The sequence below is a fragment of the Symphalangus syndactylus genome, chromosome 22 (genome assembly GCF_028878055.3).
Source record: "Symphalangus syndactylus isolate Jambi chromosome 22, NHGRI_mSymSyn1-v2.1_pri, whole genome shotgun sequence".
NCBI classification, from domain to species: Eukaryota; Metazoa; Chordata; class Mammalia; order Primates; family Hylobatidae; genus Symphalangus; species Symphalangus syndactylus.
This window is the reverse complement of record NC_072444.2, coordinates 6,796,324-6,868,412: the sequence shown is the minus strand read 5'-3', so window position 1 is coordinate 6,868,412 and position 72,089 is coordinate 6,796,324.

Below are 72,089 nucleotides of genomic sequence, written 5' to 3'. Positions count from 1 at the left end.
CTTTCTGATCTGAGCATTCAGCTAACAGAGTTAAACCATACTTTTGATTGAGCAGTTTTGAAACACTCTGTCTGTAGAAAATGCAACTGGACATTCGTAGCGCTAAGTGGGTAATAGTGGAAAAAAGAATATGTTCAAATATAAACTACACAGAAGCATTGTATGAAACTTCTTTCTGTTCTGTGCATTCAACTAACAGAGTTGAACCTTACTTTGGATTGAGCCTTTCTGAAACACTCTTTCTGTAGAAACTGCAATTGGACATTGTGAGCGCTAAGAGGCCTATATTGGGAAAAATAATATCTTCAAATAAAAACTACACAGAAGTATTGTGTGAAACTTATTTCTGATATGTTCATTAAGCTAACAGAGTTAAACCATACTTTTGATTGCGCAGTTCTGTACACTCTTTCTGTAGAAAATGCAAGTGGACATTCGGAGCGCTAAGAGGGTAATAGTGGAAAAAGGAATATATTCAAATATAAACTACACAGTAGCATTCTGTGAAAATTCTTTCTGTTCTGTGCATTCAACTAACAGAGTTGAACCTTACTTTTGATTGAGCCGTTCTGAAACACTCTTTCTGTAGAAACTGCGATAGGACATGCTAAGCGCTAAGAGGCCTACCTTGGGAAAAAGAATATCTTCAAATAAAAACTACACAGATGCATTCTGTGAATCTTATTTCTGATCTGTAAATTCAGTTAACAGAGATAAAACATATTTTTGATTGAGCAGTTTAGAAACACTCTTTGTGTAGAAAATGCAAGTGGAGATTCGGAGCGCTAAGATGGTAATAGTGGAAAAAGGAATGTCTTCAAATATAAACTACACAGAATCATTCGGTGAAACTTCTTTCTGATCTGTGCATTCAGCAAACAGATTTAAACCATACTTTTGATTGAGGAGATCTGAACACTCTTTCTGTAGAAAAGGCAACTGGATATTTGGAGCGCTAAGAGCGTAGTAGTGGAAAAAAGAATATGTTCAAATATAAACTACACAGAAGCATTGTATGAAACTTCTTTCTGTTCTGTGCATTCAACTAACAGAGTTGAACCTTACTTTTGATTGAGCCGTTCTGAAACACTCTTTCTGTAGAAACTGCAATTGGACATTCTGAGCGCTAAGAGGCCTATATTGGGAAAAAGAATGTCTACAAATAAAAACTACACAGAAGAAATGTGTGAAACTTCTTTCTGTTCTGTTTGTTCAACTAAAGAGTTGAACCTTAGTTTTGATTGAGCCATTCTGAAACACTCTTTCTGTAGAAAATGCAAGTGGAGATTCGGAGCGCTAAGAGGGTAATAGTGGAAAAAGGAATATATTCAAATATAAACTACACAGTAGCATTCTGTGAAAATTCTTTCTGTTCTGTGCATTCAACTAACAGAGTTGAACCTTACTTTTGATTGAGCCGTTCTGAAACACTCTTTCTGTAGAAACTGCAATTGGACATGCTAAGCGCTAAGAGGCCTACATTGGGAAAAAGAATATCTTCAAATAAAAACTACACAGATGCATTCTGTGAAACTTATTTCTGATCTGTAAATTCAGTTAACAGAGATAAAACATATTTTTGATTGAGCAGTTATGAAACACTCTTTTTGTAGAAAATGCAAGTGGAGATTCGGAGCGCTAAGAGGGTAATAGTGGAAAAAGGAATGTCTTCAAATATAAACTACACAGAATCATTCGGTGAAACTTCTTTCTGATCTGTGCATTCAGCTAACAGAGTTAAACCATACTTTTGATTGAGCAGATCTGAACACTCTTTCTGTAGAAAATGCAACTGGACATTTGGAGCGCTAAGAGCGTAGTAGTGGAAAAAGGAATATATTCAAATATAAACTATACAGAAGCATTCTGTTAAACTTCTTTCTGATCTGAGCATTCAGCTAACAGAGTTAAACCATACTTTTGATTGAGCAGTTTTGAAACACTCTGTCTGTAGAAAATGCAACTGGACATTCGTAGCGCTAAGTGATTAATAGTGGAAAAAAGAATATGTTCAAATATAAACTACACAGAAGCATTGTATGAAACTTCTTTCTGTTCTGTGCATTCAACTAACAGAGTCGAACCTTACTTTTGATTGAGCCGTTCTGAAACACTCTTTCTGTAGAAACTGCAATTGGACATTCTGAGCACTAAGAGGCCTATATTGGGAAAAAGTATGTCTACAAATAAAAACTACACAGAAGAATTGTGTGAAACTTCTTTCTGTTCTGTTTGTTCAACTAAAAGAGCTGAACATTAGTTTTGATTGAGCCGTTCTGAAACACTCTTTCTGTAGAAAATGCAAGTGTAGATTCGGAGCGCTAAGATGGTAATAGTGGAAAAAGGAATGTCTCCAAATATAAACTACACAGAATCATTCTGTGAAACTTCTTTCTGATCTGTGCATTCAGCTAACAGAGTTAAACCACACTTTTGATTGAGCAGATCTGAACACTCTTTCTGTAGAAAATGCAACTGGACATTTGGAGCGCTAAGAGAGTAGTAGTGGAAAAAGGAATATATTCAAATATAAACTACACAGAAGCATTCTGTGAAACTTCTTTCTGATCTGAGCATTCACCTAACAGAGTTAAACCATACTTTTGATTGAGCAGTTTTGAAACACTCTGTCTGTAGAAAATGCAACTGGACATTCGTAGCGCTAAGTGGGTAATAGTGGAAAAAAGAATATGTTCAAATATAAACTACACAGAAGCATTGTATGAAACTGCTTTCTGTTCTGTGCATTCAACTAACAGAGTTGAACCTTACATTTGATTGAGCCTTTCTGAAACACTCATTCTGTAGAAACTGCAATTGGACATTCTGAGAGCTAAGAGGCCTATATTGGGAAAAATAATATCTTCAAATAAAAACTACACAGAAGCATTGTGTGAAACTTATTTCTGATATGTTCATTAAGCTAACGGAGTTAAACCATACTTTTGATTGCGCAGTTCTGAACACTCTTTCTGTAGAAAATGCAAGTGGACATTCGGAGCGCTAAGAGGGTAATAGTGGAAAAAGGAATATATTCAAATATAAACTACACAGTAGCATTTTGTGAAAATTCTTTCTGTTCTGTGCATTCAACTAACAGAGTTGAACCTTACTTTTGATTGAGCCGTTCTGAAACACTCTTTCTGTAGAAACTGCAATTGGACATGCTAAGCGCTAAGAGGCCTACATTGGGAAAAGGAATATCTTCAAATAAAAACTACACAGATGCATTCTGTGAAACTTATTTCTGATCTGTAAATTCAGTTAACAGAGATAAAACATATTTTTGATTGAGCAGTTATGAAACACTCTTTTTGTAGAAAATGCAAGTGGGGATTCGGAGCGCTAAGAGGGTAATAGTGGAAAAAGGAATGTCTTCAAATATAAACTACACAGAATCATTCGGTGAAACTTCTTTCTGATCTGTGCATTCAGCTAACAGAGTTAAACCATACTTTTGATTGAGCAGATCTGAACACTCTTTCTGTAGAAAATGCAACTGGACATTTTGAGCGCTAAGAGCGTAGTAGTGGAAAAAGTAATGTATTCAAATATAAACTACACAGAAGCATTCTGTGAAACTTCTTTCTGATCTGAGCATTCAGCTAACAGAGTTAAACCATACTTTTGATTGAGCAGTTTTGAAACACTCTGTCTGTAGAAAATGCAACTGGACATTTGTAGCGCTAAGTGGGTAATAGTGGAAAAAAGAATATGTTCAAATATAAACTACACAGAAGCATTGTATGAAACTTCTTTCTGTTCTGTGCATTCAACTAACAGAGTTGAACCTTACATTTGATTGAGCCGTTCTGAAACACTCTTTCTGTAGAAACTGCAATTGGACATTCTGAGCGCTAAGAGGCCTATATTGGGAAAAAGAATGTCTACAAATAAAAACTACAGAGAAGAATTGTGTGAAACTTCTTTCTGTTCTGTTTGTTCAACTAAAAGAGCTGAACCTTAGTTTTGATTGAGCCGTTCTGAAACACTCTTTCTGTAGAAAATGCAAGTGGAGATTCGGAGCGCTAAGAGGGTAATAGTGGAAAAAGGAATGTCTCCAAATATAAACTACACAGAATCATTCTGTGAAACTTCTTTCTGATCTGTGCATTCACCTAACAGAGTTAAACCACACTTTTGATTGAGCAGATCTGAACACTCTTTCTGTAGAAAATGCAACTGGACATTTGGAGCGCTAAGGGAGTAGTAGTGGAAAAAGGAATATATTCAAATATAAACTACACAGAAGCATTCTGTGAAACTTCTTTCTGATCTGAGCATTCACCTAACCGAGTTAAACCATACTTTTGATTGAGCAGTTTTGAAACACTCTGTCTGTAGAAAATGCAACTGGACATTCGTAGCGCTAAGTGGGTAATAGTGGAAAAAAGAATATGTTCAAATATAAACTACACAGAAGCATTGTATGAAACTGCTTTCTGTTCTGTGCATTCAACTAACAGAGTTGAACCTTACTTTTGATTGAGCCTTTCTGAAACACTCTTTCTGTAGAAACTGCAATTGGACATTCTGAGAGCTAAGAGGCATATATTGGGAAAAATAATATCTTCAAATAAAAACTACACAGAAGCATTGTGTGAAACTTATTTCTGATATGTTCATTAAGCTAACAGAGTTAAACCATACTTTTGATTGCGCAGTTCTGAACACTCTTTCTGTAGAAAATGCAAGTGGACGTTCGGAGCGCTAAGAGGGTAATAGTGGAAAAAGGAATATATTCAAATATAAACTACACAGTAGCATTCTGTGAAAATTCTTTCTGTTCTGTGCATTCAACTAACAGAGTTGAACCTTACTTTTGATTGAGCCGTTCTGAAACACTCTTTCTGTAGAAACTGCAATTGGACATGCTAAGCGCTTAGAGGCCTACATTGGGAAAAATAATATCTTCAAATAAAAACTACACAGATGCATTCTGTGAAACTTATTTCTGATCTGTAAATTCAGTTAACAGAGATAAAACATATTTTTGATTGAGCAGTTATGAAACACTCTTTTTGTAGAAAATGCAAGTGGAGATTCGGAGCGCTAAGAGGGTAATAGTGGAAAAAGGAATGTCTTCAAATATAAACTACACAGAATCATTCGGTGAAACTTCTTTCTGATCTGTGCATTCAGCTAACAGAGTTAAACCATACTTTTGATTAAGCAGATCTGAACACTCTTTCTGTAGAAAATGCAACTGGACATTTGAAGCGCTAAGAGCGTAGTAGTGGAAAAAGGAATATATTCAAATATAAACTACACAGAAGCATTCTGTGAAACTTCTTTCTGATCTGAGCATTCAGCTAACAGAGTTAAACCATACTTTTGATTGAGCAGTTTTGAAACACTCTGTCTGTAGAAAATGCAACTGGACATTCGTAGCGCTAAGTGGTTAATAGTGGAAAAAAGAATATGTTCAAATATAAACTCCACAGAAGCATTGTATGAAACTTCTTTCTGTTCTGTGCATTCAACTAACAGAGTTGAACCTTACTTTTGATTGAGCCGTTCTGAAACACTCTTTCTGTAGAAACTGCAATTGGACATTCTGAGCGCTAAGAGGCCTCTATTGGGAAAAATAATATCTTCAAATAAAAACTACACAGAAGCATTGTGTGAAACTTATTTCTGATGTGTTCATTAAGCTAACAGAGTTAAACCATACTTTTGATTGTGCAGTTCTGAACACTCTTTCTGTAGAAAATGCAAGTGGACATTCGGAGCGCTAAGACGTTAATAGTGGAAAAAGGAATATATTCAAATATAAACTACACAGTAGCATTCTGTGAAAATTCTTTCTGTTCTGTGCATTCAACTAACAGAGTTGAACCTTACTTTTGATTGAGCCGTTCTGAAACACTCTTTCTGTAGAAACTGCAATTGGACATGCTAAGCGCTAAGAGGCCTACATTGGGAAAAGGAATATCTTCAAATAAAAACTACACAGATGCATTCTGTGAAACTTATTTCTGATCTGTAAATTCAGTTAACAGAGATAAAACATATTTTTGATTGAGCAGTTATGAAAAACTCTTTTTGTAGAAAATGCAAGTGGAGATTCGGAGCGCTAAGAGGGTAATAGTGGAAAAAGGAATGTCTTCAAATATAAACTACACAGAATCATTCGGTGAAACTTCTCTCTGATCTGTGCATTCAGCTAACAGAGTTAAACCATACTTTTGATTGAGCAGTTTTGAAACACTCTGTCTGTAGAAAATGCAACTGGACATTCGTAGCGCTAAGTGGGTAATAGTGAAAAAAAAAATATGTTCAAATATAAACTACACAGAAGCATTGTATGAAACTTCTTTCTGTTCTGTGCATTCAACTAACAGAGTTGAACCTTACTTTTGATTGAGCCGTTCTGAAACACTCTTTCTGTAGAAACTGCAATTGGACATTCTGAGCGCTAAGAGGCCTATATTGGGAAAAAGAATGTCTACAAATAAAATCTACACAGAAGAATTGTGTGAAACTTCTTTCTGTTCTGTTTATTCAACTAAAAGAGCTGAACCTTAGTTTTGATTGAGCCGTTCTGAAACACTCTTTCTGTAGAAAATGCAAGTGGAGATTCGGAGCGCTAAGAGGGTAATAGTGGAAAAAGGAATGTCTCCAAATAGAAACTACACAGAATCATTCTGTGAAACTTGTTTCTGATCTGTGCATTCAGCTAACAGAGTTAAACCACACTTTTGATTGAGCAGATCTGAACACTCTTTCTGTAGAAAATGCAACTGGACATTTGGAGCGCTAAGAGAGTAGTAGTGGAAAAAGGAATATATTCAAATATAAACTACACAGAAGCATTCTGTGAAACTTCTTTCTGATCTGAGCATTCACCTAACAGAGTTAAACCGTACTTTTGATTGAGCAGTTTTGAAACACTCTGTCTGTAGAAAATGCAACTGGACATTCGTAGCGCTAAGTGGGTAATAGTGGAAAAAAGAATATGTTCAAATATAAACTACACAGAAGCATTGTATGAAACTGCTTTCTGTTCTGTGCATTCAACTAACAGAGTTGAACCTTACTTTTGATTGAGCCTTTCTGAAACACTCATTCTGTAGAAACTGCAATTGGACATTCTGAGAGCTAAGAGGCCTATATTGGGAAAAATAATATCTTCAAATAAAAACTACACAGAAGCATTGTGTGAAACTTATTTCTGATATGTTCATTAAGCTAACAGAGTTAAACCATACTTTTGATTGCGCAGTTCTGAACACTCTTTCTGTAGAGAATGCAAGTGGACATTCGGAGCGCTAAGAGGGTAATAGTGGAAAAAGGAATATATTCAAATATAAACTACACAGTAGCATTTTGTGAAAATTCTTTCTGTTCTGTGCATTCAACTAACAGAGTTGAACCTTACTTTTGATTGAGCCGTTCTGAAACACTCTTTCTGTAGAAACTGCAATTGGACATGCTAAGCGCTAAGAGGCCTACATTGGGAAAAGGAATATCTTCAAATAAAAACTACACAGATGCATTCTGTGAAACTTATTTCTGATCTGTAAATTCAGTTAACAGAGATAAAACATATTTTTGATTGAGCAGTTATGAAACACTCTTTTTGTAGAAAATGCAAGTGGGGATTCGGAGCGCTAAGAGGGTAATAGTGGAAAAAGGAATGTCTTCAAATATAAACTACACAGAATCATTCGGTGAAACTTCTTTCTGATCTGTGCATTCAGCTAACAGAGTTAAACCATACTTTTGATTGAGCAGATCTGAACACTCTTTCTGTAGAAAATGCAACTGGACATTTTGAGTGCTAAGAGCGTAGTAGTGGAAAAAGTAATATATTCAAATATAAACTACACAGAAGCATTCTGTGAAACTTCTTTCTGATCTGAGCATTCAGCTAACAGAGTTAAACCATACTTTTGATTGAGCAGTTTTGAAACACTCTGTCTGTAGAAAATGCAACTGGACATTCGTAGCGCTAAGTGGGTAATAGTGGAAAAAAGAATATGTTCAAATATAAACTACACAGAAGCATTGTATGAAACTTCTTTCTGTTCTGTGCATTCAACTAACAGAGTTGAACCTTACATTTGATTGAGCCGTTCTGAAACACTCTTTCTGTAGAAACTGCAATTGGACATTCTGAGCGCTAAGAGGCCTATATTGGGAAAAAGAATGTCTACAAATAAAAACTACAGAGAAGAATTGTGTGAAACTTCTTTCTGTTCTGTTTGTTCAACTAAAAGAGCTGAACCTTAGTTTTGATTGAGCCGTTCTGAAACACTCTTTCTGTAGAAAATGCAAGTGGAGATTCGGAGCGCTAAGAGGGTAATAGTGGAAAAAGGAATGTCTCCAAATATAAACTACACAGAATCATTCTGTGAAACTTCTTTCTGATCTGTGCATTCACCTAACAGAGTTAAACCACACTTTTGATTGAGCAGATCTGAACACTCTTTCTGTAGAAAATGCAACTGGACATTTGGAGCGCTAAGGGAGTAGTAGTGGAAAAAGGAATATATTCAAATATAAACTACACAGAAGCATTCTGTGAAACTTCTTTCTGATCTGAGCATTCACCTAACAGAGTTAAACCATACTTTTGATTGAGCAGTTTTGAAACACTCTGTCTGTAGAAAATGCAACTGGACATTCGTAGCGCTAAGTGGGTAATAGTGGAAAAAAGAATATGTTCAAATATAAACTACACAGAAGCATTGTATGAAACTGCTTTCTGTTCTGTGCATTCAACTAACAGAGTTGAACCTTACTTTTGATTGAGCCTTTCTGAAACACTCTTTCTGTAGAAACTGCAATTGGACATTCTGAGAGCTAAGAGGCATATATTGGGAAAAATAATATCTTCAAATAAAAACTACACAGAAGCATTGTGTGAAACTTATTTCTGATATGTTCATTAAGCTAACAGAGTTAAACCATACTTTTGATTGCGCAGTTCTGAACACTCTTTCTGTAGAAAATGCAAGTGGACGTTCGGAGCGCTAAGAGGGTAATAGTGGAAAAAGGAATATATTCAAATATAAACTACACAGTAGCATTCTGTGAAAATTCTTTCTGTTCTGTGCATTCAACTAACAGAGTTGAACCTTACTTTTGATTGAGCCGTTCTGAAACACTCTTTCTGTAGAAACTGCAATTGGACATGCTAAGCGCTAAGAGGCCTACATTGGGAAAAAGAATATCTTCAAATAAAAACTACACAGATGCATTCTGTGAAACTTATTTCTGATCTGTAAATTCAGTTAACAGAGATAAAACATATTTTTGATTGAGCAGTTATGAAACACTCTTTTTGTAGAAAATGCAAGTGGAGATTCGGAGCGCTAAGTGGGTAATAGTGGAAAAAGGAATGTCTTCAAATATAAACTACACAGAATCATTCGGTGAAACTTCTTTCTGATCTGTGCATTCAGCTAACAGAGTTAAACCATACTTTTGATTGAGCAGATCTGAACACTCTTTCTGTAGAAAATGCAACTGGACATTTGAAGCGCTAAGAGCGTAGTAGTGGAAAAAGGAATATATTCAAATATAAACTACACAGAAGCATTCTGTGAAACTTCTTTCTGATCTGAGCATTCAGCTAACAGAGTTAAACCATACTTTTGATTGAGCAGTTTTGAAACACTCTGTCTGTAGAAAATGCAACTTGACATTCGTAGCGCTAAGTGGGTAATAGTGGAAAAAAGAATATGTTCAAATATAAACTACACAGAAGCATTGTATGAAACTTCTTTCTGTTCTGTGCATTCAACTAACAGAGTTGAACCTTACTTTTGATTGAGCCGTTCTGAAACACTCTTTCTGTAGAAACTGCAATTGGACATTCTGAGCGCTAAGAGGCCTCTATTGGGAAAAATAATATCTTCAAATAAAAACTACACAGAAGCATTGTGTGAAACTTATTTCTGATATGTTCATTAAGCTAACAGAGTTAAACCATACTTTTGATTGTGCAGTTCTGAACACTCTTTCTGTAGAAAATGCAAGTGGACATTCGGAGCGCTAAGACGTTAATAGTGGAAAAAGGAATATATTCAAATATAAACTACACAGTAGCATTCTGTGAAAATTCTTTCTGTTCTGTGCATTCAACTAACAGAGTTGAACCTTACTTTTGATTGAGCCGTTCTGAAACACTCTTTCTGTAGAAACTGCAATTGGACATGCTAAGCGCTAAGAGGCCTACATTGGGAAAAGGAATATCTTCAAATAAAAACTACACAGATGCATTCTGTGAAACTTATTTCTGATCTGTAAATTCAGTTAACAGAGATAAAACATATTTTTGATTGAGCAGTTATGAAACACTCTTTTTGTAGAAAATGCAAGTGGAGATTCGGAGCGCTAAGAGGGTAATAGTGGAAAAAGGAATGTCTTCAAATATAAACTACACAGAATCATTCGGTGAAACTTCTCTCTGATCTGTGCATTCAGCTAACAGAGTTAAACCATACTTTTGATTGAGCAGATCTGAACACTCTTTCTGTAGAAAATGCAACTGGACATTTGGAGCGCTAAGAGAGTAGTAGTGGAAAAATGAATATATCCAAATATAAACTACACAGAAGCATTCTCTGAAACTTCTTTCTGATCTGAGCATTCAGCTAACAGAGTTAAACCATACTTTTGATTGAGCAGTTTTGAAACACTCTGTCTGTAGAAAATGCAACTGGACATTCGTAGCGCTAAGTGGGTAATAGTGAAAAAAAGAATATGTTCAAATATAAACTACACAGAAGCATTGTATGAAACTTCTTTCTGTTCTGTGCATTCAACTAACAGAGTTGAACCTTACTTTTGATTGAGCCTTTCTGAAACACTCTTTCTGTAGAAACTGCAATTGGACATTCTGAGAGCTAAGAGGCCTATATTGGGAAAAATAATATCTTCAAATAAAAACTACACAGAAGCATTGTGTGAAACTTATTTCTGATATGTTCATTAAGCTAACAGAGGTAAACCATACTTTTGATTGCGCAGTTCTGAACACTCTTTCTGTAGAAAATTCAAGTGGACATTCGGAGCGCTAAGAGGGTAATAGTGGAAAAAGGAATATATTCAAATATAAACTACACAGTAGCATTCTGTGAAAATCCTTTCTGTTCTGTGCATTCAACTAACAGAGTTGAACCTTACTTTTGATTGAGCCGTTCTGAAACACTCTTTCTGTAGAAACTGCAATTGGACATTCTGAGCGCTAAGAGGCCTATATTGGGAAAAAGAATGTCTACAAATAAAAACTACACAGAAGAAATGTGTGAAACTTCTTTCTGTTCTGTTTGTTCAACTAAAGAGTTGAACCTTAGTTTTGATTGAGCCATTCTGAAACACTCTTTCTGTAGAAAATGCAAGTGGAGATTCGGAGCGCTAAGAGGGTAATAGTGGAAAAAGGAATATATTCAAATATAAACTACACAGTAGCATTCTGTGAAAATTCTTTCTGTTCTGTGCATTCAACTAACAGAGTTGAACCTTCCTTTGATTGAGCCGTTCTGAAACACTCTTTCTGTAGAAACTGCAATTGGACATGCTAAGCGCTAAGAGGCCTACATTGGGAAAAAGAATATCTTCAAATAAAAACTACACAGATGCATTCTGTGAAACTTATTTCTGATCTGTAAATTCAGTTAACAGAGATAAAACATATTTTTGATTGAGCAGTTATGAAACACTCTTTTTGTAGAAAATCCAAGTGGAGATTCGGAGCGCTAAGAGGGTAATAGTGGAAAAAGGAATGTCTTCAAATATAAACTACACAGAATCATTCGGTGAAACTTCTTTCTGATCTGTGCATTCAGCTAACAGAGTTAAACCATACTTTTGATTGAGCAGATCTGAACACTCTTTCTGTAGAAAATGCAACTGGACATTTGGAGCGCTAAGAGCGTAGTAGTGGAAAAAGGAATATATTCAAATATAAACTATACAGAAGCATTCTGTGAAACTTCTTTCTGATCTGAGCATTCAGCTAACAGAGTTAAACCATACTTTTGATTGAGCAGTTTTGAAACACTCTGTCTGTAGAAAATGCAACTGGACATTCGTAGCGCTAAGTGATTAATAGTGGAAAAAAGAATATGTTCAAATATAAACTACACAGAAGCATTGTATGAAACTTCTTTCTGTTCTGTGCATTCAACTAACAGAGTTGAACCTTACTTTTGATTGAGCCGTTCTGAAACACTCTTTCTGTAGAAACTGCAATTGGACATTCTGAGCACTAAGAGGCCTATATTGGGAAAAAGTATGTCTACAAATAAAAACTACACAGAAGAATTGTGTGAAACTTCTTTCTGTTCTGTTTGTTCAACTAAAAGAGCTGAACATTAGTTTTGATTGAGCCGTTCTGAAACACTCTTTCTTTAGAAAATGCAAGTGTAGATTCGGAGCGCTAAGATGGTAATAGTGGAAAAAGGAATGTCTCCAAATATAAACTACACAGAATCATTCTGTGAAACTTCTTTCTGATCTGTGCATTCAGCTAACAGAGTTAAACCACACTTTTGATTGAGCAGATCTGAACACTCTTTCTGTAGAAAATGCAACTGGACATTTGGAGCGCTAAGAGAGTAGTAGTGGAAAAAGGAATATATTCAAATATAAACTACACAGAAGCATTCTGTGAAACTTCTTTCTGATCTGAGCATTCACCTAACAGAGTTAAACCATACTTTTGATTGAGCAGTTTTGAAACACTCTGTCTGTAGAAAATGCAACTGGACATTCGTAGCGCTAAGTGGGTAATAGTGGAAAAAAGAATATGTTCAAATATAAACTACACAGAAGCATTGTATGAAACTGCTTTCTGTTCTGTGCATTCAACTAACAGAGTTGAACCTTACTTTTGATTGAGCCTTTCTGAAACACTCATTCTGTAGAAACTGCAATTGGACATTCTGAGAGCTAAGAGGCCTATATTGGGAAAAATAATATCTTCAAATAAAAACTACACAGAAGCATTGTGTGAAACTTATTTCTGATATGTTCATTAAGCTAACAGAGTTAAACCATACTTTTGATTGCGCAGTTCTGAACACTCTTTCTGTAGAAAATGCAAGTGGACATTCGGAGCGCTAAGAGGGTAATAGTGGAAAAAGGAATATATTCAAATATAAACTACACAGTAGCATTTTGTGAAAATTCTTTCTGTTCTGTGCATTCAACTAACAGAGTTGAACCTTACTTTTCATTGAGCCGTTCTGAAACACTCTTTCTGTAGAAACTGCAATTGGACATGCTAAGCGCTAAGAGGCCTACATTGGGAAAAGGAATATCTTCAAATAAAAACTACACAGATGCATTCTGTGAAACTTATTTCTGATCTGTAAATTCAGTTAACAGAGATAAAACATATTTTTGATTGAGCAGTTATGAAACACTCTTTTTGTAGAAAATGCAAGTGGGGATTCGGAGCGCTAAGAGGGTAATAGTGGAAAAAGGAATGTCTTCAAATATAAACTACACAGAATCATTCGGTGAAACTTCTTTCTGATCTGTGCATTCAGCTAACAGAGTTAAACCATACTTTTGATTGAGCAGATCTGAACACTCTTTCTGTAGAAAATGCAACTGGACATTTTGAGCGCTAAGAGCGTAGTAGTGGAAAAAGTAATATATTCAAATATAAACTACACAGAAGCATTCTGTGAAACTTCTTTCTGATCTGAGCATTCAGCTAACAGAGTTAAACCATACTTTTGATTGAGCAGTTTTGAAACACTCTGTCTGTAGAAAATGCAACTGGACATTCGTAGCGCTAAGTGGGTAATAGTGGAAAAAGAATATGTTCAAATATAAACTACACAGAAGCATTGTATGAAACTTCTTTCTGTTCTGTGCATTCAACTAACAGAGTTGAACCTTACTTTTGATTGAGCCGTTCTGAAACACTCTTTCTGTAGAAACTGCAATTGGACATTCTGAGCGCTAAGAGGCCTATATTGGGAAAAAGAATGTCTACAAATAAAAACTACAGAGAAGAATTGTGTGAAACTTCTTTCTGTTCTGTTTGTTCAACTAAAAGAGCTGAACCTTAGTTTTGATTGAGCCGTTCTGAAACACTCTTTCTGTAGAAAATGCAAGTGGAGATTCGGAGCGCTAAGAGGGTAATAGTGGAAAAAGGAATGTCTCCAAATATAAACTACACAGAATCATTCTGTGAAACTTCTTTCTGATCTGTGCATTCACCTAACAGAGTTAAACCACACTTTTGATTGAGCAGATCTGAACACTCTTTCTGTAGAAAATGCAACTGGACATTTGGAGCGCTAAGGGAGTAGTAGTGGAAAAAGGAATATATTCAAATATAAACTACACAGAAGCATTCTGTGAAACTTCTTTCTGATCTGAGCATTCACCTAACAGAGTTAAACCATACTTTTGATTGAGCAGTTTTGAAACACTCTGTCTGTAGAAAATGCAACTGGACATTCGTAGCGCTAAGTGGGTAATAGTGGAAAAAAGAATATGTTCAAATATAAACTACACAGAAGCATTGTATGAAACTGCTTTCTGTTCTGTGCATTCAACTAACAGAGTTGAACCTTACTTTTGATTGAGCCTTTCTGAAACACTCTTTCTGTAGAAACTGCAATTGGACATTCTGAGAGCTAAGAGGCATATATTGGGAAAAATAATATCTTCAAATAAAAACTACACAGAAGCATTGTGTGAAACTTATTTCTGATATGTTCATTAAGCTAACAGAGTTAAACCATACTTTTGATTGCGCAGTTCTGAACACTCTTTCTGTAGAAAATGCAAGTGGACGTTCGGAGCGCTAAGAGGGTAATAGTGGAAAAAGGAATATATTCAAATATAAACTACACAGTAGCATTCTGTGAAAATTCTTTCTGTTCTGTGCATTCAACTAACAGAGTTGAACCTTACTTTTGATTGAGCCGTTCTGAAACACTCTTTCTGTAGAAACTGCAATTGGACATGCTAAGCGCTAAGAGGCCTACATTGGGAAAAAGAATATCTTCAAATAAAAACTACACAGATGCATTCTGTGAAACTTATTTCTGATCTGTAAATTCAGGTAACAGAGATAAAACATATTTTTGATTGAGCAGTTATGAAACACTCTTTTTGTAGAAAATGCAAGTGGAGATTCGGAGCGCTAAGAGGGTAATAGTGGAAAAAGGAATGTCTTCAAATATAAACTACACAGAATCATTCGGTGAAACTTCTTTCTGATCTGTGCATTCAGCTAACAGAGTTAAACCATACTTTTGATTGAGCAGATCTGAACACTCTTTCTGTAGAAAATGCAACTGGACACTTGAAGCGCTAAGAGAGTAGTAGTGGAAAAAGGAATATATTCAAATATAAACTACACAGAAGCATTCTGTGAAACTTCTTTCTGATCTGAGCATTCAGCTAACAGAGTTAAACCATACATTTGATTGAGCAGTTTTGAAACACTCTGTCTGTAGAAAATGCAACTTGACATTCGTAGCGCTAAGTGGGTAATAGTGGAAAAAAGAATATGTTCAAATATAAACTACACAGAAGCATTGTATGAAACTTCTTTCTGTTCTGTGCATTCAACTAACAGAGTTGAACCTTACTTTTGATTGAGCCGTTCTGAAACACTCTTTCTGTAGAAACTGCAATTGGACATTCTGAGCGCTAAGAGGCCTCTATTGGGAAAAATAATATCTTCAAATAAAAACTACACAGAAGCATTGTGTGAAACTTATTTCTGATATGTTCATTAAGCTAACAGAGTTAAACCATACTTTTGATTGTGCAGTTCTGAACACTCTTTCTGTAGAAAATGCAAGTGGACATTCGGAGCGCTAAGACGTTAATAGTGGAAAAAGGAATATATTCAAATATAAACTACACAGTAGCATTCTGTGAAAATTCTTTCTGTTCTGTGCATTCAACTAACAGAGTTGAACCTTACTTTTGATTGAGCCGTTCTGAAACACTCTTTCTGTAGAAACTGCAATTGGACATGCTAAGCGCTAAGAGGCCTACATTGGGAAAAGGAATATCTTCAAATAAAAACTACACAGATGCATTCTGTGAAACTTATTTCTGATCTGTAAATTCAGTTAACAGAGATAAAACATATTTTTGATTGAGCAGTTATGAAACACTCTTTTTGTAGAAAATGCAAGTGGAGATTCGGAGCGCTAAGAGGGTAATAGTGGAAAAAGGAATGTCTTCAAATATAAACTACACAGAATCATTCGGTGAAACTTCTCTCTGATCTGTGCATTCAGCTAACAGAGTTAAACCATACTTTTGATTGAGCAGATCTGAACACTCTTTCTGTAGAAAATGCAACTGGACATTTGGAGCGCTAAGAGAGTAGTAGTGGAAAAATGAATATATCCAAATATAAACTACACAGAAGCATTCTCTGAAACTTCTTTCTGATCTGAGCATTCAGCTAACAGAGTTAAACCATACTTTTGATTGAGCAGTTTTGAAACACTCTGTCTGTAGAAAATGCAACTGGACATTCGTAGCGCTAAGTGGGTAATAGTGAAAAAAAGAATATGTTCAAATATAAACTACACAGAAGCATTGTATGAAACTTCTTTCTGTTCTGTGCATTCAACTAACAGAGTTGAACCTTACTTTTGATTGAGCCGTTCTGAAACACTCTTTCTGTAGAAACTGCAATTGGACATTCTGAGCGCTAAGAGGCCTATATTGGGAAAAAGAATGTCTACAAATAAAATCTACACAGAAGAATTGTGTGAAACTTCTTTCTGTTCTGTTTGTTCAACTAAAAGAGCTGAACCTTAGTTTTGATTGAGCCGTTCTGAAACACTCTTTCTGTAGAAAATGCAAGTGGAGATTCGGAGCGCTAAGAGGGTAATAGTGGAAAAAGGAATGTCTCCAAATATAAACTACACAGAATCATTCTGTGAAACTTGTTTCTGATCTGTGCATTCAGCTAACAGAGTTAAACCACACTTTTGATTGAGCAGATCTGAACACTCTTTCTGTAGAAAATGCAACTGGACATTTGGAGCGCTAAGAGAGTAGTAGTGGAAAAAGGAATATATTCAAATATAAACTACACAGAAGCATTCTGTGAAACTTCTTTCTCATCTGAGCATTCCGCTAACAGAGTTAAACCATACTTTTGATTGAGCAGTTTTGAAACACTCTGTCTGTAGAAAATGCAACTGGACATTCGTAGCGCTAAGTGGGTAATAGTGGAAAAAAGAATATGTTCAAATATAAACTACACAGAAGCATAGTATGAAACTTCTTTCTGTTCTGTGCATTCAACTAACAGAGTTGAACCTTACTTTTGATTGAGCCTTTCTGAAACACTCTTTCTGTAGAAACTGCAATTGGACATTCTGAGAGCTAAGAGGCCTATATTGGGAAAAATAATATCTTCAAATAAAAACTACACAGAAGCATTGTGTGAAACTTATTTCTGATATGTTCATTAAGCTAACAGAGGTAAACCATACTTTTGATTGCGCAGTTCTGAACACTCTTTCTGTAGAAAATGCAAGTGGACATTCGGAGCGCTAAGAGGGTAATAGTGGAAAAAGGAATATATTCAAATATAAACTACAAAGTAGCATTCTGTGAAAATCCTTTCTGTTCTGTGCATTCAACTAACAGAGTTGAACCTTACTTTTGATTGAGCCGTTCTGAAACACTCTTTCTGTAGAAACTGCAATTGGACATGGTAAGCGCTAAGAGGCCTACATTGGGAAAAAGAATATCTTCAAATAAAATCTACACAGATGCATTCTGTGAAACTTATTTCTGATCTGTAAATTCAGTTAAGAGAGATAAAACATATTTTTGATTGAGCAGTTATGAAACACTCTTTTTGTAGAAAATGCAAGTGGAGATTCGGAGCGCTAAGAGGGTAATAGTGGAAAAAGGAATGTCTTCAAATATAAAGTACACAGAATCATTCGGTGAAACTTCTTTCTGATCTGTGCATTCAGCAAACAGAGTTAAACCATACTTTTGATTGAGCAGATCTGAACACTCTTTCTGTAGAAAATGTAACTGGACATTTGGAGCGCTAAGAGCGTAGTAGTGGAAAAAGGAATATATTCAAATATAAACTACACAGAAGCATTCTGTGAAACTTCTTTCTGATCTGAGCATTCAGCTAACAGAGTTAAACCATACTTTTGATTGAGCAGTTTTGAAACACTCTGTCTGTGGAAAATGCAACTGGACATTCGTAGCGCTAAGTGGGTAATAGTGGAAAAAAGAATATGTTCAAATATAAACTACACAGAAGCATTGTATGAAACTTCTTTCTGTTCTGTGCATTCAACTAACAGAGTTGAACCTTACTTTTGATTGAGCCTTTCTGAAACACTCTTTCTGTAGAAACTGCAATTCGTCATTCTGAGCGCTAAGAGGCCTCTATTGGGAAAAATAATATCTTCAAATAAAAACTACACAGAAGCATTGTGTGAAACTTATTTCTGATATGTTCATTAATCTAACAGAGTTAAACCATACTTTTGATTGCGCAGTTCTGAACACTCTTTCTGTAGAAAATGCAAGTGGACATTCGGAGCGCTAAGAGGGTAATAGTGGAAAAAGGAATATATTCAAATATAAACTACACAGTAGCATTCTGTGAAAATTCTTTCTGTTCTGTGCATTCAACTAACAGAGTTGAACCTTACTTTTGATTGAGCCGTTCTGAAACACTCTTTCTGTAGAAACTGCGATTGGACATGCTAAGCGCTAAGAGGCCTACATTGGGAAAAAGAATATCTTCAAATAAAAACTACACAGAGGCATTCTGTGAAACTTATTTCTGATCTGTAAATTCAGTTAACAGAGATAAAACATATTTTTGATTGAGCAGTTATGAAACACTCTTTTTATAGAAAATGCAAGTGGAGATTCGGAGCGCTAAGAGGGTAATAGTGGAAAAAGGAATGTCTTCAAATATAAACTACAGAGAATCATTCGGTGAAACTTCTTTCTGATCTGTGCATTCAGCTAACAGAGTTAAACCATACTTTTGATTGAGCAGATCTGAACACTCTTTCTGTAGAAAATGTAACTGGACATTTGGAGCGCTAAGAGCGTAGTAGTGGAAAAAGGAATATATTCAAATATAAACTACACAGAAGCATTCTGTGAAACTTCTTTCTGATCTGAGCATTCAGCTAACAGAGTTAAACCATACTTTTGATTGAGCAGTTTTGAAACACTCTGTCTGTAGAAAATGCAACTGGACATTCGTAGCGCTAAGTGGGTAATAGTGGAAAAAAGAATATGTTCAAATATAAACTACACAGAAGCATTGTATGAAACTTCTTTCTGTTCTGTGCATTCAACTAACAGAGTTGAACCTTACTTTTGATTGAGCCGTTCTGAAACACTCTTTCTGTAGAAACTGCAATTGGACATTCTGAGCGCTAAGAGGCCTATATTGGGAAAAAGAATGTCTACAAATAAAAACTACACAGAAGAATTGTGTGAAACTTCTTTCTGTTCTGTTTGTTCAACTAAAACAGTTGAACCTTAGTTTTGATTGAGCCGTTCTGAAACACTCTTTCTGTAGAAAATGCAAGTGGAGATTCGGAGCGCTGAGAGGGTAATAGTGGAAAATGGAATGTCTCCAAATATAAACTACACAGAATCATTCTGTGAAACTTCTTTCTGATCTGTGCATTCAGCTAACAGAGTTAAACCATACTTTTGATTGAGCAGATCTGAACACTATTTCTGTAGAAAATGCAACTGGACATTTGGAGCGCTAAGAGAGTAGTAGTGGAAAAAGGAATATATTCAAATATAAACTACACAGAAGCATTCTGTGAAACTTCTTTCTGATCTGAGCATTCAGCTAACAGAGTTAAACCATACTTTTGATTGAGCAGTTTTGAAACACTCTGTCTGTAGAAAATGCAACTGGACATTCGTAGCGCTAAGTGGGTAATAGTGGAAAAAAGAATATGTTCAAATATAAACTACACAGAAGCATTGTATGAAACTTCTTTCTGTTCTGTGCATTCAACTAACAGAGTTGAACCTTACTTTTGATTGAGCCTTTCTGAAACACTCTTTCTGTAGAAACTGCAATTGGACATTCTGAATGCTAAGAGGCCTCTATTGGGAAAAATAATATCTTAAAATAAAAACTACACAGAAGCATTGTGTGAAACTTATTTCTGATATGTTCATTAATCTAACAGAATTAAACCATAGTTTTGATTGCGCAGTTCTGAACACTCTTTCTGTAGAAAATGCAAGTGGACATTCGGAGCGCTAACAGGGTAATAGTGGAAAAAGGAATATATTCAAATGTAAACTACACAGTAGCATTCTGTGAAAATTCTTTCTGTTCTGTGCATTCAACTAACAGAGTTGAACCTTACTTTTGATTGAGCCGTTCTGAAACACTCTTTCTGTAGAAACTGCGATTGGACATGCTAAGCGCTAAGAGGCCTACATTGGGAAAAAGAATATCTTCAAATAAAAACTACACAGATGCATTCTGTGAAACTTATTTCTGATCTGTAAATTCAGTTAACAGAGATAAAACATATTTTTGATTGAGCAGTTATGAAACACTCTTTTTGTAGAAAATGCAAGTGGAGATTCGGAGCGCTAAGAAGGTAATAGTGGAAAAAGGAATGTCTTCAAATATAAACTACAGAGAATCATTCGGTGAAACTTCTTTCTGATCTGTGCATTCAGCTAACAGAGTTAAACCATACTTTTGATTGAGCAGATCTGAACACTCTTTCTGTAGAAAATGTAACTGGACATTTGGAGCGCTAAGAGCGTAGTAGTGTAAAAAGGAATATATTCAAATATAAACTACACAGAAGCATTCTGTGAAACTTCTTTCTGATCTGAGCATTCAGCTAACAGAGTTAAACCATACTTTTGATTGAGCAGTTTTGAAACACTCTGTCTGTAGAAAATGCAACTGGACATTCGTAGCGCTAAGTGGGTAATAGTGGAAAAAAGAATATGTTCAAATATAAACTACACAGAAGCATTGTATGAAACTTCTTTCTGTTCTGTGCATTCAACTAACAGAGTTGAACCTTACTTTTGATTGAGCCTTTCTGAAACACTCTTTCTGTAGAAACTGCAATTGGACATTCTGAGCGCTAAGAGGCCTCTATTGGGAAAAATAATATCTTCAAATAAAAACTACACAGAAGCATTGTGTGAAACTTATTTCTGATATGTTCATTAATCTAACAGAGTTAAACCATACTTTTGATTGCGCAGTTCTGAACACTCTTTCTGTAGAAAATGCAAGTGGACATTCGGAGCGCTAAGAGGGTAATAGTGGAAAAAGGAATGTCTCCAAATATAAACTACACAGAATCATTCTGTGAAACGTCTTTCTGATCTGTGCATTCAGCTAACAGAGTTAAATCATACTTTTGATTGAGCAGATCTGAATACTCTTTCTGTAGAAAATGCAACTGGACATTTGGAGCGCTTAGAGAGTAGTAGTGGAAAAAGGAATATATTCAAATATAAACTACACAGAAGCATTCTGTGAAACTTCTTTCTGATCTGAGCATTCAGCTAACAGATTTAAACCATACTTTTGATTGAGCAGTTTTGAAACACTCTGTCTTAAGAAAATGCAACTGGACATTCGTAGCGCTAAGTGGGTAATAGTGGAAAAAAGAATATGTTCAAATATAAACTACACAGAAGCATTGTATGAAACTTCTTTCCGTTCTGTGCATTCAACTAACAGAGTTGAAACTTACTTTTGATTGAGCCTTTCTGAAACACTCTTTCTGTAGAAACTGCAATTGGACATTCTGAGAGCTAAGAGGCATATAGTGGGAAAAATAATATCTTCAAATAAAAACTACACAGAAGCATTGTGTGAAACTTATTTCTGATATGTTCATTAAGCTAACAGAGTTAAACCATACTTTTGATTGCGCAGTTCTGAACACTCTTTCTGTAGAAAATGCAAGTGGACATTCGGAGCGCTAAGAGGGTAATATTGGAAAAAGGAATATATTCAAATATAAACTACACAGTAGCATTCTGTGAAAATACTTTCTGTTCTGTGCATTCAACTAACAGAGTTGAACCTTGCTTTTGATTGAGCCGTTCTGAAACACTCTTTCTGTAGAAACTGCAATTGGACATGCTAAGCGCTAAGAGGCCTACATTGGGAAAAAGAATATCTTCAAATAAAAACTACACAGATGCATTCTGTGAAACTTATTTCTGATCTGTAAATTCAGTTAACAGAGATAAAACATATTTTTGATTGAGCAGTTATGAAACACTCTTTTTGTAGAAAATGCAAGTGGAGATTCGGAGCGCTAAGAGGGTAATAGTGGAAAAAGGAATGTCTTCAAATATAAACTACACAGAATCATTCGGTGAAACTTCTTTCTGATCTGTGCATTCAGCTAACAGAGTTAAATCATACTTTTGATTGAGCAGATCTGAACACTCTTTCTGTAGAAAATGCAACTGGACATTTGGAGCGCTAAGAGCGTAGTAGTGGAAAAAGGAATATATTCAAATATAAACTACACAGAAGCATTCTGTGAAACTTCTTTCTGATCTGAGCATTCAGCTAACAGAGTTAAACCATACTTTTGATTGAGCAGTTTTGAAACACTCTGTCTGTAGAAAATGCAACTGGACATTCGTAGCGCTAAGTGGGTAATAGTGGAAAAAAGAATATGTTCAAATATAAACTACACAGAAGCATTGTATGAAACTTCTTTCTGTTCTGTGCATTCAACTAACAGAGTTGAACCTTACTTTTGATTGAGCCTTTCTGAAACACTCTTTCTGTAGAAACTGCAATTGGACATTCTGAATGCTAAGAGGCCTCTATTGGGAAAAATAATATCTTCAAATAAAAACTACACAGAAGCATTGTGTGAAACTTATTTCTGATATGTTCATTAATCTAACAGAGTTAAACCATACTTTTGATTGCGCAGTTCTGAACACTCTTTCTGTAGAAAATGCAAGTGGACATTCGGAGCGCTAAGAGGGTAATAGTGGAAAAAGAAATGTCTCCAAATATAAACTACACAGAATCATTCTGTGAAACGTCTTTCTGATCTGTGCATTCAGCTAACAGAGTTAAATCATACATTTGATTGAGCAGATCTGAATACTCTTTCTGTAGAAAATGCAACTGGACATTTGGAGCGCTTAGAGAGTAGTAGTGGAAAAAGGAATATATTCAAATATAAACTACACAGAAGCATTCTGTGAAACTTCTTTCTGATCTGAGCATTCAGCTAACAGAGTTAAACCATACTTTTGATTGAGCAGTTTTGAAACACTCTGTCTTTAGAAAATGCAACTGGACATTCGTAGCGCTAAGTGGGTAATAGTGGAAAAAAGAATATGTTCAAATATAAACTACACAGAAGCATTGTATGAAACTTCTTTCCGTTCTGTGCATTCAACTAACAGAGTTGAACCTTACTTTTGATTGAGCCTTTCTGAAACACTCTTTCTGTAGAAACTGCAATTGGACATTCTGAGAGCTAAGAGGCATATAGTGGGAAAAATAATATCTTCAAATAAAAACTACACAGAAGCATTGTGTGAAACTTATTTCTGATATGTTCATTAAGCTAACAGAGTTAAACCATACTTTTGATTGCGCAGTTCTGAACACTCTTTCTGTAGAAAATGCAAGTGGACATTCGGAGCGCTAAGAGGGTAATATTGGAAAAAGGAATATATTCAAATATAAACTACACAGTAGCATTCTGTGAAAATTCTTTCTGTTCTGTGCATTCAACTAACAGAGTTGAACCTTACTTTTGATTGAGCCGTTCTGAAACACTCTTTCTGTAGAAACTGCAATTGGACATGCTAAGCGCTAAGAGGCCTACATTGGGAAAAAGAATATCTTCAAATAAAAACTACACAGATGCATTCTGTGAAACTTATTTCTGATCTGTAAATTCAGTTAACAGAGATAAAACATATTTTTGATTGAGCAGTTATGAAACACTCTTTTTGTAGAAAATGCAAGTGGAGATTCGGAGCGCTAAGAGGGTAATAGTGGAAAAAGGAATGTCTTCAAATATAAACTACACAAAATCATTCGGTGAAACTTCTTTCTGATCTGTGCATTCAGCTAACAGAGTTAAATCATACTTTTGATTGAGCAGATCTGAACACTCTTTCTGTAGAAAATGCAAATGGACATTTGGAGCGCTAAGAGCGTAGTAGTGGAAAAAGGAATATATTCAAATATAAACTACACAGAAGCATTCTGTGAAACTTCTTTCTGATCTGAGCATTCAGCTAACAGAGTTAAACCATACTTTTGATTGAGCAGTTTTGAAACACTCTGTCTGTAGAAAATGCAACTGGACATTCGTAGCGCTAAGTGGGTAATAGTGGAAAAAAGAATATGTTCAAATATAAACTACACAGAAGCATTGTATGAAACTTCTATCTGTTCTGTGCATTCAACTAACAGAGTTGAACCTTACTTTTGATTGAGCCTTTCTGAAACACTCTTTCTGTAGAAACTGCAATTGGACATTCTGAGCGCTAAGAGGCCTCTATTGGGAAAAATAATATCTTCAAATAAAAACTACACAGAAGCATTGTGTGAAACTTATTTCTGATATGTTCATTAAGCTAACAGAGTTAAACCATACTTTTGATTGCGCAGTTCTGAACACTCTTTCTGTAGAAAATGCAAGTGGACATTCGGAGCGCTAAGAGGGTAATAGTGGAAAAAGGAATATATTCAAATATAAACTACAAAGTAGCATTCTGTGAAAATTCTTTAAGTTCTGTGCATTCAACTAACAGAGTTGAACCTTACTTTTGATTGAGCCGTTCTGAAACACTCTTTCTGTAGAAACTGCAATTCTACATGCTAAGCGCTAAGAGGCCTACATTGGGAAAAAGAATATCTTCAAATAAAAACTACACAGATGCATTCTGTGAAAATTATTTCTGATCTGTGAATTTAGTTAACAGAGATAAAACGTATTTTTGATTGAGCAGTTATGAAACACTCTTTTTGTAGAAAATGCAAGTGGAGATTCGGAGCGCTAAGAGGGTAATAGTGGAAAAAGGAATGTCTTCAAATATAAACTACACAGAAACATTCGGTGAAACTTCTTTCTGATCTGTGCATTCAGCTAACAGAGTTAAACCATACTTTTGATTGAGCAGATCTGAACACTCTTTCTGTAGAAAATGCAACTGGACATTTGGAGCGCTAAGAGCGTAGTAGTGGAAAAAGGAATATATTCAAATATAAACTACACAGAAGCATTCTGTGAAACTTCTTTCTGATCTGAGCATTCAGATAACAGAGTTAAACCATACTTTTGATTGAGCAGTTTTGAAACACTCTGTCTGTAGAAAATGCAACTGGACATTCGTAGCGCTAAGAGGGTAATAGTGGAAAAAAGAATATGTTCAAATATAAACTACACAGAAGCATTGTATGAAACTTCTTTCTGTTCTGTGCATTCAACTAACAGAGTTGAACCTTACTTTTGATTGAGCCGTTCTGAAACACTCTTTCTGTAGAAACTGCAATTGGACATTCTGAGCGCTAAGAGGCCTATATTGGGAAAAAGAATGTCTACAAATAAAAACTACACAGAAGAATTGTGTGAAACTTCTTTCTGTTCTGTTTGTTCAACTAAAAGAGTTGAACCTTAGTTTTGATTGAGCCGCTCTGAAACACTCTTTCTGTAGAAAATGCAAGTGGAGATTCGGAGCGCTAAGAGGGTAATAGTGGAAAAAGGAATGTCTCCAAATATAAACTACACAGAATCATTCTGTGAAACTTCTTTCTGATCTGTGCATTCAGCTAACAGTTAAACCATACTTTTGATTGAGCAGATCTGAACACTCTTTCTGTAGAAAATGCAACTGGACATTTGGAGCGCTAAGAGAGTAGTAGTGGAAAAAGGAATATATTCAAATATAAACTACACAGAAGCATTCTGTGAAACTTGTTTCTGATCTGAGCATTCAGCTAACAGAGTTAAACGATACTTTTGATTGAGCCGTTTTGAAACACTCTGTCTGTAGAAAATGCAACTGGACATTCGTAGCGCTAAGTGGGTAATAGTGGAAAAAAGAATATGTTCAGATATAAACTACACAGAAGCATTGTATGAAACTTCTTTCTGTTCTGTGCATTCAACTAACAGAGTTGAACCTTACTTTTGATTGAGCCTTTCTGAAACACTCTTTCTGTAGAAACTGCAATTGGACATTCTGAGCGCTAAGAGGCCTATATTGGGAAAAATAATATCTTCAAATAAAAACTACACAGAAGAATTGTGTGAAACTTATTTCTGATATGTTCATTAAGCTAAGAGAGTTAAACCATACTTTTGATTGCGTAGTTCTGAACACTCTTTCTGTAGAAAATGCAAGTGGACATTCGGAGCGCTAAGAGGGTAATAGTGGAAAAAGGAATATATTCAAATATAAACTACACAGTAGCATTCTGTGAAAATACTTTCTGTTCTGTGCATTCAACTAACAGAGTTGAACCTTACTTTTGATTGAGCCGTTCTGAAACACTCTTTCTGTAGAAACTGCAATTGGATATGCTAAGCGCTAAGAGGCCTACATTGGGAAAAAGAATATCTTCAAATAAAAACTACACAGATGCATTCTGTGAAACTTATTTCTGATCTGTAAATTCAGTTAACAGAGATAAAACATATTTTTGATTGAGCAGTTATGAAACACTCTTTTTGTAGAAAATGCAAGTGGAGATTCGGAGCGCTGAGAGGGTAATAGTGGAAAAAGGAATGTTTTCAAATATAAACTACACAGAATCATTCGGTGAAACTTCTTTCTGATCTGTGCATTCAGCTAACAGAGTTAAACCATACTTTTGATTGAGCAGATCTGAACACTCTTTCTGTAGAAAATTCAACTGGACATTTGGAGCGCTAAGAGCGTAGTAGTGGAAAAAGGAATATATTCAAATATAAACTACACAGAAGCATTCTGTGAAACTTCTTTCTGATCTGAGCATTCAGCTAACAGAGTTAAACCATACTTTGGATTGAGCAGTTTTGAAACACTGTCTGTAGAAAATGCAACTGGACATTCGTAGCGCTAAGTGGGTAATAGTGGAAAAAAGAATATGTTCAAATATAAACTACACAGAAGCATTGTATGAAACTTCTTTCTGTTCTGTGCATTCAACTAACAGAGTTGAACCTTACTTTTGATTGAGCCGTTCTGAAACACTCTTTCTGTAGAAACTGCAATTGGACATTCTGAGCGCTAAGAGGCCTATATTGGGAAAAAGAATGTCTACAAATAAAAACTACACAGAAGAATTGTGTGAAACCTCTTTCTGTTCTGTTTGTTCAACTAAAAGAGTTGAACCTTAGTTTTGATTGAGCCGTTCTGAAACACTCTTTCTGTAGAAAATTCAAGTGGAGATTCGGAGCGCTAAGAGGGTAATAGTGGAAAAAGGAATGTCTCCAAATATAAACTACACAGGATCATTCTGTGAAACTTCTTTCTGATCTGTGCATTCAGCTAACAGAGTTAAACCATACTTTTGATTGAGCAGATCTGAACACTCTTTCTGTAGAAAATGCAACTGGACATTTGGAGCGCTAAGAGAGTAGTAGTGGAAAAAGGAATATATTCAAATATAAACTACACAGAAGCATTCTGTGAAACTTCTTTCTGATCTGAGCATTCAGCTAACAGAGTTAAACCATACTTTTGATTGAGCAGTTTTGAAACACTCTGTCTGTAGAAAATGCAACTGGACATTCGTAGCGCTAAGTGGGTAATAGTGGAAAAAAGAATATGTTCAAATATAAACTACACAGAAACATTGTATGAAACTTCTTTCTGTTCTGTGCATTCAACTAACAGAGATGAACCTTACTTTTGATTGAGCCTTTCTGAAACACTCTTTCTGAAGAAAGTGCAATTGGACATTCTGAGGGCTAAGACGCCTCTATTGGGAAAAATAATATCTTCAAATAAAAACTACACAGAAGCATTGTGTGAAACTTATTTCTGATATGTTCATTAAGCTAACAGAGTTAAACCATACTTTTGATTGCGCAGTTCTGAACACTCTTTCTGTAGAAAATGCAAGTGGACATTCGGAGCGCTAAGAGGGTAATAGTGGAAAAAGGAATATATTCAAATATAAACTACACAGTAGCATTCTGTGAAAATTCTTTCTGTTCTGTGCATTCAACTAACAGAGTTGAACCTTACTTTTGATTGAGCCGTTCTGAAACACTCTTTCTGTAGAAACTGCAATTGGACATGCTAAGCGCTAAGAGGCCTACATTGGGAAAAAGAATATCTTCAAATAAAAACTACACAGATGCATTCTGTGAAACTTATTTCTGATCTGTAAATTCAGTTAACAGAGATAAAACATATTTTTGATTGAGCAGTTATGAAACACTCTTTTTGTAGAAAATGCAAGTGGAGATTCGGAGCGCTAAGAGGATAATAGTGGAAAAAGGAATGTCTTCAAATATAAACTACACAGAATCATTCGGTGAAACTTCTTTCTGAACTGTGCATTCAGATAACAGAGTTAAACCATACTTTTGATTGAGCAGATCTGAACACCCTTTCTGTAGAAAATGCAATTGGACATTTGGAGCGCTAAGAGCGTAGTAGTGGAAAAAGGAATATATTCAAATATAAACTACACAGAAGCATTCTGTGAAACTTCTTTCTGATCTGAGCATTCAGCTAACAGAGTAAAGCCATACTTTGGATTGAGCAGTTTTGAAACACTGTCTGTAGAAAATGCAACTGGACATTCGTAGCGCTAAATGGGTAATAGTGGAAAAAAGAATATGTTCAAATATAAACTACACAGAAGCATTGTATGAAACTTCTTTCTGTTCTGTGCATTCAACTAACAGAGTTGAACCTTACTTTTGATTGAGCCTTTCTGAAACACTCTTTCTGTAGAAAGTGCAATTGGACATTCTGAGAGCTAAGAGGCCTATATTGGGAAAAATAATCTCTTCAAATAAAAACTACACAGAAGCATTGTGTGAAACTTATTTCTGATATGTTCATTAAGCTAACAGAGTTAAACCATACTTTTGATTGCGCAGTTCTGAACACTCTTTCTGTAGAAAATGCAAGTGGACATTCGGAGCGCTAAGAGGGTAATAGTGGAAAAAGGAATATATTCAAATATAAACTACACAGTAGCATTCTGTGAAAATACTTTCTGTTCTGGGCATTCAACTAACAGAGTTGAACCTTACTTTTGATTGAGCCGTTCTGAAACACTCTTTCTGTAGAAACTGCAATTGGACATTCTGAGCGCTAAGAGGCCTATATTGGGAAAAAGAATGTCTACAAATAAAAACTACACAGAAGAATTGTGTGAAACTTCTTTCTGCTCTGTTCGTTCAACTAAAAGAATTGAACTTTAGTTTTGATAGAGCCGTTCTGAAACACTCTTTCTGTAGAAAATGCAAGTGGAGATTCGGAGCGCTAAGAGGGTAATAGTGGAAAAAGGAATGTCTCCAAATATAAACTACACAGAATCATTCTGTGAAACTTCCTTCTGATCTGTGCATTCAGCTAACAGAGTTAAACCATACTTTTGATTGCGCAGTTCTGAACACTCTTTCTGTAGAAAATGCAAGTGGACATTCGGAGCGCTAAGAGGGTAATAGTGGAAAAAGGAATATATTCAAATATAAACTACAAAGTAGCATTCTGTGAAAATTCTTTATGTTCTGTGCATTCAACTAACAGAGTTGAACCTTACTTTTGATTGAGCCGTTCTGAAACACTCTTTATGTAGAAACTGCAATTCTACATGCTAAGCGCTAAGAGGCCTACATTGGGAAAAAGAATATCTTCAAATAAAAACTACACAGATGCATTCTGTGAAACTTATTTCTGATCTGTAAATTTAGTTAACAGAGATAAAACATATTTTTGATTGAGCAGTTATGAAACACTCTTTTTGTAGAAAATGCAAGTGGAGATTCGGAGCGCTAAGAGGGTAATAGTGGAAAAAGGAATGTCTTCAAATATAAACTACACAGAAATATTCGGTGAAACTTCTTTCTGATCTGTGCATTCAGCTAACAGAGTTAAACCATACTTTTGATTGAGCAGATCTGAACACTCTTTCTGTAGAAAATGCAACTGGACATTTGGAGCGCTAAGAGCGTAGTAGTGGAAAAAGGAATATATTCAAATATAAACTACACAGAAGCATTCTGTGAAACTTCTTTCTGATCTGAGCATTCAGATAACAGAGTTAAACCATACTTTTGATTGAGCAGTTTTGAAACACTCTGTCTGTAGAAAATGCAACTGAACATTCGTAGCGCTAAGAGGGTAATAGTGGAAAAAAGAATATGTTCAAATATAAACTACACGGACGCATTGTATGAAACTTCTTTCTGTTCTGTGCATTCAACTAACAGAGTTGAACCTTACTTTTGATTGAGCCGTTCTGAAACACTCTTTCTGTAGAAACTGCAATTGGACATTCTGAGCGCTAAGAGGCCTATATTGGGAAAAAGAATGTCTACAAATAAAAACTACACAGAAGAATTGTGTGAAACCTCTTTCTCTTCTGTTTGTTCAACTAAAAGAGTTGAACCTTAGTTTTGATTGAGCCGTTCTGAAACACTCTTTCTGTAGAAAATTCAAGTGGAGATTCGGAGCGCTAAGAGGGTAATAGTGGAAAAAGGAATGTCTCCAAATATAAACTACACAGGATCATTCTGTGAAACTTCTTTCTGATCTGTGCATTCAGCTAACAGAGTTAAACCATACTTTTGATTGAGCAGATCTGAACACTCTTTCTGTAGAAAATGCAACTGGACATTTGGAGCGCTAAGAGAGTAGTAGTGGAAAAAGGAATATATTCAAATATAAACTACACAGAAGCATTCTGTGAAACTTCTTTCTGATCTGAGCATTCAGCTAACAGAGTTAAACCATACTTTTGATTGAGCAGTTTTGAAACACTCTGTCTGTAGAAAATGCAACTGGACATTCGTAGCGCTAAGTTGGTAATAGTGGAAAAAAGAATACGTTCAAATATAAACTACACAGAAACATTGTATGAAACTTCTTTCTGTTCTGTGCATTCAACTAACTGAGATGAACCTTACTTTTGATTGAGCCTTTCTGAAACACTCTTTCTGTAGAAACTGCAATTGGACATTCTGAGGGCTAAGAGGCCTCTATTGGGAAAAATAATATCTTCAAATAAAAACTACACAGAAGCATTGTGTGAAACTTATTTCTGATATGTTCATTAAGCTAACAGAGTTAAACCATACTTTTGATTGCGCAGTTCTGAACACTCTTTCTGTAGAAAATGCAAGTGGACATTCGGAGCGCTAAGAGGGTAATAGTGGAAAAAGGAATATATTCAAATATAAACTACACAGTAGCATTCTGTGAAAATTCTTTCTGTTCTGTGCATTCAACTAACAGAGTTGAACCTTACTTTTGATTGAGCCGTTCTGAAACACTCTTTCTGTAGAAACTGCAATTGGACATGCTAAGCGCTAAGAGGCCTACATTGGGAAAAAGAATATCTTCAAATAAAAACTACACAGATGCATTCTGTGAAACTTATTTCTGATCTGTAAATTCAGTTAACAGAGATAAAACATATTTTTGATTGAGCAGTTATGAAACACTCTTTTTGTAGAAAATGCAAGTGGAGATTCGGAGCGCTAAGAGGGTAATAGTGGAAAAAGGAATGTCTTCAAATATAAACTACACAGAATCATTCGGTGAAACTTCTTTCTGATCTGTGCATTCAGCTAACAGATTTAAACCATACTTTTGATTGAGCAGATCTGAACACTCTTTCTGTAGAAAATGCAATTGGACATTTGGAGCGCTAAGAGCGTAATAGTGGAAAAAGGAATATATTCAAATATAAACTACACAGAAGCATTCTGTGAAACTTCTTTCTGATCTGAGCATTCAGCTAACAGAGTTAAACCATACTTTGGATTGAGCAGTTTTGAAACACTGTCTGTAGAAAATGCAACTGGACATTCGTAGCGCTAAGTGGGTAATAGTGGAAAAAAGAATATGTTCAAATATAAACTACACAGAAGCATTGTATGAAACTTCTTTCTGTTCTGTGCATTCAACTAACAGAGTTGAACCTTACTTTTGATTGAGCCGTTCTGAAACACTCTTTCTGTAGAAACTGCAATTGGACATTCTGAGCGCTAAGATTCCTATATTGGGAAAAAGAATGTCTACAAATAAAAACTACACAGAAGAATTGTGTGAAACTTCTTTCTGTTCTGTTTGTTCAACTAAAAGAGTTGAATCTTAGTTTTGATTGAGCCGTTCTGAAACACTCTTTCTGTAGAAAATTCAAGTGGAGATTCGGAGCGCTAAGAGGGTAATAGTGGAAAAAGGAATGTCTACAAATATAAACTACACAGGATCATTCTGTGAAACTTCTTTCTGATCTGTGCATTCAGCTAACAGAGTTAAACCATACTTTTGATTGAGCAGATCTGAACACTCTTTCTGTAGAAAATGCAACTGGACATTTGGAGCGCTAAGAGAGTAGTAGTGGAAAAAGGAATATATTCAAATATAAACTACACAGAAGCATTCTGTGAAACTTCTTTCTGATCTGAGCATTCAGCTAACAGAGTTAAACCATACTTTTGATTGAGCAGTTTTGAAAAACTCTGTCTGTAGAAAATGCAACTGGACATTCGTAGCGCTAAGTGGGTAATAGTGGAAAAAAGTATATGTTCAAATATAAACTACACAGAAACATTGTATGAAACTTCTTTCTGTTCTGTGCATTCAACTAACAGAGTTGAACCTTACTTTTGATTGAGCCGTTCTGAAACACTCTTTCTGTAGAAACTGCAATTGGACATTCTGAGCGCTAAGAGGCCTCTATTGGGAAAATTAATATCTTCAAATAAAAACTACACAGAAGCATTGTGTGAAACTTATTTCTGATATGTTCATTAAGCTAACCGAGTTAAACCATACTTTTGATTGCGCAGTTCTGAACACTCTTTCTGTAGAAAATGCAAGTGCACATTCGGAGCGCCAAGAGGGTAATAGTGGAAAAAGGAATATATTCAAATATAAACTACACAGTAGCATTCTGTGAAAATTCTTTCTGTTCTGTGCAATCAACTAACAGAGTTGAACCTTACTTTTGATTGAGCCGTTCTGAAACACTCTTTCTGGAGAAACTGCAATTGGACATGCTAAGCGCTAAGAGGCCTACATTGGGAAAAAGAATATCTTCAAATAAAAACTACACAGATGCATTCTGTGAAACTTATTTCTGATCTGTAAATTCAGTTAACAGAGATAAAACATATTTTTGATTGAGCAGTTATGAAACACACTTTTTGTAGAAAATGCAAGTGGAGATTCGGAGCGCTAAGAGGGTAATAGTGGAAAAAGGAATGTCTCCAAATATAAACTACACAGAATCATTCTGTGAAACTTCTTTCTGATCTGTGCATTCAGCTAACAGAGTTAAACCATACTTTTGATTGAGGAGATCTGAACACTCTTTCTGTAGAAAATGCAACTGGACATTTGGAGCGCTAAGAGCGTAGTAGTGGAAAAAGGAATATATTCAAATATAAACTACACAGAAGCATTCTGTGAAACATCTTTCTGATCTGAGCATTCAGCTAACAGAGTTAAACCATACTTTTGATTGAGCAGTTTTGAAACACTCTGTCTCTAGAAAATGCAACTGGACATTCGTAGCGCTAAGTGGGTAATAGTGGAAAAAAGAATATGTTCAAATATAAACTACACAGAAGCATTGTATGAAACTTCTTTCTGTTCTGTGCATTCAACTAACAGAGTTGAACCTTACTTTTGATTGAGCCTTTCTGAAACACTCTTTCTGTAGAAACTGCAATTGGACATTCTGAGCGATAAGAGGCCCATATTGGGAAAAAGAATGTCTAAAAATAAAAACTACACAGAAGAATTGTGTGAAACATCTTCCTGTTCTGTTTGTTCAACTAATAGGGTTGAACCTTAATTTTGATTGAGCCGTTCTGAAACACTCTTTCTTTAGAAAATGCAAGTGGAGATTCGGAGCGCTAAGAGGGTAATAGTGGAAAAAGGAATATATTCAAATATAAACTACACAGTAGCATTCTGTGAAAATTCTTTCTGTTCTGTGCATTCAACTAACAGAGTTGAACCTTACTTTTGATTGAGCCGTTCTGAAACACTCTTTCTGGAGAAACTGCAATTGGACATGCTAAGCGCTAAGAGGCCTACATTGGGAAAAAGAATATCTTCAAATAAAAACTACACAGATGCATTCTGTGAAACTTATTTCTGATCTGTAAATTCAGTTAACAGAGATAAAACATATTTTTGATTGAGCAGTTATGAAACACTCTTTCTGTAGAAAATGCAAGTGGAGATTCGGAGCGCTAAGTAGGTAATAGTGGAAAAAGGAATGTCTCCAAATATAAACTACACAGAATCATTCTGTGAAACTTCTTTCTGATCTGTGCATTCAGCTAACAGAGTTAAACCATACTTTTGATTGAGCAGATCTGAACACTCTTTCTGTAGAAAATGCAACTGGACATTTGGAGCGCTAAGAGAGTAGTAGTGGAAAAAGGAATATATTCAAATATAAACTACACAGAAGCATTCTGTGAAACTTCTTTCTGATCTGAGCATTCAGCTAACAGAGTTAAACGATACTTTTGATTGAGCGGTTTTGAAACACACTGTCTGTAGAAAATGCAAGTGGACATTCGTAGCACTAAGTGGGTAATAGTGGAAAAAAGAATATGTACAAATATAAACTACACAGAAGCATTGTATGAAACTTCTTTCTGTTCTGTGCATTCAACTAACAGAGTTGAACCTTACTTTTGATTGAGCCGTTCTGAAACACTCTTTCTGCAGAAACTGCAATTGGACATTCTGAGCGCTAAGAGGCCTATATTGGGAAAAAGAATGTCTACAAATAAAAACTACACAGAAGAATTGTGTGAAACTTCTTTCTGCTCTGTTTGTTCAACTAAAAGAGTTGAACCTTAGTTTTGATTGAGCCGTTCTGAAACACTCTTTCTGTAGAAAATGCAAGTGGAGATTCGGAGCGCTCAGAGGGTAATAGTGGAAAAAGGAATGTCTCCAAATATAAACTACACAGAATCATTCTGTGAAACTTCTTTCTGATCTGTGCATTCAGCTAACAGAGTTAAACCATACTTTTGATTGAGCAGATCTGAACACTCTTTCTGTAGAAAATGCAACTGGACATTTGGAGCGCTAAGAGAGTAGTAGTGGAAAAAGGAATATATTCAAATATAAACTACACAGAAGCATTCTGTGAAACTTCTTTCTGATCTGAGCATTCAGCTAACAGAGTTAAACCATACTTTTGATTGAGCAGTTTTGAAACACTCTGTCTGTAGAAAATGCAACTGGACATTCGTAGCGCTAAGTGGGTAATAGTGGAAAAAAGAATATGTTCAAATATAAACTACACAGAAGCATTGTATGAAACTTCTTTCTGTTCTGTGCATTCAACTAACAGAGTTGAACCTTACTTTTGATTGAGCCTTTCTGAAACACTCTTTCTGTAGAAACTGCAATTGGACATTCTGAGCGCTAAGAGGCCTCTATTGGGAAAAATAATATCTTCAAATAAATACTACACAGAAGCATTGTGTGAAACTTATTTCTGATATGTTCATTAAGCTAACAGAGTTAAACCATACTTTTGATTGCGCAGTTCTGAACACTCTTTCTGTAGAAAATGCAAGTGGACATTCGGAGCGCTAAGAGGGTAATAGTGGAAAAAGTAATATATTCAAATATTAACTACACAGTAGCATTCTGTGAAAATTCTTTCTGTTCTGTGCATTCAACTAACAGAGTTGAACCTTACTTTTGATTGAGCCGTTCTGAAACACTCTTTCTGTAGAAACTGCAATTGGACATGCTAAGCGCTAAGAGGCCTACATTGGGAAAAAGAATATCTTCAAATAAAACCTACACAGATGCATTCTGTGAAACTTATTTCTGATCTGTAAATTCAGTTAACAGAGATAAAACATATTTTTGATTGAGCAGTTATGAAACACTCTTTTTGTAGAAAATGCAAGTGGAGATTCGGAGCGCTAAGAGGGTAATAGTGGAAAAAGGAATGTCTTCAAATATAAACTACACAGAATCATTCGGTGAAACTTCTTTCTGATCTGTGCATTCAGCTAACAGTGTTAAACCATACTTTTGATTGAGCAGATCTGAACACTCTTTCTGTAGAAAATGCAACTGGACATTTGGAGCGCTAAGAGCGTAGTAGTGGAAAAAGGAATATATTCAAATATAAACTACACAGAAGCATTCTGTGAAACTTCTTTCTGATCTGAGCATTCAGCTAACAGAGTTAAACCATACTTTTGATTGAGCAGTTTTGAAACACTCTGTCTGTAGAAAATGCAACTGGACATTCGTAGCGCTAAGTGGGTAATAGTGGAAAAAAGAATATGTTCAAATATAAACTACACAGAAGCATTGTATGAAACTTCTTTCTGTTCTGTGCATTCAACTAACAGAGTTGAACCTTACTTTTGATTGCGCCTTTCTGAAACACTCTTTCTGTAGAAACTGCAATTGGACATTCTGAGCGCTAAGAGGCCTATATTGGGAAAAAGAATGTCTACAAATAAAAACTACACAGAAGAATTGTGTGAAACATCTTTGTGTTCTGTTTGTTCAACTAAAAGGGTTGAACCTTAATGTTGATTGAGCCGTTCTGAAACACTCTTTCTGTAGAAAATGCAAGTGGAGATTCGGAGCGCTAAGAGGGTAATAGTGGAAAAAGGAATATATTCAAATATAAACTACACAGTAGCATTCTGTGAAAATTCTTTCTGTTCTGTACATTCAACTAACAGAGTTGAACCTTACTTTAGATTGAGCCATTCTGAAACACTCTTTCTGTAGAAAATGCAATTGGACATGCTAAGCGCTAAGAGGCCTACATTGGGAAAAAGAATATCTTCAAATAAAAACTACACAGATGCATTCTGTGAAACTTATTTCTGATCTGTAAGTTCAGTTAACAGAGATAAAACATATTTTTGATTGAGCAGTTATGAAACACTCTTTTTGTAGAAAACGCAAGTGGAGTTTCGGAGCGCTAAGGGGGTAATATTGGAAAAAGGAATGTCTTCAAATATAAACTACACAGAATCATTCGGTGAAACATCTTTCTGATCTGTGCATTCAGCTAACAGAGTTAAACCATACTTTTGATTGAGCAGATCTGAACACTCTTTCTGTAGATAATGCAACTGGACATTTGGAGCGCTAAGAGCGTAGTAGTGGAAAAAGGAATATATTCAAATATAAACTACACAGAAGCATTCTGTGAAACTTCTTTCTGATCTGAGCATTCAGCTAATAGAGTTAAACCATACTTTTGATTGAGCAGTTTTGAAACACTCTGTCTGTAGAAAATGCAACTGGACATTCGTAGCGCTAAGTGGGTAATAGTGGACAAAAGAATATGTTCAAATATAAACTACACAGAAGCATTGTATGAAACTTCTTTCTGTTCTGTGCATTCAACTAACAGAGTTGAACCTTACTTTTGATTGAGCCGTTCTGAAACACTCTTTCTGTAGAAACTGCAATTGGACATTCTGAGCGCTAAGAGGCCTATATTGGGAAAAAGAATGTCTACAAATAAAAACTACACAGAAGAATTGTGTGAAACATCTTTCTGTTCTGTTTGTCAACTAAAAGAGTTGAACCTTAGTTTTGATTGAGCCGTTCTGAAACACTCTTTCTGTAGAAAATGCAAGTGGAGATTCGGAGCGCTAAGAGGGTAATAGTGGAAAAAGGAATATCTCTAAATATAAACTACACAGAATCATTCTGTGAAACTTCTTTCTGATCTGTGCATTCAGCTAACAGAGTTAAACCATACTTTTGATTGAGCAGATCTGAACACTCTTTCTGTAGAAAATGCAACTGGACATTTGGAGCGCTAAGAGAGTAGTAGTGGAAAAAGGAATATATTCAAATATAAACTACACAGAAGCATTCTGTGAAACTTCTTTCTGATCTGAGCATTCAGCTAACAGAGTTAAACCATACTTTTGATTGAGCAGTTTTGAAACACTCTGTCTGTAGAAAATGCAACTGGACATTCGTAGCGCTACGTGGGTAATAGTGGAAAAAAGAATATGTTCAAATATAAACTACACAGAAGCATTGTATGAAACTTCTTTCTGTTCTGTGCATTCAACTAACAGAGTTGAACCTTACTTTTGATTGAGCCTTTCTGAAACACTCTTTCTGTAGAAACTGCAATTGGACATTCTGAGCGCTAACAGGCCTCTATTGGGAAAAATAATATCTTCAACTAAAAACTACACAGAAGCATTGTGTGAAATTTATTTATGATATGTTCATTAAGCTAACAGAGTTAAACCATACTTTTGATTGCGCAGTTCTGAACACTCTTTCTGTAGAAAATGCAAGTGGACATTCGGAGCGCTAAGAGGGTAATAGTGGAAAAAGGAATATATTCAAATATAAACTACACAGTAGCATTCTGTGAAAATTCTTTCTGTTCTGTGCATTCAACTAACAGAGTTGAACCTTAATTTTGATTGAGCGGTTCTGAAACACTCTTTCTGTAGAAACTGCAATTGGACATGCTAAGCGCTAAGAGGCCTACATTGGGAAAAAGAATATCTTCAAATACAAACTACACAGATGCATTCTGTGAAACTTATTTCTGATCTGTAAATTCAGTTAACAGAGGTAAAACATATTTTTGATTGAGCAGTTATGAAACAATCTTTTTGTAGAAAATGCAAGTGGAGATTCGGAGCGCTAAGTGGGTAATAGTGGAAAAGGAATGTCTTCAAATATAAACTACACAGAATCATTCGGTGAAACTTCTTTCTGATCTGTGCATTCAGCTAACAGAGTTAAACCATACTTTTGATTGAGCAGATCTGAACACTCTTTCTTTAGAAAATGCAACTGGACATTTGGAGCGCTAAGAGCGTAGTAGTGGAAAAAGGAATATATTCAAATATAAACTACACAGAAGCATTCTGTGAAACTTCTTTGTGATCTGAGCATTCAGCTAACAGATTTAAACCATACTTTTGATTGAGCAGTTTTGAAACACTGTCTGTAGAAAATGCAACTGGACATTCGTAGCGCTAAGTGGGTAATAGTGGAAAAAAGAATATGTTCAAATATAAACTACACAGAAGCATTGTATGAAACTTCTTTCTGTGCTGTGCATTCAACTAACAGAGTTGAACCTTACTTTTGATTGAGCCGTTCTGAAACACTCTTTCTGTAGAAACTGCAATTGGACATTCTGAGCGCTAAGAGGCCTATATTGGGAAAAAGAATGTCTACAAATAAAAACTACACAGAAGAAATGTGTGAAACTTCTTTCTGTTCTGTTTGTTCAACTTAAAGAGTTGAACCTTAGTTTTGATTGAGCCGTTCTGAAACACTCTTTCTGTAGAAAATGCAAGTGGAGATTCAGAGCGCTAAGAGGGTAATAGTGGAAAAAGGAATGTCTCCAAATATAAACTACACAGAATCATTCTGTGAAACTTCTTTCTGATCTGTGCATTCAGCTAACAGAGTTAAACCATACTTTTGATTGAGCAGATCTGAACACTCTTTCTGTAGAAAATGCAACTGGACATTTGGAGCGCTAAGAGAGTAGTAGTGGAAAAAGTAATATATTCAAAAATAAACTACACAGAAGCATTCTGTGAAACTTCTTTCTGATCTGAGCATTCAGCTAACAGAGTTAAACCATACTTTCGATTGAACAGTTTTGGAACACTCTGTCTGTAGAAAATGCATCTGGACATTCGTAGCGCTAAGTGGGTAATAGTGGAAAAACGAATATGTTCAAATATAAACTACACAGAAGCATTGTATGAAACTTCTTTCTGTTCTGTGCATTCAACTAACAGAGTTGAACCTTACTTTTGATTGAGCCTTTCTGAAACACTCTTTCTGTAGAAACAGCAATTGGACATTCTGAGCGCTAAGAGGCCTCTATTGGGAAAAATAATATCTTCAACTAAAAACTACACAGAAGCATTGAGTGAAATTTATTTCTGATATGTTCATTAAGCTAACAGAGTTAAACCATACTTTTGATTGCACAGTTCTGAACACTCTTTCTGTAGAAAATGCAAGTGGACATTCGGAGCGCTAAGAGGGTAATAGTGGAAAAAGGAATATATTCAAATATAAACTACACAGTAGCATTCTGTGAAAATACTTTCTGTTCTGTGCATTCAACTAACAGAGTTGAACCTTACTTTTGATTGAGCGGTTCTGAAACACTCTTTCTGTAGAAACTGCAATTGGACATGCTAAGCGCTAAGAGGCCTACATTGGGAAAAAGAATATCTTCAAATAAAAACTACACAGATGCATTCTGTGAAACTTATTTCTGATCTGTAAATTCAGTTAACAGAGATAAAACCTATTTTTGATTGAGCAGTTATGAAACACTCTTTTTGTAGAAAATGCAAGTGGAGATTCGGAGCGCTAAGAGGGTAATAGTGGAAAAAGGAATGTCTTCAAATATAAACTACACAGAATCATTCGGTGAAACTTCTTTCTGATCTGTGCATTCAGCTAACAGAGTTAAACCATACTTTTGATTGAGCAGATCTGAACACTCTTTCTTTAGAAAATGCAACTGGACATTTGGAGCGCTAAGAGCGTAGTAGTGGAAAAAGGAATATATTCAAATATAAACTACACAGAAGCATTCTGTGAAACTTCTTTGTGATCTGAGCATTCAGCTAACAGATTTAAACCATACTTTTGATTGAGCAGTTTTGAAACACTGTCTGTAGAAAATGCAACTGGACATTCGTAGCGCTAAGTGGGTAATAGTGGAAAAAAGAATATGTTCAAATATAAACTACACAGAAGCATTGTATGAAAGTTCTTTCTGTTCTGTGCATTCAACTAACAGAGTTGAACCTTACTTTTGATTGAGCCGTTCTGAAACACTCTTTCTGTAGAAACTGCAATTGGACATTCTGAGCGCTAAGAGGCCTATATTGGGAAAAAGAATGTCTACAAATAAAAACTACACAGAAGAATTGTGTGAAACATCTTTCTGTTCTGTTTGTTCAACTAAAAGAGTTGAACCTTAGTTTTGATTGAGCCGTTCTGAAACACTCTTTCTGTAGAAAATGCTAGTGGAGATTCGGAGCGCTAAGAGTGTAATAGTGGAAAAAGGAATGTCTCCAAATATAAACTACACAGAATCATTCTGTGAAATTTCTTTCTCATCTGTGCATTCAGCTAACAGAGTTAAAACATACTTTTGATTGAGCAGATCTGAACACTCTTTCTGTAGAAAATGCAACTGGACATTTGGAGCGCTAAGAGAGTAGTAGTGGAAAAAGGAATATATTCAAATATAAACTACACAGAAGCATTCTGTGAAACATCTTTCTGATCTGAGAATTCAGCTAACAGAGTTAAACCATACTTTTGATTGAGCAGTTTTGAAACACTCTGTCTCTAGAAAATGCAACTGGACATTCGTAGCGCTTAGTGGGTAATAGTGGAAAAAAGAATATGTTCAAATATAAACTACACAGAAGCATTGTATGAAACTTCTTTCTGTTCTGTGCATTCAACTAACAGAGTTGAACCTTACTTTTGATTGAGCCTTTCTGAAACACTCTTTCTGTAGAAACTGCAATTGGACATTCTGAGCGCTAAGAGGCCTCTATTGGGAAAAATAATATCTTCAAATAAAAACTACACAGAAGCATTGTGTGAAACTTATTTCTGATATGTTCATTAAGCTAACAGAGTTAAACCATACTTTTGATTGCGCAGTTCTGAACACTCTTTCTGTAGAAAATGCAAGTGGACATTAGGAGCGCTAAGTGGGTATTAGTGGAAAAAGGAATATATTCAAATATAAACTACACTGTAGTATTCTGTGAAAATTCTTTCTGTTCTGTGCATTCAACTAACAGTGTTGAACCTTACTTTTGATTGAGCCGTTCTGAAGCACTCTTTCTGTAGAAACTGCAATTGGACATGCTAAGCGCTAAGAGGCCTACATTGGGAAAAAGAATATCTTCAAATAAAAACTACACAGATGCATTCTGTGAAACTTATTTCTGATCTGTAAATTCAGTTAACAGAGATAAAACATATTTTTGATTGAGCAGTTATGAAACACTCTTTTTGTAGAAAGTGCAAGTGGAGATTCGGAGCGCTAAGAGGGTAATAGTGGAAAAAGGAATGTCTTCAAATATAAACTACACAGAATCATTCGGTGAAACTTCTTTCTGATCTGTGCATTCAGGTAACAGAGTTAAACCATACTTTTGATTGAGCAGATCTGAACACTCTTTCTGTAGAAAATGCAACTGGACATTTGGAGCGCTAAGAGCGTAGTAGTGGAAAAAGGAATATATTCAAATATAAACTACACAGAAGCATTCTGTGAAACTTCTTTCTGATCTGAGCATTCAGCTAACAGAGTTAAACCATACTTTTGATTGAGCAGTTTTGAAACACTCTGTCTGTAGAAAATGCAACTGGACATTCGTAGCGCTAAGTGGGTAATAGTGGAAAAAAGAATATGTTCAAATATAAACTACACAGAAGCATTGTATGAAACTTCTTTCTGTTCTGTGCATTCAACTAACAGAGTTGAACCTTACTTTTGATTGAGCCTTTCTGAAACACTCTTTCTGTAGAAACTGCAATTGGACATTCTGAGCGCTAAGAGGCCTCTATTGGGAAAAATAATATCTTCAAATAAATACTACACAGAACCATTGTGTGAAACTTATTTCTGATATGTTCATTAAGCTAACAGAGTTAAACCATACTTTTGATTGCGCAGTTCTGAACACTCTTTCTGTAGAAAATGCAAGTGGACATTCGGAGCGCTAAGAGGGTAATAGTGGAAAAAGTAATATATTCAAATATAAACTACACAGTAGCATTCTGTGAAAATTCTTTCTGTTCTGTGCATTCAACTAACAGAGTTGAACCTTACTTTTGATTGAGCCGTTCTGAAACACTCTTTCTGTAGAAACTGCAATTGGACATGCTAAGCGCTAAGAGGCCTACATTGGGAAAAAGAATATCTTCAAATAAAACCTACACAGATGCATTCTGTGAAACTTATTTCTGATCTGTAAATTCAGTTAACAGAGATAAAACATATTTTTGATTGAGCAGTTATGAAACACTCTTTTTGTAGAAAATGCAAGTGGAGATTCGGGGCGCTAAGAGGGTAATAGTGGAAAAAGGAATGTCTTCAAATATAAACTACACAGAATCATTCGGTGAAACTTCTTTCTGATCTGTGCATTCAGCTAACAGTGTTAAACCATACTTTTGATTGAGCAGATCTGAACACTCTTTCTGTAGAAAATGCAACTGGACATTTGGAGCGCTAAGAGCGTAGTAGTGGAAAAAGGAATATATTCAAATATAAACTACACAGAAGCATTCTGTGAAACTTCTTTCTGATCTGAGCATTCAGCTAACAGAGTTAAACCATACTTTTGATTGAGCAGTTTTGAAACACTCTGTCTGTAGAAAATGCAACTGGACATTCGTAGCGCTAAGTGGGTAATAGTGGAAAAAAGAATATGTTCAAATATAAACTACACAGAAGCATTGTATGAAACTTCTTTCTGTTCTGTGCATTCAACTAACAGAGTTGAACCTTACTTTTGATTGCGCCTTTCTGAAACACTCTTTCTGTAGAAACTGCAATTGGACATTCTGAGCGCTAAGAGGCCTATATTGGGAAAAAGAATGTCTACAAATAAAAACTACACAGAAGAATTGTGTGAAACATCTTTGTGTTCTGTTTGTTCAACTAAAAGGGTTGAACCTTAATGTTGATTGAGCCGTTCTGAAACACTCTTTCTGTAGAAAATGCAAGTGGAGATTCGGAGCGCTAAGAGGGTAATAGTGGAAAAAGGAATATATTCAAATATAAACTACACAGTAGCATTCTGTGAAAATTCTTTCTGTTCTGTACATTCAACTAACAGAGTTGAACCTTACTTTAGATTGAGCCATTCTGAAACACTCTTTCTGTAGAAAATGCAATTGGACATGCTAAGCGCTAAGAGGCCTACATTGGGAAAAAGAATATCTTCAAATAAAAACTACACAGATGCATTCTGTGAAACTTATTTCTGATCTGTAAGTTCAGTTAACAGAGATAAAACATATTTTTGATTGAGCAGTTATGAAACACTCTTTTTGTAGAAAACGCAAGTGGAGTTTCGGAGCGCTAAGGGGGTAATATTGGAAAAAGGAATGTCTTCAAATATAAACTACACAGAATCATTCGGTGAAACTTCTTTCTGATCTGTGCATTCAGCTAACAGAGTTAAACCATACTTTTGATTGAGCAGATCTGAACACTCTTTCTGTAGATAATGCAACTGGACATTTGGAGCGCTAAGAGCGTAGTAGTGGAAAAAGGAATATATTCAAATATAAACTACACAGAAGCATTCTGTGAAACTTCTTTCTGATCTGAGCATTCAGCTAATAGAGTTAAACCATACTTTTGATTGAGCAGTTTTGAAACACTCTGTCTGTAGAAAATGCAACTGGACATTCGTAGCGCTAAGTGGGTAATAGTGGACAAAAGAATATGTTCAAATATAAACTACACAGAAGCATTGTATGAAACTTCTTTCTGTTCTGTGCATTCAACTAACAGAGTTGAACCTTACTTTTGATTGAGCCGTTCTGAAACACTCTTTCTGTAGAAACTGCAATTGGACATTCTGAGCGCTAAGAGGCCTATATTGGGAAAAAGAATGTCTACAAATAAAAACTACACAGAAGAATTGTGTGAAACATCTTTCTGTTCTGTTTGTCAACTAAAAGAGTTGAACCTTAGTTTTGATTGAGCCGTTCTGAAACACTCTTTCTGTAGAAAATGCAAGTGGAGATTCGGAGCGCTAAGAGGGTAATAGTGGAAAAAGGAATATCTCTAAATATAAACTACACAGAATCATTCTGTGAAACTTCTTTCTGATCTGTGCATTCAGCTAACAGAGTTAAACCATACTTTTGATTGAGCAGATCTGAACACTCTTTCTGTAGAAAATGCAACTGGACATTTGGAGCGCTAAGAGAGTAGTAGTGGAAAAAGGAATATATTCAAATATAAACTACACAGAAGCATTCTGTGAAACTTCTTTCTGATCTGAGCATTCAGCTAACAGAGTTAAACCATACTTTTGATTGAGCAGTTTTGAAACACTCTGTCTGTAGAAAATGCAACTGGACATTCGTAGCGCTAAGTGGGTAATAGTGGAAAAAAGAATATGTTCAAATATAAACTACACAGAAGCATTGTATGAAACTTCTTTCTGTTCTGTGCATTCAACTAACAGAGTTGAACCTTACTTTTGATTGAGCCTTTCTGAAACACTCTTTCTGTAGAAACTGCAATTGGACATTCTGAGCGCTAACAGGCCTCTATTGGGAAAAATAATATCTTCAACTAAAAACTACACAGAAGCATTGTGTGAAATTTATTTATGATATGTTCATTAAGCTAACAGAGTTAAACCATACTTTTGATTGCGCAGTTCTGAACACTCTTTCTGTAGAAAATGCAAGTGGACATTCGGAGCGCTAAGAGGGTAATAGTGGAAAAAGGAATATATTCAAATATAAACTACACAGTAGCATTCTGTGAAAATTCTTTCTGTTCTGTGCATTCAACTAACAGAGTTGAACCTTAATTTTGATTGAGCGGTTCTGAAACACTCTTTCTGTAGAAACTGCAATTGGACATGCTAAGCGCTAAGAGGCCTACATTGGGAAAAAGAATATCTTCAAATACAAACTACACAGATGCATTCTGTGAAACTTATTTCTGATCTGTAAATTCAGTTAACAGAGGTAAAACATATTTTTGATTGAGCAGTTATGAAACAATCTTTTTGTAGAAAATGCAAGTGGAGATTCGGAGCGCTAAGTGGGTAATAGTGGAAAAGGAATGTCTTCAAATATAAACTACACAGAATCATTCGGTGAAACTTCTTTCTGATCTGTGCATTCAGCTAACAGAGTTAAACCATACTTTTGATTGAGCAGATCTGAACACTCTTTCTTTAGAAAATGCAACTGGACATTTGGAGCGCTAAGAGCGTAGTAGTGGAAAAAGGAATATATTCAAATATAAACTACACAGAAGCATTCTGTGAAACTTCTTTGTGATCTGAGCATTCAGCTAACAGATTTAAACCATACTTTTGATTGAGCAGTTTTGAAACACTGTCTGTAGAAAATGCAACTGGACATTCGTAGCGCTAAGTGGGTAATAGTGGAAAAAAGAATATGTTCAAATATAAACTACACAGAAGCATTGTATGAAACTTCTTTCTGTGCTGTGCATTCAACTAACAGAGTTGAACCTTACTTTTGATTGAGCCGTTCTGAAACACTCTTTCTGTAGAAACTGCAATTGGACATTCTGAGCGCTAAGAGGCCTATATTGGGAAAAAGAATGTCTACAAATAAAAACTACACAGAAGAAATGTGTGAAACTTCTTTCTGTTCTGTTTGTTCAACTTAAAGAGTTGAACCTTAGTTTTGATTGAGCCGTTCTGAAACACTCTTTCTGTAGAAAATGCAAGTGGAGATTCAGAGCGCTAAGAGGGTAATAGTGGAAAAAGGAATGTCTCCAAATATAAACTACACAGAATCATTCTGTGAAACTTCTTTCTGATCTGTGCATTCAGCTAACAGAGTTAAACCATACTTTTGATTGAGCAGATCTGAACACTCTTTCTGTAGAAAATGCAACTGGACATTTGGAGCGCTAAGAGAGTAGTAGTGGAAAAAGTAATATATTCAAAAATAAACTACACAGAAGCATTCTGTGAAACTTCTTTCTGATCTGAGCATTCAGCTAACAGAGTTAAACCATACTTTCGATTGAGCAGTTTTGGAACACTCTGTCTGTAGAAAATGCATCTGGACATTCGTAGCGCTAAGTGGGTAATAGTGGAAAAACGAATATGTTCAAATATAAACTACACAGAAGCATTGTATGAAACTTCTTTCTGTTCTGTGCATTCAACTAACAGAGTTGAACCTTACTTTTGATTGAGCCTTTCTGAAACACTCTTTCTGTAGAAACAGCAATTGGACATTCTGAGCGCTAAGAGGCCTCTATTGGGAAAAATAATATCTTCAACTAAAAACTACACAGAAGCATTGAGTGAAATTTATTTCTGATATGTTCATTAAGCTAACAGAGTTAAACCATACTTTTGATTGCACAGTTCTGAACACTCTTTCTGTAGAAAATGCAAGTGGACATTCGGAGCGCTAAGAGGGTAATAGTGGAAAAAGGAATATATTCAAATATAAACTACACAGTAGCATTCTGTGAAAATACTTTCTGTTCTGTGCATTCAACTAACAGAGTTGAACCTTACTTTTGATTGAGCGGTTCTGAAACACTCTTTCTGTAGAAACTGCAATTGGACATGCTAAGCGCTAAGAGGCCTACATTGGGAAAAAGAATATCTTCAAATAAAAACTACACAGATGCATTCTGTGAAACTTATTTCTGATCTGTAAATTCAGTTAACAGAGATAAAACCTATTTTTGATTGAGCAGTTATGAAACACTCTTTTTGTAGAAAATGCAAGTGGAGATTCGGAGCGCTAAGAGGGTAATAGTGGAAAAAGGAATGTCTTCAAATATAAACTACACAGAATCATTCGGTGAAACTTCTTTCTGATCTGTGCATTCAGCTAACAGAGTTAAACCATACTTTTGATTGAGCAGATCTGAACACTCTTTCTTTAGAAAATGCAACTGGACATTTGGAGCGCTAAGAGCGTAGTAGTGGAAAAAGGAATATATTCAAATATAAACTACACAGAAGCATTCTGTGAAACTTCTTTGTGATCTGAGCATTCAGCTAACAGATTTAAACCATACTTTTGATTGAGCAGTTTTGAAACACTGTCTGTAGAAAATGCAACTGGACATTCGTAGCGCTAAGTGGGTAATAGTGGAAAAAAGAATATGTTCAAATATAAACTACACAGAAGCATTGTATGAAAGTTCTTTCTGTTCTGTGCATTCAACTAACAGAGTTGAACCTTACTTTTGATTGAGCCGTTCTGAAACACTCTTTCTGTAGAAACTGCAATTGGACATTCTGAGCGCTAAGAGGCCTATATTGGGAAAAAGAATGTCTACAAATAAAAACTACACAGAAGAATTGTGTGAAACATCTTTCTGTTCTGTTTGTTCAACTAAAAGAGTTGAACCTTAGTTTTGATTGAGCCGTTCTGAAACACTCTTTCTGTAGAAAATGCAAGTGGAGATTCGGAGCGCTAAGAGTGTAATAGTGGAAAAAGGAATGTCTCCAAATATAAACTACACAGAATCATTCTGTGAAATTTCTTTCTCATCTGTGCATTCAGCTAACAGAGTTAAAACATACTTTTGATTGAGCAGATCTGAACACTCTTTCTGTAGAAAATGCAACTGGACATTTGGAGCGCTAAGAGAGTAGTAGTGGAAAAAGGAATATATTCAAATATAAACTACACAGAAGCATTCTGTGAAACATCTTTCTGATCTGAGAATTCAGCTAACAGAGTTAAACCATACTTTTGATTGAGCAGTTTTGAAACACTCTGTCTCTAGAAAATGCAACTGGACATTCGTAGCGCTTAGTGGGTAATAGTGGAAAAAAGAATATGTTCAAATATAAACTACACAGAAGCATTGTATGAAACTTCTTTCTGTTCTGTGCATTCAACTAACAGAGTTGAACCTTACTTTTGATTGAGCCTTTCTGAAACACTCTTTCTGTAGAAACTGCAATTGGACATTCTGAGCGCTAAGAGGCCTCTATTGGGAAAAATAATATCTTCAAATAAAAACTACACAGAAGCATTGTGTGAAACTTATTTCTGATATGTTCATTAAGCTAACAGAGTTAAACCATACTTTTGATTGCGCAGTTCTGAACACTCTTTCTGTAGAAAATGCAAGTGGACATTAGGAGCGCTAAGTGGGTATTAGTGGAAAAAGGAATATATTCAAATATAAACTACACTGTAGTATTCTGTGAAAATTCTTTCTGTTCTGTGCATTCAACTAACAGTGTTGAACCTTACTTTTGATTGAGCCGTTCTGAAGCACTCTTTCTGTAGAAACTGCAATTGGACATGCTAAGCGCTAAGAGGCCTACATTGGGAAAAAGAATATCTTCAAATAAAAACTACACAGATGCATTCTGTGAAACTTATTTCTGATCTGTAAATTCAGTTAACAGAGATAAAACATATTTTTGATTGAGCAGTTATGAAACACTCTTTTTGTAGAAAGTGCAAGTGGAGATTCGGAGCGCTAAGAGGGTAATAGTGGAAAAAGGAATGTCTTCAAATATAAACTACACAGAATCATTCGGTGAAACTTCTTTCTGATCTGTGCATTCAGGTAACAGAGTTAAACCATACTTTTGATTGAGCAGATCTGAACACTCTTTCTGTAGAAAATGCAACTGGACATTTGGAGCGCTAAGAGCGTAGTAGTGGAAAAAGGAATATATTCAAATATAAACTACACAGAAGCATTCTGTGAAACTTCTTTCTGATCTGAGCATTCAGCTAACAGAGTTAAACCATACTTTTGATTGAGCAGTTTTGAAACACTCTGTCTGTAGAAAATGCAACTGGACATTCGTAGCGCTAAGTGGGTAATAGTGGAAAAAAGAATATGTTCAAATATAAACTACACAGAAGCATTGTATGAAACTTCTTTCTGTTCTGTGCATTCAACTAACAGAGTTGAACCTTACTTTTGATTGAGCCTTTCTGAAACACTCTTTCTGTAGAAACTGCAATTGGACATTCTGAGCGCTAAGAGGCCTCTATTGGGAAAAATAATATCTTCAAATAAATACTACACAGAAGCATTGTGTGAAACTTATTTCTGATATGTTCATTAAGCTAACAGAGTTAAACCATACTTTTGATTGCGCAGTTCTGAACACTCTTTCTGTAGAAAATGCAAGTGGACATTCGGAGCGCTAAGAGGGTAATAGTGGAAAAAGTAATATATTCAAATATAAACTACACAGTAGCATTCTGTGAAAATTCTTTCTGTTCTGTGCATTCAACTAACAGAGTTGAACCTTACTTTTGATTGAGCCGTTCTGAAACACTCTTTCTGTAGAAACTGCAATTGGACATGCTAAGCGCTAAGAGGCCTACATTGGGAAAAAGAATATCTTCAAATAAAACCTACACAGATGCATTCTGTGAAACTTATTTCTGATCTGTAAATTCAGTTAACAGAGATAAAACATATTTTTGATTGAGCAGTTATGAAACACTCTTTTTGTAGAAAATGCAAGTGGAGATTCGGAGCGCTAAGAGGGTAATAGTGGAAAAAGGAATGTCTTCAAATATAAACTACACAGAATCATTCGGTGAAACTTCTTTCTGATCTGTGCATTCAGCTAACAGTGTTAAACCATACTTTTGATTGAGCAGATCTGAACACTCTTTCTGTAGAAAATGCAACTGGACATTTGGAGCGCTAAGAGCGTAGTAGTGGAAAAAGGAATATATTCAAATATAAACTACACAGAAGCATTCTGTGAAACTTCTTTCTGATCTGAGCATTCAGCTAACAGAGTTAAACCATACTTTTGATTGAGCAGTTTTGAAACACTCTGTCTGTAGAAAATGCAACTGGACATTCGTAGCGCTAAGTGGGTAATAGTGGAAAAAAGAATATGTTCAAATATAAACTACACAGAAGCATTGTATGAAACTTCTTTCTGTTCTGTGCATTCAACTAACAGAGTTGAACCTTACTTTTGATTGCGCCTTTCTGAAACACTCTTTCTGTAGAAACTGCAATTGGACATTCTGAGCGCTAAGAGGCCTATATTGGGAAAAAGAATGTCTACAAATAAAAACTACACAGAAGAATTGTGTGAAACATCTTTGTGTTCTGTTTGTTCAACTAAAAGGGTTGAACCTTAATGTTGATTGAGCCGTTCTGAAACACTCTTTCTGTAGAAAATGCAAGTGGAGATTCGGAGCGCTAAGAGGGTAATAGTGGAAAAAGGAATATATTCAAATATAAACTACACAGTAGCATTCTGTGAAAATTCTTTCTGTTCTGTACATTCAACTAACAGAGTTGAACCTTACTTTAGATTGAGCCATTCTGAAACACTCTTTCTGTAGAAAATGCAATTGGACATGCTAAGCGCTAAGAGGCCTACATTGGGAAAAAGAATATCTTCAAATAAAAACTACACAGATGCATTCTGTGAAACTTATTTCTGATCTGTAAGTTCAGTTAACAGAGATAAAACATATTTTTGATTGAGCAGTTATGAAACACTCTTTTTGTAGAAAACGCAAGTGGAGTTTCGGAGCGCTAAGGGGGTAATATTGGAAAAAGGAATGTCTTCAAATATAAACTACACAGAATCATTCGGTGAAACTTCTTTCTGATCTGTGCATTCAGCTAACAGAGTTAAACCATACTTTTGATTGAGCAGATCTGAACACTCTTTCTGTAGATAATGCAACTGGACATTTGGAGCGCTAAGAGCGTAGTAGTGGAAAAAGGAATATATTCAAATATAAACTACACAGAAGCATTATGTGAAACTTCTTTCTGATCTGAGCATTCAGCTAATAGAGTTAAACCATACTTTTGATTGAGCAGTTTTGAAACACTCTGTCTGTAGAAAATGCAACTGGACATTCGTAGCGCTAAGTGGGTAATAGTGGACAAAAGAATATGTTCAAATATAAACTACACAGAAGCATTGTATGAAACTTCTTTCTGTTCTGTGCATTCAACTAACAGAGTTGAACCTTACTTTTGATTGAGCCGTTCTGAAACACTCTTTCTGTAGAAACTGCAATTGGACATTCTGAGCGCTAAGAGGCCTATATTGGGAAAAAGAATGTCTACAAATAAAAACTACACAGAAGAATTGTGTGAAACATCTTTCTGTTCTGTTTGTCAACTAAAAGAGTTGAACCTTAGTTTTGATTGAGCCGTTCTGAAACACTCTTTCTGTAGAAAATGCAAGTGGAGATTCGGAGCGCTAAGAGGGTAATAGTGGAAAAAGGAATATCTCTAAATATAAACTACACAGAATCATTCTGTGAAACTTCTTTCTGATCTGTGCATTCAGCTAACAGAGTTAAACCATACTTTTGATTGAGCAGATCTGAACACTCTTTCTGTAGAAAATGCAACTGGACATTTGGAGCGCTAAGAGAGTAGTAGTGGAAAAAGGAATATATTCAAATATAAACTACACAGAAGCATTCTGTGAAACTTCTTTCTGATCTGAGCATTCAGCTAACAGAGTTAAACCATACTTTTGATTGAGCAGTTTTGAAACACTCTGTCTGTAGAAAATGCAACTGGACATTCGTAGCGCTAAGTGGGTAATAGTGGAAAAAAGAATATGTTCAAATATAAACTACACAGAAGCATTGTATGAAACTTCTTTCTGTTCTGTGCATTCAACTAACAGAGTTGAACCTTACTTTTGATTGAGCCTTTCTGAAACACTCTTTCTGTAGAAACTGCAATTGGACATTCTGAGCGCTAACAGGCCTCTATTGGGAAAAATAATATCTTCAACTAAAAACTACACAGAAGCATTGTGTGAAATTTATTTATGATATGTTCATTAAGCTAACAGAGTTAAACCATACTTTTGATTGCGCAGTTCTGAACACTCTTTCTGTAGAAAATGCAAGTGGACATTCGGAGCGCTAAGAGGGTAATAGTGGAAAAAGGAATATATTCAAATATAAACTACACAGTAGCATTCTGTGAAAATTCTTTCTGTTCTGTGCATTCAACTAACAGAGTTGAACCTTAATTTTGATTGAGCGGTTCTGAAACACTCTTTCTGTAGAAACTGCAATTGGACATGCTAAGCGCTAAGAGGCCTACATTGGGAAAAAGAATATCTTCAAATACAAACTACACAGATGCATTCTGTGAAACTTATTTCTGATCTGTAAATTCAGTTAACAGAGGTAAAACATATTTTTGATTGAGCAGTTATGAAACAATCTTTTTGTAGAAAATGCAAGTGGAGATTCGGAGCGCTAAGTGGGTAATAGTGGAAAAGGAATGTCTTCAAATATAAACTACACAGAATCATTCGGTGAAACTTCTTTCTGATCTGTGCATTCAGCTAACAGAGTTAAACCATACTTTTGATTGAGCAGATCTGAACACTCTTTCTTTAGAAAATGCAACTGGACATTTGGAGCGCTAAGAGCGTAGTAGTGGAAAAAGGAATATATTCAAATATAAACTACACAGAAGCATTCTGTGAAACTTCTTTGTGATCTGAGCATTCAGCTAACAGATTTAAACCATACTTTTGATTGAGCAGTTTTGAAACACTGTCTGTAGAAAATGCAACTGGACATTCGTAGCGCTAAGTGGGTAATAGTGGAAAAAAGAATATGTTCAAATATAAACTACACAGAAGCATTGTATGAAACTTCTTTCTGTGCTGTGCATTCAACTAACAGAGTTGAACCTTACTTTTGATTGAGCCGTTCTGAAACACTCTTTCTGTAGAAACTGCAATTGGACATTCTGAGCGCTAAGAGGCCTATATTGGGAAAAAGAATGTCTACAAATAAAAACTACACAGAAGAAATGTGTGAAACTTCTTTCTGTTCTGTTTGTTCAACTTAAAGAGTTGAACCTTAGTTTTGATTGAGCCGTTCTGAAACACTCTTTCTGTAGAAAATGCAAGTGGAGATTCAGAGCGCTAAGAGGGTAATAGTGGAAAAAGGAATGTCTCCAAATATAAACTACACAGAATCATTCTGTGAAACTTCTTTCTGATCTGTGCATTCAGCTAACAGAGTTAAACCATACTTTTGATTGAGCAGATCTGAACACTCTTTCTGTAGAAAATGCAACTGGACATTTGGAGCGCTAAGAGAGTAGTAGTGGAAAAAGTAATATATTCAAAAATAAACTACACAGAAGCATTCTGTGAAACTTCTTTCTGATCTGAGCATTCAGCTAACAGAGTTAAACCATACTTTCGATTGAGCAGTTTTGGAACACTCTGTCTGTAGAAAATGCATCTGGACATTCGTAGCGCTAAGTGGGTAATAGTGGAAAAACGAATATGTTCAAATATAAACTACACAGAAGCATTGTATGAAACTTCTTTCTGTTCTGTGCATTCAACTAACAGAGTTGAACCTTACTTTTGATTGAGCCTTTCTGAAACACTCTTTCTGTAGAAACAGCAATTGGACATTCTGAGCGCTAAGAGGCCTCTATTGGGAAAAATAATATCTTCAACTAAAAACTACACAGAAGCATTGAGTGAAATTTATTTCTGATATGTTCATTAAGCTAACAGAGTTAAACCATACTTTTGATTGCACAGTTCTGAAAACTCTTTCTGTAGAAAATGCAAGTGGACATTCGGAGCGCTAAGAGGGTAATAGTGGAAAAAGGAATATATTCAAATATAAACTACACAGTAGCATTCTGTGAAAATACTTTCTGTTCTGTGCATTCAACTAACAGAGTTGAACCTTACTTTTGATTGAGCGGTTCTGAAACACTCTTTCTGTAGAAACTGCAATTGGACATGCTAAGCGCTAAGAGGCCTACATTGGGAAAAAGAATATCTTCAAATAAAAACTACACAGATGCATTCTGTGAAACTTATTTCTGATCTGTAAATTCAGTTAACAGAGATAAAACCTATTTTTGATTGAGCAGTTATGAAACACTCTTTTTGTAGAAAATGCAAGTGGAGATTCGGAGCGCTAAGAGGGTAATAGTGGAAAAAGGAATGTCTTCAAATATAAACTACACAGAATCATTCGGTGAAACTTCTTTCTGATCTGTGCATTCAGCTAACAGAGTTAAACCATACTTTTGATTGAGCAGATCTGAACACTCTTTCTTTAGAAAATGCAACTGGACATTTGGAGCGCTAAGAGCGTAGTAGTGGAAAAAGGAATATATTCAAATATAAACTACACAGAAGCATTCTGTGAAACTTCTTTGTGATCTGAGCATTCAGCTAACAGATTTAAACCATACTTTTGATTGAGCAGTTTTGAAACACTGTCTGTAGAAAATGCAACTGGACATTCGTAGCGCTAAGTGGGTAATAGTGGAAAAAAGAATATGTTCAAATATAAACTACACAGAAGCATTGTATGAAAGTTCTTTCTGTTCTGTGCATTCAACTAACAGAGTTGAACCTTACTTTTGATTGAGCCGTTCTGAAACACTCTTTCTGTAGAAACTGCAATTGGACATTCTGAGCGCTAAGAGGCCTATATTGGGAAAAAGAATGTCTACAAATAAAAACTACACAGAAGAATTGTGTGAAACATCTTTCTGTTCTGTTTGTTCAACTAAAAGAGTTGAACCTTAGTTTTGATTGAGCCGTTCTGAAACACTCTTTCTGTAGAAAATGCAAGTGGAGATTCGGAGCGCTAAGAGTGTAATAGTGGAAAAAGGAATGTCTCCAAATATAAACTACACAGAATCATTCTGTGAAATTTCTTTCTCATCTGTGCATTCAGCTAACAGAGTTAAAACATACTTTTGATTGAGCAGATCTGAACACTCTTTCTGTAGAAAATGCAACTGGACATTTGGAGCGCTAAGAGAGTAGTAGTGGAAAAAGGAATATATTCAAATATAAACTACACAGAAGCATTCTGTGAAACATCTTTCTGATCTGAGAATTCAGCTAACAGAGTTAAACCATACTTTTGATTGAGCAGTTTTGAAACACTCTGTCTCTAGAAAATGCAACTGGACATTCGTAGCGCTTAGTGGGTAATAGTGGAAAAAAGAATATGTTCAAATATAAACTACACAGAAGCATTGTATGAAACTTCTTTCTGTTCTGTGCATTCAACTAACAGAGTTGAACCTTACTTTTGATTGAGCCTTTCTGAAACACTCTTTCTGTAGAAACTGCAATTGGACATTCTGAGCGCTAAGAGGCCTCTATTGGGAAAAATAATATCTTCAAATAAAAACTACACAGAAGCATTGTGTGAAACTTATTTCTGATATGTTCATTAAGCTAACAGAGTTAAACCATACTTTTGATTGCGCAGTTCTGAACACTCTTTCTGTAGAAAATGCAAGTGGACATTAGGAGCGCTAAGTGGGTATTAGTGGAAAAAGGAATATATTCAAATATAAACTACACTGTAGTATTCTGTGAAAATTCTTTCTGTTCTGTGCATTCAACTAACAGTGTTGAACCTTACTTTTGATTGAGCCGTTCTGAAGCACTCTTTCTGTAGAAACTGCAATTGGACATGCTAAGCGCTAAGAGGCCTACATTGGGAAAAAGAATATCTTCAAATAAAAACTACACAGATGCATTCTGTGAAACTTATTTCTGATCTGTAAATTCAGTTAACAGAGATAAAACATATTTTTGATTGAGCAGTTATGAAACACTCTTTTTGTAGAAAGTGCAAGTGGAGATTCGGAGCGCTAAGAGGGTAATAGTGGAAAAAGGAATGTCTTCAAATATAAACTACACAGAATCATTCGGTGAAACTTCTTTCTGATCTGTGCATTCAGGTAACAGAGTTAAACCATACTTTTGATTGAGCAGATCTGAACACTCTTTCTGTAGAAAATGCAACTGGACATTTGGAGCGCTAAGAGCGTAGTAGTGGAAAAAGGAATATATTCAAATATAAACTACACAGAAGCATTCTGTGAAACTTCTTTCTGATCTGAGCATTCAGCTAACAGAGTTAAACCATACTTTTGATTGAGCAGTTTTGAAACACTCTGTCTGTAGAAAATGCAACTGGACATTCGTAGCGCTAAGTGGGTAATAGTGGAAAAAAGAATATGTTCAAATATAAACTACACAGAAGCATTGTATGAAACTTCTTTCTGTTCTGTGCATTCAACTAACAGAGTTGAACCTTACTTTTGATTGAGCCTTTCTGAAACACTCTTTCTGTAGAAACTGCAATTGGACATTCTGAGCGCTAAGAGGCCTCTATTGGGAAAAATAATATCTTCAAATAAATACTACACAGAAGCATTGTGTGAAACTTATTTCTGATATGTTCATTAAGCTAACAGAGTTAAACCATACTTTTGATTGCGCAGTTCTGAACACTCTTTCTGTAGAAAATGCAAGTGGACATTCGGAGCGCTAAGAGGGTAATAGTGGAAAAAGTAATATATTCAAATATAAACTACACAGTAGCATTCTGTGAAAATTCTTTCTGTTCTGTGCATTCAACTAACAGAGTTGAACCTTACTTTTGATTGAGCCGTTCTGAAACACTCTTTCTGTAGAAACTGCAATTGGACATGCTAAGCGCTAAGAGGCCTACATTGGGAAAAAGAATATCTTCAAATAAAACCTACACAGATGCATTCTGTGAAACTTATTTCTGATCTGTAAATTCAGTTAACAGAGATAAAACATATTTTTGATTGAGCAGTTATGAAACACTCTTTTTGTAGAAAATGCAAGTGGAGATTCGGAGCGCTAAGAGGGTAATAGTGGAAAAAGGAATGTCTTCAAATATAAACTACACAGAATCATTCGGTGAAACTTCTTTCTGATCTGTGCATTCAGCTAACAGTGTTAAACCATACTTTTGATTGAGCAGATCTGAACACTCTTTCTGTAGAAAATGCAACTGGACATTTGGAGCGCTAAGAGCGTAGTAGTGGAAAAAGGAATATATTCAAATATAAACTACACAGAAGCATTCTGTGAAACTTCTTTCTGATCTGAGCATTCAGCTAACAGAGTTAAACCATACTTTTGATTGAGCAGTTTTGAAACACTCTGTCTGTAGAAAATGCAACTGGACATTCGTAGCGCTAAGTGGGTAATAGTGGAAAAAAGAATATGTTCAAATATAAACTACACAGAAGCATTGTATGAAACTTCTTTCTGTTCTGTGCATTCAACTAACAGAGTTGAACCTTACTTTTGATTGCGCCTTTCTGAAACACTCTTTCTGTAGAAACTGCAATTGGACATTCTGAGCGCTAAGAGGCCTATATTGGGAAAAAGAATGTCTACAAATAAAAACTACACAGAAGAATTGTGTGAAACATCTTTGTGTTCTGTTTGTTCAACTAAAAGGGTTGAACCTTAATGTTGATTGAGCCGTTCTGAAACACTCTTTCTGTAGAAAATGCAAGTGGAGATTCGGAGCGCTAAGAGGGTAATAGTGGAAAAAGGAATATATTCAAATATAAACTACACAGTAGCATTCTGTGAAAATTCTTTCTGTTCTGTACATTCAACTAACAGAGTTGAACCTTACTTTAGATTGAGCCATTCTGAAACACTCTTTCTGTAGAAAATGCAATTGGACATGCTAAGCGCTAAGAGGCCTACATTGGGAAAAAGAATATCTTCAAATAAAAACTACACAGATGCATTCTGTGAAACTTATTTCTGATCTGTAAGTTCAGTTAACAGAGATAAAACATATTTTTGATTGAGCAGTTATGAAACACTCTTTTTGTAGAAAACGCAAGTGGAGTTTCGGAGCGCTAAGGGGGTAATATTGGAAAAAGGAATGTCTTCAAATATAAACTACACAGAATCATTCGGTGAAACTTCTTTCTGATCTGTGCATTCAGCTAACAGAGTTAAACCATACTTTTGATTGAGCAGATCTGAACACTCTTTCTGTAGATAATGCAACTGGACATTTGGAGCGCTAAGAGCGTAGTAGTGGAAAAAGGAATATATTCAAATATAAACTACACAGAAGCATTCTGTGAAACTTCTTTCTGATCTGAGCATTCAGCTAATAGAGTTAAACCATACTTTTGATTGAGCAGTTTTGAAACACTCTGTCTGTAGAAAATGCAACTGGACATTCGTAGCGCTAAGTGGGTAATAGTGGACAAAAGAATATGTTCAAATATAAACTACACAGAAGCATTGTATGAAACTTCTTTCTGTTCTGTGCATTCAACTAACAGAGTTGAACCTTACTTTTGATTGAGCCGTTCTGAAACACTCTTTCTGTAGAAACTGCAATTGGACATTCTGAGCGCTAAGAGGCCTATATTGGGAAAAAGAATGTCTACAAATAAAAACTACACAGAAGAATTGTGTGAAACATCTTTCTGTTCTGTTTGTCAACTAAAAGAGTTGAACCTTAGTTTTGATTGAGCCGTTCTGAAACACTCTTTCTGTAGAAAATGCAAGTGGAGATTCGGAGCGCTAAGAGGGTAATAGTGGAAAAAGGAATATCTCTAAATATAAACTACACAGAATCATTCTGTGAAACTTCTTTCTGATCTGTGCATTCAGCTAACAGAGTTAAACCATACTTTTGATTGAGCAGATCTGAACACTCTTTCTGTAGAAAATGCAACTGGACATTTGGAGCGCTAAGAGAGTAGTAGTGGAAAAAGGAATATATTCAAATATAAACTACACAGAAGCATTCTGTGAAACTTCTTTCTGATCTGAGCATTCAGCTAACAGAGTTAAACCATACTTTTGATTGAGCAGTTTTGAAACACTCTGTCTGTAGAAAATGCAACTGGACATTCGTAGCGCTAAGTGGGTAATAGTGGAAAAAAGAATATGTTCAAATATAAACTACACAGAAGCATTGTATGAAACTTCTTTCTGTTCTGTGCATTCAACTAACAGAGTTGAACCTTACTTTTGATTGAGCCTTTCTGAAACACTCTTTCTGTAGAAACTGCAATTGGACATTCTGAGCGCTAACAGGCCTCTATTGGGAAAAATAATATCTTCAACTAAAAACTACACAGAAGCATTGTGTGAAATTTATTTATGATATGTTCATTAAGCTAACAGAGTTAAACCATACTTTTGATTGCGCAGTTCTGAACACTCTTTCTGTAGAAAATGCAAGTGGACATTCGGAGCGCTAAGAGGGTAATAGTGGAAAAAGGAATATATTCAAATATAAACTACACAGTAGCATTCTGTGAAAATTCTTTCTGTTCTGTGCATTCAACTAACAGAGTTGAACCTTAATTTTGATTGAGCGGTTCTGAAACACTCTTTCTGTAGAAACTGCAATTGGACATGCTAAGCGCTAAGAGGCCTACATTGGGAAAAAGAATATCTTCAAATACAAACTACACAGATGCATTCTGTGAAACTTATTTCTGATCTGTAAATTCAGTTAACAGAGGTAAAACATATTTTTGATTGAGCAGTTATGAAACAATCTTTTTGTAGAAAATGCAAGTGGAGATTCGGAGCGCTAAGTGGGTAATAGTGGAAAAGGAATGTCTTCAAATATAAACTACACAGAATCATTCGGTGAAACTTCTTTCTGATCTGTGCATTCAGCTAACAGAGTTAAACCATACTTTTGATTGAGCAGATCTGAACACTCTTTCTTTAGAAAATGCAACTGGACATTTGGAGCGCTAAGAGCGTAGTAGTGGAAAAAGGAATATATTCAAATATAAACTACACAGAAGCATTCTGTGAAACTTCTTTGTGATCTGAGCATTCAGCTAACAGATTTAAACCATACTTTTGATTGAGCAGTTTTGAAACACTGTCTGTAGAAAATGCAACTGGACATTCGTAGCGCTAAGTGGGTAATAGTGGAAAAAAGAATATGTTCAAATATAAACTACACAGAAGCATTGTATGAAACTTCTTTCTGTGCTGTGCATTCAACTAACAGAGTTGAACCTTACTTTTGATTGAGCCGTTCTGAAACACTCTTTCTGTAGAAACTGCAATTGGACATTCTGAGCGCTAAGAGGCCTATATTGGGAAAAAGAATGTCTACAAATAAAAACTACACAGAAGAAATGTGTGAAACTTCTTTCTGTTCTGTTTGTTCAACTTAAAGAGTTGAACCTTAGTTTTGATTGAGCCGTTCTGAAACACTCTTTCTGTAGAAAATGCAAGTGGAGATTCAGAGCGCTAAGAGGGTAATAGTGGAAAAAGGAATGTCTCCAAATATAAACTACACAGAATCATTCTGTGAAACTTCTTTCTGATCTGTGCATTCAGCTAACAGAGTTAAACCATACTTTTGATTGAGCAGATCTGAACACTCTTTCTGTAGAAAATGCAACTGGACATTTGGAGCGCTAAGAGAGTAGTAGTGGAAAAAGTAATATATTCAAAAATAAACTACACAGAAGCATTCTGTGAAACTTCTTTCTGATCTGAGCATTCAGCTAACAGAGTTAAACCATACTTTCGATTGAGCAGTTTTGGAACACTCTGTCTGTAGAAAATGCATCTGGACATTCGTAGCGCTAAGTGGGTAATAGTGGAAAAACGAATATGTTCAAATATAAACTACACAGAAGCATTGTATGAAACTTCTTTCTGTTCTGTGCATTCAACTAACAGAGTTGAACCTTACTTTTGATTGAGCCTTTCTGAAACACTCTTTCTGTAGAAACAGCAATTGGACATTCTGAGCGCTAAGAGGCCTCTATTGGGAAAAATAATATCTTCAACTAAAAACTACACAGAAGCATTGAGTGAAATTTATTTCTGATATGTTCATTAAGCTAACAGAGTTAAACCATACTTTTGATTGCACAGTTCTGAACACTCTTTCTGTAGAAAATGCAAGTGGACATTCGGAGCGCTAAGAGGGTAATAGTGGAAAAAGGAATATATTCAAATATAAACTACACAGTAGCATTCTGTGAAAATACTTTCTGTTCTGTGCATTCAACTAACAGAGTTGAACCTTACTTTTGATTGAGCGGTTCTGAAACACTCTTTCTGTAGAAACTGCAATTGGACATGCTAAGCGCTAAGAGGCCTACATTGGGAAAAAGAATATCTTCAAATAAAAACTACACAGATGCATTCTGTGAAACTTATTTCTGATCTGTAAATTCAGTTAACAGAGATAAAACCTATTTTTGATTGAGCAGTTATGAAACACTCTTTTTGTAGAAAATGCAAGTGGAGATTCGGAGCGCTAAGAGGGTAATAGTGGAAAAAGGAATGTCTTCAAATATAAACTACACAGAATCATTCGGTGAAACTTCTTTCTGATCTGTGCATTCAGCTAACAGAGTTAAACCATACTTTTGATTGAGCAGATCTGAACACTCTTTCTTTAGAAAATGCAACTGGACATTTGGAGCGCTAAGAGCGTAGTAGTGGAAAAAGGAATATATTCAAATATAAACTACACAGAAGCATTCTGTGAAACTTCTTTGTGATCTGAGCATTCAGCTAACAGATTTAAACCATACTTTTGATTGAGCAGTTTTGAAACACTGTCTGTAGAAAATGCAACTGGACATTCGTAGCGCTAAGTGGGTAATAGTGGAAAAAAGAATATGTTCAAATATAAACTACACAGAAGCATTGTATGAAAGTTCTTTCTGTTCTGTGCATTCAACTAACAGAGTTGAACCTTACTTTTGATTGAGCCGTTCTGAAACACTCTTTCTGTAGAAACTGCAATTGGACATTCTGAGCGCTAAGAGGCCTATATTGGGAAAAAGAATGTCTACAAATAAAAACTACACAGAAGAATTGTGTGAAACATCTTTCTGTTCTGTTTGTTCAACTAAAAGAGTTGAACCTTAGTTTTGATTGAGCCGTTCTGAAACACTCTTTCTGTAGAAAATGCAAGTGGAGATTCGGAGCGCTAAGAGTGTAATAGTGGAAAAAGGAATGTCTCCAAATATAAACTACACAGAATCATTCTGTGAAATTTCTTTCTCATCTGTGCATTCAGCTAACAGAGTTAAAACATACTTTTGATTGAGCAGATCTGAACACTCTTTCTGTAGAAAATGCAACTGGACATTTGGAGCGCTAAGAGAGTAGTAGTGGAAAAAGGAATATATTCAAATATAAACTACACAGAAGCATTCTGTGAAACATCTTTCTGATCTGAGAATTCAGCTAACAGAGTTAAACCATACTTTTGATTGAGCAGTTTTGAAACACTCTGTCTCTAGAAAATGCAACTGGACATTCGTAGCGCTTAGTGGGTAATAGTGGAAAAAAGAATATGTTCAAATATAAACTACACAGAAGCATTGTATGAAACTTCTTTCTGTTCTGTGCATTCAACTAACAGAGTTGAACCTTACTTTTGATTGAGCCTTTCTGAAACACTCTTTCTGTAGAAACTGCAATTGGACATTCTGAGCGCTAAGAGGCCTCTATTGGGAAAAATAATATCTTCAAATAAAAACTACACAGAAGCATTGTGTGAAACTTATTTCTGATATGTTCATTAAGCTAACAGAGTTAAACCATACTTTTGATTGCGCAGTTCTGAACACTCTTTCTGTAGAAAATGCAAGTGGACATTAGGAGCGCTAAGTGGGTATTAGTGGAAAAAGGAATATATTCAAATATAAACTACACTGTAGTATTCTGTGAAAATTCTTTCTGTTCTGTGCATTCAACTAACAGTGTTGAACCTTACTTTTGATTGAGCCGTTCTGAAGCACTCTTTCTGTAGAAACTGCAATTGGACATGCTAAGCGCTAAGAGGTCTACATTGGGAAAAAGAATATCTTCAAATAAAAACTACACAGATGCATTCTGTGAAACTTATTTCTGATCTGTAAATTCAGTTAACAGAGATAAAACATATTTTTGATTGAGCAGTTATGAAACACTCTTTTTGTAGAAAGTGCAAGTGGAGATTCGGAGCGCTAAGAGGGTAATAGTGGAAAAAGGAATGTCTTCAAATATAAACTACACAGAATCATTCGGTGAAACTTCTTTCTGATCTGTGCATTCAGGTAACAGAGTTAAACCATACTTTTGATTGAGCAGATCTGAACACTCTTTCTGTAGAAAATGCAACTGGACATTTGGAGCGCTAAGAGCGTAGTAGTGGAAAAAGGAATATATTCAAATATAAACTACACAGAAGCATTCTGTGAAACTTCTTTCTGATCTGAGCATTCAGCTAACAGAGTTAAACCATACTTTTGATTGAGCAGTTTTGAAACACTCTGTCTGTAGAAAATGCAACTGGACATTCGTAGCGCTAAGTGGGTAATAGTGGAAAAAAGAATATGTTCAAATATAAACTACACAGAAGCATTGTATGAAACTTCTTTCTGTTCTGTGCATTCAACTAACAGAGTTGAACCTTACTTTTGATTGAGCCTTTCTGAAACACTCTTTCTGTAGAAACTGCAATTGGACATTCTGAGCGCTAAGAGGCCTCTATTGGGAAAAATAATATCTTCAAATAAATACTACACAGAAGCATTGTGTGAAACTTATTTCTGATATGTTCATTAAGCTAACAGAGTTAAACCATACTTTTGATTGCGCAGTTCTGAACACTCTTTCTGTAGAAAATGCAAGTGGACATTCGGAGCGCTAAGAGGGTAATAGTGGAAAAAGTAATATATTCAAATATAAACTACACAGTAGCATTCTGTGAAAATTCTTTCTGTTCTGTGCATTCAACTAACAGAGTTGAACCTTACTTTTGATTGAGCCGTTCTGAAACACTCTTTCTGTAGAAACTGCAATTGGACATGCTAAGCGCTAAGAGGCCTACATTGGGAAAAAGAATATCTTCAAATAAAACCTACACAGATGCATTCTGTGAAACTTATTTCTGATCTGTAAATTCAGTTAACAGAGATAAAACATATTTTTGATTGAGCAGTTATGAAACACTCTTTTTGTAGAAAATGCAAGTGGAGATTCGGAGCGCTAAGAGGGTAATAGTGGAAAAAGGAATGTCTTCAAATATAAACTACACAGAATCATTCGGTGAAACTTCTTTCTGATCTGTGCATTCAGCTAACAGTGTTAAACCATACTTTTGATTGAGCAGATCTGAACACTCTTTCTGTAGAAAATGCAACTGGACATTTGGAGCGCTAAGAGCGTAGTAGTGGAAAAAGGAATATATTCAAATATAAACTACACAGAAGCATTCTGTGAAACTTCTTTCTGATCTGAGCATTCAGCTAACAGAGTTAAACCATACTTTTGATTGAGCAGTTTTGAAACACTCTGTCTGTAGAAAATGCAACTGGACATTCGTAGCGCTAAGTGGGTAATAGTGGAAAAAAGAATATGTTCAAATATAAACTACACAGAAGCATTGTATGAAACTTCTTTCTGTTCTGTGCATTCAACTAACAGAGTTGAACCTTACTTTTGATTGCGCCTTTCTGAAACACTCTTTCTGTAGAAACTGCAATTGGACATTCTGAGCGCTAAGAGGCCTATATTGGGAAAAAGAATGTCTACAAATAAAAACTACACAGAAGAATTGTGTGAAACATCTTTGTGTTCTGTTTGTTCAACTAAAAGGGTTGAACCTTAATGTTGATTGAGCCGTTCTGAAACACTCTTTCTGTAGAAAATGCAAGTGGAGATTCGGAGCGCTAAGAGGGTAATAGTGGAAAAAGGAATATATTCAAATATAAACTACACAGTAGCATTCTGTGAAAATTCTTTCTGTTCTGTACATTCAACTAACAGAGTTGAACCTTACTTTAGATTGAGCCATTCTGAAACACTCTTTCTGTAGAAAATGCAATTGGACATGCTAAGCGCTAAGAGGCCTACATTGGGAAAAAGAATATCTTCAAATAAAAACTACACAGATGCATTCTGTGAAACTTATTTCTGATCTGTAAGTTCAGTTAACAGAGATAAAACATATTTTTGATTGAGCAGTTATGAAACACTCTTTTTGTAGAAAACGCAAGTGGAGTTTCGGAGCGCTAAGGGGGTAATATTGGAAAAAGGAATGTCTTCAAATATAAACTACACAGAATCATTCGGTGAAACTTCTTTCTGATCTGTGCATTCAGCTAACAGAGTTAAACCATACTTTTGATTGAGCAGATCTGAACACTCTTTCTGTAGATAATGCAACTGGACATTTGGAGCGCTAAGAGCGTAGTAGTGGAAAAAGGAATATATTCAAATATAAACTACACAGAAGCATTCTGTGAAACTTCTTTCTGATCTGAGCATTCAGCTAATAGAGTTAAACCATACTTTTGATTGAGCAGTTTTGAAACACTCTGTCTGTAGAAAATGCAACTGGACATTCGTAGCGCTAAGTGGGTAATAGTGGACAAAAGAATATGTTCAAATATAAACTACACAGAAGCATTGTATGAAACTTCTTTCTGTTCTGTGCATTCAACTAACAGAGTTGAACCTTACTTTTGATTGAGCCGTTCTGAAACACTCTTTCTGTAGAAACTGCAATTGGACATTCTGAGCGCTAAGAGGCCTATATTGGGAAAAAGAATGTCTACAAATAAAAACTACACAGAAGAATTGTGTGAAACATCTTTCTGTTCTGTTTGTCAACTAAAAGAGTTGAACCTTAGTTTTGATTGAGCCGTTCTGAAACACTCTTTCTGTAGAAAATGCAAGTGGAGATTCGGAGCGCTAAGAGGGTAATAGTGGAAAAAGGAATATCTCTAAATATAAACTACACAGAATCATTCTGTGAAACTTCTTTCTGATCTGTGCATTCAGCTAACAGAGTTAAACCATACTTTTGATTGAGCAGATCTGAACACTCTTTCTGTAGAAAATGCAACTGGACATTTGGAGCGCTAAGAGAGTAGTAGTGGAAAAAGGAATATATTCAAATATAAACTACACAGAAGCATTCTGTGAAACTTCTTTCTGATCTGAGCATTCAGCTAACAGAGTTAAACCATACTTTTGATTGAGCAGTTTTGAAACACTCTGTCTGTAGAAAATGCAACTGGACATTCGTAGCGCTAAGTGGGTAATAGTGGAAAAAAGAATATGTTCAAATATAAACTACACAGAAGCATTGTATGAAACTTCTTTCTGTTCTGTGCATTCAACTAACAGAGTTGAACCTTACTTTTGATTGAGCCTTTCTGAAACACTCTTTCTGTAGAAACTGCAATTGGACATTCTGAGCGCTAACAGGCCTCTATTGGGAAAAATAATATCTTCAACTAAAAACTACACAGAAGCATTGTGTGAAATTTAATTATGATATGTTCATTAAGCTAACAGAGTTAAACCATACTTTTGATTGCGCAGTTCTGAACACTCTTTCTGTAGAAAATGCAAGTGGACATTCGGAGCGCTAAGAGGGTAATAGTGGAAAAAGGAATATATTCAAATATAAACTACACAGTAGCATTCTGTGAAAATTCTTTCTGTTCTGTGCATTCAACTAACAGAGTTGAACCTTAATTTTGATTGAGCGGTTCTGAAACACTCTTTCTGTAGAAACTGCAATTGGACATGCTAAGCGCTAAGAGGCCTACATTGGGAAAAAGAATATCTTCAAATACAAACTACACAGATGCATTCTGTGAAACTTATTTCTGATCTGTAAATTCAGTTAACAGAGGTAAAACATATTTTTGATTGAGCAGTTATGAAACAATCTTTTTGTAGAAAATGCAAGTGGAGATTCGGAGCGCTAAGTGGGTAATAGTGGAAAAGGAATGTCTTCAAATATAAACTACACAGAATCATTCGGTGAAACTTCTTTCTGATCTGTGCATTCAGCTAACAGAGTTAAACCATACTTTTGATTGAGCAGATCTGAACACTCTTTCTTTAGAAAATGCAACTGGACATTTGGAGCGCTAAGAGCGTAGTAGTGGAAAAAGGAATATATTCAAATATAAACTACACAGAAGCATTCTGTGAAACTTCTTTGTGATCTGAGCATTCAGCTAACAGATTTAAACCATACTTTTGATTGAGCAGTTTTGAAACACTGTCTGTAGAAAATGCAACTGGACATTCGTAGCGCTAAGTGGGTAATAGTGGAAAAAAGAATATGTTCAAATATAAACTACACAGAAGCATTGTATGAAACTTCTTTCTGTGCTGTGCATTCAACTAACAGAGTTGAACCTTACTTTTGATTGAGCCGTTCTGAAACACTCTTTCTGTAGAAACTGCAATTGGACATTCTGAGCGCTAAGAGGCCTATATTGGGAAAAAGAATGTCTACAAATAAAAACTACACAGAAGAAATGTGTGAAACTTCTTTCTGTTCTGTTTGTTCAACTTAAAGAGTTGAACCTTAGTTTTGATTGAGCCGTTCTGAAACACTCTTTCTGTAGAAAATGCAAGTGGAGATTCAGAGCGCTAAGAGGGTAATAGTGGAAAAAGGAATGTCTCCAAATATAAACTACACAGAATCATTCTGTGAAACTTCTTTCTGATCTGTGCATTCAGCTAACAGAGTTAAACCATACTTTTGATTGAGCAGATCTGAACACTCTTTCTGTAGAAAATGCAACTGGACATTTGGAGCGCTAAGAGAGTAGTAGTGGAAAAAGTAATATATTCAAAAATAAACTACACAGAAGCATTCTGTGAAACTTCTTTCTGATCTGAGCATTCAGCTAACAGAGTTAAACCATACTTTCGATTGAGCAGTTTTGGAACACTCTGTCTGTAGAAAATGCATCTGGACATTCGTAGCGCTAAGTGGGTAATAGTGGAAAAACGAATATGTTCAAATATAAACTACACAGAAGCATTGTATGAAACTTCTTTCTGTTCTGTGCATTCAACTAACAGAGTTGAACCTTACTTTTGATTGAGCCTTTCTGAAACACTCTTTCTGTAGAAACAGCAATTGGACATTCTGAGCGCTAAGAGGCCTCTATTGGGAAAAATAATATCTTCAACTAAAAACTACACAGAAGCATTGAGTGAAATTTATTTCTGATATGTTCATTAAGCTAACAGAGTTAAACCATACTTTTGATTGCACAGTTCTGAACACTCTTTCTGTAGAAAATGCAAGTGGACATTCGGAGCGCTAAGAGGGTAATAGTGGAAAAAGGAATATATTCAAATATAAACTACACAGTAGCATTCTGTGAAAATACTTTCTGTTCTGTGCATTCAACTAACAGAGTTGAACCTTACTTTTGATTGAGCGGTTCTGAAACACTCTTTCTGTAGAAACTGCAATTGGACATGCTAAGCGCTAAGAGGCCTACATTGGGAAAAAGAATATCTTCAAATAAAAACTACACAGATGCATTCTGTGAAACTTATTTCTGATCTGTAAATTCAGTTAACAGAGATAAAACCTATTTTTGATTGAGCAGTTATGAAACACTCTTTTTGTAGAAAATGCAAGTGGAGATTCGGAGCGCTAAGAGGGTAATAGTGGAAAAAGGAATGTCTTCAAATATAAACTACACAGAATCATTCGGTGAAACTTCTTTCTGATCTGTGCATTCAGCTAACAGAGTTAAACCATACTTTTGATTGAGCAGATCTGAACACTCTTTCTTTAGAAAATGCAACTGGACATTTGGAGCGCTAAGAGCGTAGTAGTGGAAAAAGGAATATATTCAAATATAAACTACACAGAAGCATTCTGTGAAACTTCTTTGTGATCTGAGCATTCAGCTAACAGATTTAAACCATACTTTTGATTGAGCAGTTTTGAAACACTGTCTGTAGAAAATGCAACTGGACATTCGTAGCGCTAAGTGGGTAATAGTGGAAAAAAGAATATGTTCAAATATAAACTACACAGAAGCATTGTATGAAAGTTCTTTCTGTTCTGTGCATTCAACTAACAGAGTTGAACCTTACTTTTGATTGAGCCGTTCTGAAACACTCTTTCTGTAGAAACTGCAATTGGACATTCTGAGCGCTAAGAGGCCTATATTGGGAAAAAGAATGTCTACAAATAAAAACTACACAGAAGAATTGTGTGAAACATCTTTCTGTTCTGCTTGTTCAACTAAAAGAGTTGAACCTTAGTTTTGATTGAGCCGTTCTGAAACACTCTTTCTGTAGAAAATGCAAGTGGAGATTCGGAGCGCTAAGAGTGTAATAGTGGAAAAAGGAATGTCTCCAAATATAAACTACACAGAATCATTCTGTGAAATTTCTTTCTCATCTGTGCATTCAGCTAACAGAGTTAAAACATACTTTTGATTGAGCAGATCTGAACACTCTTTCTGTAGAAAATGCAACTGGACATTTGGAGCGCTAAGAGAGTAGTAGTGGAAAAAGGAATATATTCAAATATAAACTACACAGAAGCATTCTGTGAAACATCTTTCTGATCTGAGAATTCAGCTAACAGAGTTAAACCATACTTTTGATTGAGCAGTTTTGAAACACTCTGTCTCTAGAAAATGCAACTGGACATTCGTAGCGCTTAGTGGGTAATAGTGGAAAAAAGAATATGTTCAAATATAAACTACACAGAAGCATTGTATGAAACTTCTTTCTGTTCTGTGCATTCAACTAACAGAGTTGAACCTTACTTTTGATTGAGCCTTTCTGAAACACTCTTTCTGTAGAAACTGCAATTGGACATTCTGAGCGCTAAGAGGCCTCTATTGGGAAAAATAATATCTTCAAATAAAAACTACACAGAAGCATTGTGTGAAACTTATTTCTGATATGTTCATTAAGCTAACAGAGTTAAACCATACTTTTGATTGCGCAGCTCTGAACACTCTTTCTGTAGAAAATGCAAGTGGACATTAGGAGCGCTAAGTGGGTATTAGTGGAAAAAGGAATATATTCAAATATAAACTACACTGTAGTATTCTGTGAAAATTCTTTCTGTTCTGTGCATTCAACTAACAGTGTTGAACCTTACTTTTGATTGAGCCGTTCTGAAGCACTCTTTCTGTAGAAACTGCAATTGGACATGCTAAGCGCTAAGAGGCCTACATTGGGAAAAAGAATATCTTCAAATAAAAACTACACAGATGCATTCTGTGAAACTTATTTCTGATCTGTAAATTCAGTTAACAGAGATAAAACATATTTTTGATTGAGCAGTTATGAAACACTCTTTTTGTAGAAAGTGCAAGTGGAGATTCGGAGCGCTAAGAGGGTAATAGTGGAAAAAGGAATGTCTTCAAATATAAACTACACAGAATCATTCGGTGAAACTTCTTTCTGATCTGTGCATTCAGGTAACAGAGTTAAACCATACTTTTGATTGAGCAGATCTGAACACTCTTTCTGTAGAAAATGCAACTGGACATTTGGAGCGCTAAGAGCGTAGTAGTGGAAAAAGGAATATATTCAAATATAAACTACACAGAAGCATTCTGTGAAACTTCTTTCTGATCTGAGCATTCAGCTAACAGAGTTAAACCATACTTTTGATTGAGCAGTTTTGAAACACTCTGTCTGTAGAAAATGCAACTGGACATTCGTAGCGCTAAGTGGGTAATAGTGGAAAAAAGAATATGTTCAAATATAAACTACACAGAAGCATTGTATGAAACTTCTTTCTGTTCTGTGCATTCAACTAACAGAGTTGAACCTTACTTTTGATTGAGCCTTTCTGAAACACTCTTTCTGTAGAAACTGCAATTGGACATTCTGAGCGCTAAGAGGCCTCTATTGGGAAAAATAATATCTTCAAATAAATACTACACAGAAGCATTGTGTGAAACTTATTTCTGATATGTTCATTAAGCTAACAGAGTTAAACCATACTTTTGATTGCGCAGTTCTGAACACTCTTTCTGTAGAAAATGCAAGTGGACATTCGGAGCGCTAAGAGGGTAATAGTGGAAAAAGTAATATATTCAAATATAAACTACACAGTAGCATTCTGTGAAAATTCTTTCTGTTCTGTGCATTCAACTAACAGAGTTGAACCTTACTTTTGATTGAGCCGTTCTGAAACACTCTTTCTGTAGAAACTGCAATTGGACATGCTAAGCGCTAAGAGGCCTACATTGGGAAAAAGAATATCTTCAAATAAAACCTACACAGATGCATTCTGTGAAACTTATTTCTGATCTGTAAATTCAGTTAACAGAGATAAAACATATTTTTGATTGAGCAGTTATGAAACACTCTTTTTGTAGAAAATGCAAGTGGAGATTCGGAGCGCTAAGAGGGTAATAGTGGAAAAAGGAATGTCTTCAAATATAAACTACACAGAATCATTCGGTGAAACTTCTTTCTGATCTGTGCATTCAGCTAACAGTGTTAAACCATACTTTTGATTGAGCAGATCTGAACACTCTTTCTGTAGAAAATGCAACTGGACAT